At 33.7% G+C, this 53,465-nt stretch overlaps 3 protein-coding genes and 1 non-coding gene across 4 annotated transcripts; all 4 read right to left on the reverse strand.

Annotated features, from left to right (window-relative positions):
• Positions 1–3,350: 3,350 nt before the first annotated feature.
• Positions 3,351–4,961, reverse strand: LOC122588861. Its single transcript, XM_043761077.1, has 3 exons — positions 4,828–4,961; positions 4,570–4,675; positions 3,351–3,908 (listed from the first exon to the last, which is right to left on the reverse strand). Exons 1-3 carry the CDS (start codon positions 4,858–4,860, stop codon positions 3,742–3,744), a joined length of 306 nt encoding a protein of 101 aa, XP_043617012.1. The 5' UTR covers positions 4,861–4,961; the 3' UTR covers positions 3,351–3,741.
• Positions 4,962–33,202: 28,241 nt separating this feature from the next.
• On the reverse strand, positions 33,203–33,380 carry LOC122590331. Its single transcript, XR_006322471.1, has one exon. It is a non-coding gene; the product is annotated as a U12 minor spliceosomal RNA (small nuclear RNA).
• A 615-nt stretch (positions 33,381–33,995) lies between these two features.
• Positions 33,996–41,656, reverse strand: LOC122588799 (sulfate transporter 4.1, chloroplastic-like). The gene is made up of 17 exons (XM_043761005.1): positions 41,242–41,656; positions 40,123–40,171; positions 39,696–39,894; positions 39,328–39,496; positions 38,584–38,649; positions 38,395–38,502; positions 37,853–37,960; positions 37,695–37,760; positions 37,479–37,539; positions 37,225–37,352; positions 37,048–37,089; positions 36,761–36,877; positions 36,578–36,629; positions 36,359–36,497; positions 36,164–36,252; positions 35,453–35,529; positions 33,996–34,587 (listed from the first exon to the last, which is right to left on the reverse strand). The coding sequence occupies exons 1-17, from the start codon at positions 41,560–41,562 to the stop codon at positions 34,267–34,269; spliced, it is 2,112 nt and encodes a 703-aa protein (XP_043616940.1). The 5' UTR covers positions 41,563–41,656; the 3' UTR covers positions 33,996–34,266.
• A 7,016-nt stretch (positions 41,657–48,672) lies between these two features.
• On the reverse strand, positions 48,673–53,058 carry LOC122589214 (metal tolerance protein 11). The gene is made up of 6 exons (XM_043761466.1): positions 52,746–53,058; positions 51,692–51,801; positions 51,347–51,592; positions 50,941–51,021; positions 49,665–49,898; positions 48,673–49,260 (listed from the first exon to the last, which is right to left on the reverse strand). The coding sequence occupies exons 1-6, from the start codon at positions 52,945–52,947 to the stop codon at positions 48,913–48,915; spliced, it is 1,221 nt and encodes a 406-aa protein (XP_043617401.1). The 5' UTR covers positions 52,948–53,058; the 3' UTR covers positions 48,673–48,912.
• Between the last annotated feature and the right edge of the window lie 407 nt (positions 53,059–53,465).

A 53,465-nucleotide genomic window follows, 5' to 3' on the forward strand; every position in this document is an offset into this window, starting at 1 on the left:
TATGTAAATCAGTAAATGTAGTTAAACTTTTATAATTGAACACCACAAATTTATATCTAACAATGATTGATGCTCTGATAGTGATAAAACCATTTGTAATGGTAGGTGAAAGGGTTAAGTGAAGGATTAAGGTGAAAGAGGTGAACTATTAAGGGGTATAGGTGATGAGAGAAGTTAAAACAAAATGTATAAGTTGAAATTAATTAACTGAGTTATTTATAGAAATGAAAATTTGAAAATTTGTACTAATTAACTAGTTAAATATTAACTTTGACCGTAAATATTTTTGTTTGCATAATATAACAGTTAACGAAAATTTTATTAATAAAAAATATATTTAAAACTCAATTCATTCTTATATTTTACGTCAAATATTGTGTAACATTAATAAAAATATTTACGGTCAAAGTTGAAAAGAAAATACTTTAAAAGTTAAACTTTGACATTTAAATTAAAAATACAAGGAGTAATATTTGAGCTATAGAGATGTATTAGTCACTTCATATATTTAAAACTTAAGTTTTATCGATCTCCAACACCATGCTAAGGAGGTGTTTGAGGTTGCGATGTCAAAATGAATTTTATGTTTTTAAAATTGCGTTCTGAAAAAGCATATTTTTACTTGTTTTTTAAAACTGCGTGTTTTCTTTATTAAAACAAAGATAATCACTTTTTCAGTCAAACACTTCTTTTAATTATCTGCGTTTTATAAACGCAATAAAAGATAATCATTCCAAAACACGTCTCCAAACACTCCCTAACAAGAACTTTAAGGTCACAACTTTAAATAAGGGAAAACAATTAATTCTCCTAAACTAATAGCCTAAAAATGCTCGTAACTATTAGATGAACATGTGAAAAAATGAGAGGACAAGATTGAAAAAGAGAATTAGTAGATATCATATATTAACTAATCTTTAGGAAGATTTATCAATTTCTTTAATTAAATAAATTTATAATTAAATAAATTTATAAGTATAAATCTTTCACTTCATCACACTTAAATTCAAAAAAATTCTCCTAGAGAGCATGACATGCAATTCTTTTGAAAAAAAAATGAACAAAAGCATGAAAACTATATATTGGAACCTTGCTTAATTACAAAAGCATGAAAACTATATATTGGAACCTTGCTTAATTTGGAGAACATATATAACAGAATTGTTTAAAATAAGAATGAAAACAAAATTTAAAATAATGATCATCATACATCCGCATATTTAAAATATAGTGTAGTATCAATTATGAATGTTTGAGTTTTTATTTATTTTAATTTTTAGCATTGTGATTTATTAAAATCAATAAAATCACATTACTTATTTTATGCATTTGTAATGGATGCATAGTGACAGAACCAACATTAAAAACGATGAGTCGGACATATTCGTCTAAAGTAATAATAACGATTAGATAGTTACGACATTTTAATTTCACCCGATTTAATAATTAATTTTTGGCAGTTTCTATTTCCAGTTCAGTTGTGCAAATTAAATATGACATTATGCATTTCATTGTTTGGAAATTTCTCAAATTTTAGAAACAAGTACATTAAGCTTTTTTTTTTTTAAACAACGTGTTTTTAGTTAATATTTGAGACACCACAATGACATTTAATTGACCAGTATGAAGAGCTCGAATCATACGCAATTGAGATGAAACTCAGGATCAACTCTTGACCCCTATACCCATAATCCACTACAACAAATGTAAAAAATGCAATTTGAACCTTGATAAATTTCTGTTAGCTTAATACTTTACTAATAAATCACCAATCTATTGACAAGTATATGTTAATCCACGCTTTAGAATTGTACCATGACACATCGAGCGACTTAACATATTTGTTGGTAACTTCAATACTACAAATGAAATGAAAGTGGAAAATCTGAATTATTGAAGCTCAAAAAAATTAAAGGTAAGAAGAAAAAGCTATCTTCACAAAGAGGTTTGGAGGTTGTACGTGACAGGGGCGATAATATGGTAGTTTGATGCCTAATGTCGGCCCTTTTGTCACATGTAGACAAATCTGCAAAAACAATTTCAAACTCCACCACACAAAAAAACATGCCTCATCCAAATGACTATTTATCCTACTTCTTCTAACTACAATTCTGACAATTTGGATCTATATATGTAAACAATAACTAATTAAAGAAAAATGATTAATCAACCTAAATCATATGCTTAAAAATCAACCTAAAATCTTAAGAATTTGACATGTGGATTCCACTAATTCTCTTTCCTAATCATGTCCCCTGATTTTTCCACATGACATCATCTTCTTATTAGACGTATCTTTAGGTACACCAATTAGGTTGATTTATCATTATCCCTAATTAAAATCAGATAACTTTTTTTCTTAGTTTATAACTTTATATCAATAATGCAAATCTTCGCACATATCACTATGACAATATTATATATATTATCGCACATCTATTCCATTTGAGGCTAGCTTTATCGAAACCACAATTCTCATATGTGAACTCGATAAAAATAAGTGAAACAAGATTACGTTTAATTTCTTCTTAAACTAAGCTTCATTCTTAAATTTGATTTTGATTATAGTATATATACCGACGATTAAAAATTACCAAAAATTACCAGTTAAAATACGATTAAGAAAATAATTACCTAACTGCATCATTTCTTACAGCTAATTATTAGTCTCAGGATAAATCTGGTATAGATTATTTTGTATGTTTTTTTTTTCTAGATTTGTAATTGATCATATTTTAGTCGATACTCACTAGCTAGTGCCTTGCTAGCTAGTATAGCTTTATTCATAATATCTTTATATAATTTTGCTATTAAAAACAAAAAACTAGCGACTTTAACATCCATTTCCAATCAGCTTATTTATCTTTGAACAAACTATTAGTGTGTGATGAATCTAAATTTTTTTCAGATATATATATATATATACAATTTATTTTTCTATTTTAAGTTATTTTAATAAACCATTTGTAGATTAAAGTACATAAAAATTGATATAAGCCTTAAAGATTAATTTTGAATTTGTTTTAGAGTCATTAACAGAAAGAATCAAATGATTATGATCATACATTCGAATGATTAAACGTTTTCATTTAGTTAATCGATATGTCACATTTGAAAGTTGAAACTTTTAGAAAACTCGCTTCGATTTGGAAGGCTAATTAAACAAATGTATATATATGTTATCTCCGATTTTTACAACAAAAACTTGGGACATAGTCCGAACAAATGACAGATATTTTAATTTTTACTCTAATGTAAAAAAGATCAAATTAAAAACGTATACCTAAAGTATATGAAATGGACAATTGATGGACCAACAGATTTAGCTTCATTTATTATATATAAACATAAGAACAAAAAAGGAACAAATATATATATACATATTCACATCAAATGAGATCTCACCAATGTTGTTACATATTATGTTGAAGCACGCATTGGACAGTGACTTCTTAAATTCCTAGCACATTTGATACACTAAGATTCAATATCCCCACCCCCCATCTGAATTTATATATTGAAAGACCCCTATATATATATATATCATTTCTGAAATGAGCTAATCATTGTCCAAGGGCAATATAGTCATCTCACTCTTCAGGCTGGTAAGACGTACGACCATTAATAATGCATGCTTCACCCTGTACATATATATGTCGATACTACTAGCTAGCTAGAAATATATAGTTAACATATTATATGGCATATATATGTTTTATTGATCAACACGTACGAAGCTAATTAGTCGTCGTCATCTTTATCTGAGTTGTTTGATTGATTGTCCGCTATCATCTTTTGAATCAACTCGCTAGTTTGAGCTTCAGACAAACGATTTGATCCGCTTGAAGATTGGGACGCGGAGTATGACTCAAAGAACTCCTTGTTTTCCTTCTCTAACTCTTTCCACACTGCAATTGTTTATACATGGGTTAAACATGTCAAAAAGAGATTTAACTAAAAATGGACGGGTTAAACTAGTAGAAAACTTGCTAAAGATGGATTATGTTCATTACATGCGTAAAACCTTCTAAATCGGATTATTTAGATAACAATTGTACTAATATTGTTTTTGTAGTCATTATTAAAGCATTTGTTATGCATATGGGTTTTTGAAAAAGGACTAAAAAAGTCTTAGTAGGTAAAACAACTCAAGTCTACCAGCTTAATTATCCATCTTGCCACCTTTAAACGAAAGCACTAAGACCAAAAATACATTAGCAAGGTATATATATAACGGGTTAGGGGATAGCATATATCATTCCATCCCATAGCTAGGAGAACCCATCGGTAACTTAATTTGTGTATCCCGTCACTTTAAGTTAATGAAATCCTTATGTTAATTAATTAGTGTGTGAACAGAGTGATCACGTAACCTAAAAACGCATATGACACGTACTCATACAACAGCTACTATAAGGATATTAAGTTCCCAAACAAATTAGACAAGTTTAAGAAGTTCACAAGAACACGGGTACTAGATCATAAAGGAATTAAGTAGTTATATCATGCGTGTGTGCAAGCGCATGCATGCTTGCATTCTAATGAAAATCTTTATATATAGAAACTAACCGGTTGAGGTGATGACAGGTTTGATATTTGCATGTTTAGAAAGGGCTTCCATGCACTCTTCTTTGCTCATCTTGAAGATCAAACACTTCTCTATCATGTGTTGTACCTATATATATATGAAAAACAAGCTAGATCAAAAACTTGTTATATATATATATATGGTCATATATAAACTAGCTAGATATATATCTATGTATCATATACTATATATATATATGTACGTGTTTCTTCGTTCTAGCTAGCTAGCTTGTTACGTACCATGTGTATGTATGAAGCAGAAGAGTCACCCATAATTGGATGTACGTCTATAAGGATCGGAATGAATGAAATTAAGAATTAGGGCAAGGATATTGAGCTAGGTAGGGATGATCATGAAGTAAGAAAAATCCAATAGCTAGCTAGAAAGTTAAATAGAGATGAAAATGAAGGAGAGATGGTGGGGTGGGCCAATTAGGCCATGTGAGAGATAGACTATAACTGGTGGAGAAGAGACTAGAGGAGATTTGGAAATTGAACATTTCTGTCTTCTAGGAGTCCTATTAGGCAGCCACCAATCCTAGCTAGCTACTTGGAGGCGTATATGCATCTTTAATTTACCATTAATTAATTAAAGCAAACCAATTTATCAACCTTGATAACCTTAAACAAATCAGGATGCGCCAAATGGCATTCCGCGTATATCCTTGTTCAATCAATTTACTGAATATACATGGGGTATGAAGTATGCTGCTTGCTAGCTACTTATTGTTGCCATGTTGGCATCTAGGATTTCCGACGTGGCAGTTTCTTGCTCTACCATTGGTTGATGGACACATGCAAGACTAGTGATATTCATATGATCTGGAGTTAAGGATTAATTCTGTTTTCATACATGAAAACCTTGAGAGATATTTTGGTACCAAAGCTCATTTTTAATTACAGATTCAATGTTTCTTTATATTAGCTTTTGGTTTCTGTTTTTTCTAGCAGATTTTTGTCAAGTAGCTGGTTTGTCATCTTCCTAAACTTGCTGATCCATGTTCAACAAATTAAAGTTGATAGCTAGATATATACTTAGCTTTTCAAGTGGTGCATATTGTCTAGCTAGCTAGGGAAAATGAATTCCTTTAAACATATATATCTGCTTACTCAGACTTGATACGACAATTATCGTCATGATCAGACAGCGGGTCAAAAAATTGCAAAAGAAAGAGGTGCATATGTCTACGCAAATCAGACTACGCTAAATTCCCTTTCCTCAAGGTTACAAGGGTACGTAAATTATCCACCAATTATATTACTCTTGGATAAGTTATATCGGCCTGTGGCTTCCCTAGCTTGATGTACACTTTCTGATCAAAAGTGATCGATCAAGGACTACACAGTGACGTATACATCCAGCATTCTCGTACGAGTACAAATTGATGAGAAATAAACTTGAGCACGACAAATAATTGATGTCTACTTTTAGCTTCATTGTCATGTCAAGAGATTTAACGGTCGTAAATGCACAACAATTTATCTTTTTTTCCACCCTTTCACTTGTAAATGGGTCGATTAAGGTCATGTGTTAGACTGTTAGCTTCCATTTAGCAGGCATATATAAATACAGCAATTACTTACGATAATAGGTGTTACTACTAAGCTTTACTGAGTGTGTACTTTTGGTAAACATATTTGCTGCACTATTTATTAATATTGTAGTAAGAAATTAAGTGTGGATCGAAAAATAGCGTTTATAGTGAAGGTTCTCAACTTGTACCAAGAAATTGTCCTTTTTAACTCGAGCCAAATTTAAGCCGACCCACCATTTTGACCCGACTTGCCCGACACTTTTTGTTTTCCAATAGCTAGTTAAAATTGATATAGGGCCATTAATTTGATACGAACTCATCCCATAATTAATAGGCTAGCGTCAAGCCATAAGCTAGGTGTAGAACCCACTCCTAAAAGCTAGCTCAAAGGACGAGGGGACACATATACTTATAAAACACCAACCAAACCCATATACTTGGCCGATACATGTAGGATCGTACCAATATCCCACCCTTTGAAGAGTCAATGTCCTCATTGGTCATGACTATGCTGGTCACTGTTGGCACCCTTCTAACCTCCTTCTAGTTCCACCTCTGCTTGTCACAGATGAAACACATGTTCAATAATCATCATATATAGTACAATGTAGTATGCATGAAACTCTCCGAACTTAATACACAATTTATATCAAAAGAACCGCCCAGGGGCCCCGACCAAACAAGTTGACAAACAACAATCCTCATTCACATAATAGAACATATATACATCACATAGATACCAATAGAAAGATGATGAAGAACACAATTAGTACTGGGACCACTACCAATAGTCCAATATTGCCACTGCCTTACCAATAATATTGTACAGTCAGTCAAATGAGAGGTGAAAACCTACATCTTTTAGATGTTGAGAGGGATGACCTTATCTTAAATAAGTACTATTAACCTACAACCACAAAAATCATCACACATTCCTCAATTTGGTTCGACACTGGTTCATATTGGCTAAGCCTTATCTAACCCGAATTGTGTTCATTTGGCTTATGCTGCTATAGCTAGCCTTCAACATCATTCTAGGCGCTTTCGGTAGCATGTGATTTTTTTATTGTAATCTATGAAACTCCCACGCCTTTATATGATGATTATTCCTTCACTAGATTCCAAGTTAATTCTATGAAAGCAGGCAACCGAAGCTTCACAAAATTTTGGAGTCTTATTACATATATGAAGTAACGGTTAAGGCCTCGAGTCCTAGCTATAATAGTTTTACCCTTGAAACAATGTTGATTAACGATAAACTATTTATAACTAAATCAAAGACATATATTATCATTATAGTATGTCTTATGTCTTTTTCTATTTCTTCATATTTTGGTTGTTTTCTCAATTAAAGTAACATAGGTTCAAAATAGAAAAAGGTAAGGCTGAACCCCAAATCATATCATCAACATGAGACCCACAAATATTACTGTATAACAGCTACAAAGAATAGGACAAAACAAGAAAACATTCAAGAATTTTACAATGAAATGTAGACAAAAGATACAGAACAATTTAATAGGTACTAATAAACATCAATTTTCAATGTGGGTTAATTTGTATCTTTGCTACAATAAAACAAGAAGTAACCAAAGATATATTGTAGTAAGAGGCTTACCAGGAGCAGGACTCATCCTCAGAAGGACTAGTCCCAGTTAGCGCCACATCAGCAAAAATGACTAATCCCCCAAAACATACCCAATGCAAATGACTAGTCCTACCTAGACTCACCTTTTATACCATTAATCCCTTAAACACCTCACACACTCATATATATATATATATAACTCGTCCCTTGAAGGACTAGTCATCCAAGGACTAGTCCAACCCAATTGTGTGCACATATGCTTGGGATAAGGACGAGTGATGCACGAATAGAGAAGAGAGGTATTGGGGAGCTTCTAGTTAAACAATATAAAGGTTATTATATACATGGTGTTATGCAGATTAGGAAACACTATCTGTTGAAGACTTGAAGTAACAAAATCAGTACTGTGACACCCAGGGTTGTTCATGGATGGTCAATGGTAGGTTTAACCGGTTAACCCGGCCATTCTTTTATGGGAAAATGATCAGAACAGCAGCAGTACCGTACGGCTGCTCTAACAAACCTTTATGGTGTTTTATCCTTAATATAGTAGTCCTAACTACTGAACAAGTGTAGCTTATAGGGTTGCGGTACGTTTGTGTGCATGAGGAGTTACTAATGTTTGGCCAACTGTATATAATTTCAAAATATTGAGAAGTGATATCCCCACCATAATCTTTATTAGCCATATACTACAATGTCACAGTTGTACATTGTGCAGCATAATATGATACGTATTATGATCACTTTGGGCCCTTTGGAGATGGAGAATTTGTATCACTCAAGCAAAAGACACAGATGTTGAGCCTGCTGTATATATATATATATGAACTGATATGTTTCTTCATATTTGAAATTTGACATATCTTGCATTTCATACGGAGTAAAATGCTGGATATCAAATGGAGCTGCTGGAAGAGAGTTACAACAAGGTTAATTACATAATGACTGATGATTTTGTTTCAATAAAGTTGACTTTAAATGTGGATGAAGATGTACATGTTTTTGACATTTTGGTTGAGTCCTTGGCTCCCTAGCTAGCTTGCACTCCCTTTTGGGGTATTAAAATAACATTGCTTTAGAAAAAAGTTCAATATTGGCCGAATATAAATTGTGTTAATATGTAGTAGTAGCCATTGCCAAAATGGAACAATTTACACTTAACTAGTTTAGGCCTTTTTATCAGATTTATATAATCAGAATATTTTTCATCTTAAATTTGTATTTCTTGTAATATCTACTTTTAAGTGTGATCGTGTATATCTGTTTTATCTATAGTAATGTCTCTAAAAGATTGCATGATAAGAAGAAGTAGAGTTTAGTTGTAGATATACAAACTTTGATGGTGTGAAATAGTTAATGGATGAGTAGTTAAGTTGAAATGGCTACTTACAAACTAAATTGTAAAACTTTTCTTTCGTAAATAAATACGAATATTTATGTTGCCGGAATCCGATTTAAATGGGTGATGATGATAAGCGGGTAATAAAAAATCTGGGCCGTATCTCGGCAGGATAAAGTGATAAACATATGTTTACAGCTATGGCGTATTTCCTATCGACGTCGATCGATTTCCCAACCTCCTAATTTGAACCCTATAGTTAAAAAGAAGTTATCGGTAAGATTTGGCAACCATACCCTTTGATTTGACAAGTTATGGTTTTGGACAAGTGACAAGCCGTTATTGGTTACTACCGTGCCAATGCCACACCTTTCATCCTTAAAAGAGTTTATTGTTTGATTTTTTTGGAGTATTCTTCAAATCATTTTCAGATAATTAGTGGCACTGGCTATACTACACTAATACACGTGTGGATTTTAAAGAATGGGGGGAGTAATATAAAACGTAAGAGGCCCAATCCAGTTAAGGGTACAATTGGAGATTAGTTTTGGGCTAAGAGAGTTAAGAGTACCTTGAGAAGGATTGGAAGTTGGGCTATGAGAAGCTTTTTGGTATAGAATTTTTGGTTTTTTGAAATCTTAGAATTTTTTTTTTCTCTTTTGTGGGCATTGTCAGATTCTGGACAAAAGTTTAATAGTACTAGTCACATATGAAATGGTAATTTAGGATTAGGATGTGAACTAATTTGATGTTTTAGTGAAATTTCCTAACAACATGTCCAATTGTCCATAGTAATTTTGTATGTGACTGTAGCAATAGATAATTGGTTTTGGTTGCATTATAAGCTATCAATAAACTAAAACATAATTGACATGTAATTAAATTGACACGTGGCGTAATCTTTAATCTGACACGTGTCTTTTTATTTTATTTATTTTGTCAAGTTAGATTTTTTTTAATCGTATATAAATTCAATTTCCTTATTAGATTTAGAATTAAACTATAACTCTTGGCTTATTAATACAAAAGACATTATAACTTTATTTGATTGATCGTTTTCTCATTAATAAATTGTCTATTTTTTTTCCTCAATTTTTCAACTCCTATCAATTATATTAATTATAATAAGTTATTAACATGAAGACTTCAAAACTTTGAGTTTACCATCCGAAATCACAAGACTATTTTCCATCATCCACTATGCTTACAAGTTTCGATTTTAACGTGGTTCTAAAAAATTAAGGTAAATACAAAACTCTAACTAAACATATATTATATTTATCATTACTGTTTATTAAAATTTAGCTTCAATCATCGATTTATTTTAACCACATTTTATTTTATACTCACGAATCATGTATGAGGGATATTCAAATTTCTTTACGATACAATCTATATAGCTACCGTATATCGTACAGATATTAGGACTAGTATATCTTATATACTTAAATGTTAGGTGTTTATTACTTTGTATATAAGGAACCAGTTTTTATACATGTAATAGCTTGTTAGTATCACTCCGTATTATCAAAATTCATTGTCTTCTGTTTTTAGTGAAAGTTTTTGAAAGACAGCCATTTTACTCGTGGAAAAATATTTGTTTTCTGGTTATCCAAAATTTGAAATCCTTAAAAAGTAAAAAACATGATAATCACTGAGGAAATATGAATAGAGTGACTTTGTTTTTGTTATTACATACTTACATAGTTACATGCCCCAATACACTATCACAATATGCTGCTTCTGTTTTACATCTCAGTTATTAATTAATTAATAGGTAATATCATATACTAACTGCATAAAATTAACTATTAAGAGCATTAAGCGAGGAAACACTTTAAGATTTTGCTAAACAAAATCTTTAAGATTTTGCTTATATATATAATACATTAATAATTGTATACTTAATATAAAATTTTATATGAAGAGCATAATTTTTTCAGAAAAATGCATTTAACATTTTTCATGTTTTTTACCTAGTTAGTATTTTTTCTCCTTGAAGGTGTGAATTACTCGTATCGTGGGTTTAACTTACCTCCTACCTATACCCAATGGGAGAAATACTAATCTGCCTAATGGCACGACGATTAATAGAAAGAATCAACTTTACCCATTTCAATCTCTGTCATCAACGGAAAAAATTTCACTAGTCCACCTAAAGGCACGACGATTAATAAGGGTAACTCATGATTATATTAGAAATACTTTTACCTGAACATCTAACAAAGTATAACAAGAATTACTACCCAACGGCGGTTTAAGGTTTTTTGAGGCCTCAAACGGTATAAATTTTTGAGGCCTAGTTCATTACCATATAAATTAGAGTAAAAGGGAAAAGCAAAAAAAAAAAAGTAACTCAGTTTTTATTATAAACTACTAGTAATAAAAAAAAATATGGATGTTGATACCAAAACCAATAAGGGCGTTATTATAATGCAAATTATATATCATAGTTAGTCCAAAATCCAAACATTAAGTCGAATATACAAAATATTGAGGCCTCAAAAATTTAGGGGCCTAAGGGGACCACCTAATCCATAGTACTGTTGAGCCACCTCTGTTACTACCCTTACTAACAAGTAGTATTGTACAACTATATAAGTAGCTAAAGGTAATTATTACGGTTAGACATTGAAATGTTTAAACTAGATAACAATCTAAAACAAAATAAGATCTCATCATTCCACAATTGGTATTTGGACAAGTAATATTATATCTATATGTTTAGGTTAAACTAGTTTTTATACCCGGAAGTTGCTCCGAGAAACATAACAATATATTGTAAAATTTGCAACGCGTGAAAAATTGTTGATAGGTTCATAATAGTAAACGCGATAATAAAAAGTGGTGTAAAAGATAATTTAAATTGTAATATAAATACTTTTAAATTATTAGTGTAATAAAAAACATAAGAAAATCAGTCGATAAATAAAGACATTTAATCTATACTATTTAATAAAACAAACAACTTTTTTTTTTCCTCTTAAACTTTTTGTCATTGAAAATCCAAGAATATTTTTTTCCTTTATTCACTAATTTAAACATCTCCATCTAATATACCTATAATACCCTTAATGAAATAATTTTCAGTATAGATCCCCCAACACTTAAAGTAACTACAATACCTCATTTAACATCAACTGCTTTTACATTCACCACTATCGTTTTCCCCATCACCGTCCCCACTTCCGTCACAACCATCATCTTCGCTATGTAGCACCGAAACGGATACGGTAAAGGGGCACGGGAACGATACGGGAACGGGAAACGACAAAACTAAAAAATTTAAGATACGAGTACGGCAAAGATACGGAGATTAAAATATAAAAAAAATAAAAATATGTTTGATTTATATAGAGAGACTTGAGACTTGAAAGATTAAATATAATTATATATGCATAGTTTTATAATATATGTTTGATGGTGACTGGTAATCACGAATTAAATTTTTACTAATCAATTTTGAAATACCAAAAGCCTGATGGTCATCTGAATTGTATATTTAGTTGCTTTGTGTTTGGGGGTATGCATAGTCGCAAGATAACAGTCGTTTTTGGAATACAATAAACTCATTGAAACTCTAATATTAATTAGATATGGTATTAAAACTTCATAGAAACGTTTCGGTATATACGGAAACTTAAAGGAAACGTTTCGTACGCGTTTTGTACGAGTTTCCGTTCCCATGAATTTTCCGAAACAGGTACGGCTAACTGTTTGGAGTTTCAGTGCATCATAGCATCTTCGTCATTAATATCCCCACAGCTGCTTCATTGCGCAGGCATTAGTCGTAATTAAGTGTATATATATACGAGTATATGCTAAATTTGAAATAAAATAAGAATTTGTGTTTGTTTGCCTACATATTAATGTATACGTGTATTTTGTTTTCTGAAAGGCTATGTATACTTGTATTGGGAAGCATTCTAAAACACCAACACCAAGCTATTTTGGTTGCCAGCTATCAAACTTTAAGACAATATCAATTGAAATAGTAACAAAAATGTAAAAGCATATATCACCCTTCAAGAAAATGAAAAGGAAAAATCATACATATGAGTCTCTCTCTTTCATTTTTAAAACATGTTAACCCAGAAATCACTTTTACACATGTTTTTCTTCTTAAATCTCGATGAAGCAAAGCTTTGATAACTCACAAAATTTTCAACTGACAAACAATCTTTTGTTTTCAGGTGTGGAATGTTCACTTTCGTGTAATGTTATTGCAATCTTTTATTTGTGGATTATCAATTTATGTATAGATTTTTAATTTTATTTTTTAAATTTCCAATTGTGGGTATTTTGCCTATCCAATCTTCTATGTATTTTTGTGAGAAATGCTGTTAGACATATCAATAATTTTTAGTTGTTGATGTTGACCCTTAAGCCCGGCGGCAGACCATTGGAGAGAGGAGACCGGTGGATGGTGGTTATTCCGGTGGGAGTTGCAGTAGTAGTTGGCATAGAAGTTGTAACCGTGACCAGTATTAAAAGTTTGTATTACTGTTTTGTACTTTATGCATATGAATCTGTACTATTAGCTACAGTACTTTGTGTGAGCAGCACCCACGTTGGTATTTAAGTATATACTAGTTTTTCTTCCCGCTGTGGGTTTTGACATATGTTAGCGAAAAATGAGATTTTACATGTTGATTTCGTGTTTACATACCAAATTATAAGTGTTAGATTATTTTTTATTATATTCCGACATGTCAAGCTCATTAGACATACTATTAATATATATAATACTTGTAAGAAAACTTAACTTTTAGCTATAATATTACCTGCACTTTGTGACGGACTAAAATACATGTTAATTTTAAGTTTTTAACGTGTTTTATACCGTTTCATTACTTTTGTTTATAATAGTAAATCTAACACCATTGTTGAAAACAATTATAAGTGGGTAAAGTGTGGCGATGAAAACACCGCTTATTTCCACCGTTTCATCAACTATCGCAAAGCCAGGAATCGCATCAATGGGCTTGATATTAACGGAAATTGGCATATAGATCCTCCTACAATCCGTCAGGCCGCGCTAGACTTTTTTAAAAACAAGTTCGCCGAGCCCATTAAGTCTAGGCCCAGACTACTATGCCAAGGGCTTAAAACCCTCTCCCATGATGATGCCAGCCTTTTAATAGCTCCATTTACCCTCAAAGAAATTTCTCAGGCTGTGTGAGACTGCGACAGTGACAAAGCACCTGGACCGGACGGCTTCAAATTTGGTTTTATCAAAAAATACTAGAATGAATTTAAGATGGACTTTCTCAACATCCTGATCGACTTCTATCACACCGGACGAATCAGCCATGGCTGCAGCTCTTCATATATCACCTTGATTCCTAAAAAGTCTTTTGTGCAATCATTAAACGACTACCATCCAATTACTTTAATTGGATGCATCAAAAAACCATCTCCAAAACCCTAGCAAACCGTCTCAAGCGAGTCATTTCCAAGATTATCTCGCCAACCCAATCTGCCTTTCTTGTTGATCGCAACATCCTTGATGGCCCCTTGATGCTTAATGAAATTATTACCTGGTTAAAGAAGAGCAAGCATGAAGCCTACTGCTTCAGGATCGATTTTGAGAAGGCTTTTGATTCGGTCAATTGGAATTTTCTCCTTTCAATCATGGAGCAAATGGAATTTCCACCTCTCTGGGTCTCCTGGATCAATGGAATTCTCCACTCCACGAGATCGGCTGTCCTTGTTAATGGTTGCCCTACCTCATAATTCAATTGTGAACGTGGCATTCCCCAAGGTGACCCCCTCTCTCCCTTTCTTTTCATCATTGCAATGGAAGCCTTCACTAATGTTATCCAACGTGCTACCAACTTGGGCCTAATTTCTGGGCTCAAACTCCCCAACAATGGGTCGTCCATCTCGCATATGCTTTATGCAGACGATGTTATCCTTCTGGGCTCCTGGTCGACCACCCACATTGAAAACACCGCCAGAATCCTGAGATGCTTTTATTTTGCCTCATGACTTAAAGTCAATCTCCATAAATCCAATTTTTTCAGCATTAATCTTCCTGATCAATCAATCTCCACCTCCACCGCCATCTTAAATTGTCAAACTGGCCAAATCCCTCTATCTTATCTTGGCTTAACCGTTGGTGCGAATATGAACTTGAAACGTCACTGGACACCGGTCATTCAAACTTTTGAATCCCGCCTATCCCAGTGGAAAGCCTCAACCCTCTCCCTTGGGGGTAGAATCACACTAATCCGTTCGGTGCTTGATAGCCTCCCTTCGTACTACTTCTCTCTGTATAAGGCTCCGGCTTGGGTAATTTCTAAACTTGAGTCTATTCGTATGAATTTCTTTTGGGGGAGTTCTATTGAGAAAAGGAAAATCTCTTGGGTTTCGTGGGACAATATTACTGCTCCTATCGAATTGGGCGGTCTTGGGTTGGGAAGCTTACATATCAAAAACCTTGCTTTACTCTCCAAATGGTGGTGGCGTTATCGTAAAGACCCTCATAGTCTTTGGGCTAACGTCATCACCTCCATTCATGCTAGTCACCATAACTGCACCCCTTTACCCCTTAAGCTAAATTTGGTGGGAGCCTGGAAGGTTATTGCCAACCTCGGCTCTCACCTCACCCCTTTAAACGTTTGCTTGGAGCTTTTGTTCATAGGTAAAGTCAGAAACGGAGCAGATATTCGCTTCTGGATGGACCCTTGGATTGGCGACTCCCTGCTGTGTACTCGTTATCCCGACCTTTTCAAGCTTGAATCATGGAAAGGATGTTTCATCAAAGACCGTTGGACGAATGAAAGTCAATATTCCCAATGGAGATGGTGCTGGTCAAGACCCCTTCGCTCTCACTCTGAGTTTCATCAGTTTCAAGATTTGCTTTGTCAACTCTCTAGCGTTAACCTCACCGCCACTAAAGATACATGGATTTGGAACCCTGATGCTTCAGGTATTTTCTTTGTTAAATCATTCAAGAACCTCATCCAATCCATGATGCATGGTCCACATAATTGGGAGTTCTCTTGGAACCGAATTGCACCTCATCCAATCCACGATGCATGGTCCACATAAAAGTGAATGTTTTTGGTTGGCGTCTGGAAAAGAACCGAATCCCTACAGTCGACCAACTTATACTCCGTCATGTCCAGGTGTCATCAACGACCTGTCCCATGTGCAACATCAGCAGCGAGACTACTGATCACTTGTTTCTGCACTGCCCCTTCGCAACCTCCCTTTGGGCTCACTTACTTGCTTGGTGTCGGCTACCCCTGTTCCAACCCTCAACCATCAGAGATATGTTCAACTACCACAAAGATCCACTCATTAGCTGCTTTAAACGACCCCTCATCAACCTGGTTATCCTTGCTTTTTGCTGGACGATTTGGAAGATTAGGAACGATGTTGTTTTCTCCAACAAAGCCCCGTCATTACGTTATGCTATAAAAGACCTCAAAGGAATAAGCTACCAGTGGCTCTCTAACAGATCCCCAAAACACCGTATGGATTGGACAAAATGGATGTATTTTAATTTTTAGGTCCTCATTTCCCTGTTGTTATTTCCAATTTCCGTTCCTGTATCCTTACTCCTTGTACCTCTAGCTTCTCGCTAGTTTTCCCGTTTATTAATATATTTATGAATGTTCAAAAAAAAAAACACCATTGTTGTCTTATACAGGGTTTTTTTTGTCTATTATTTTGACAGTGTATGAGGGGTTTCTACAAAGGCGATACCAGGAAAAAATTCTGAAAGGAGCAAGCTTAGAAAACTTATGAAAAATAAATCTAAAAGGGGGCAAAATGTTAAAAACCTATAGAAATTTTTTAAAAATTTATGAAAAATGTAAAAATACATGACAAAATTTAAATTTGGAGGGGGGCATTGGACCCCCTTGCCCCCCTTTAGTACCGCCCATGGGTCTCAGTGTAATAGTAGAGAGGTTGCTTTCGGGTTTTATCTAAATAATAGAAAAAGACCTTCGACTTTAGCATGAGATAAAGATTAAAATCATGATCTTTGTCTCCAAAAGCAAATGCGACAAACACTTAATCCAACAACGATACTTACTTTTGTTTATAATACTAAAATGTCAAAATTTACAACAACAAACAATTAATGAAAAGTGGTATACTAGTATTTAATTAGTTAATTCTACCATTTATAAAATTTAAAGTTTTACAATTTAATGAAAGTATATAAATTGCAAACATTTCAGATTAAATAATTTTTTTCCTAGTTAGAAAATTTATGTTTTTGGAGTGTGTAGTCAGTTGTGTGTACACTTACACGTGTTTGAGATGTTTATATTCTTTCACATATTCATAAAAGCAAAACAACTCCCATGCTTAAATTGGACACAAGGTAACACCACCAAAAAAAAGTCAACTTAACCAGGGGAGTCGTCGCTAATGGTGGAGCCCGATATGTCTGCAATAATGACTGACAAAGGCCGATCCAGAGGTGTCAGGTCACGAGCATTAGCGGTGACGTCGCCGCTAATGATGCCACGTGGCACCTCGGGGATCATTTCTGCCAATCATATGATCGGACGTATTTTGTCCTGTTGGATTATTAGCGACGACGTCGCCGCTTATGCTCTTCTATGGATAGTTTCTGCACCTTTACGTTCGATCATATAACTGGGAAAAAATCTCGTTATATATACTGCATTTAGTAATGTTTTCAAAATCGTTAATTCTCTTTTGCACAAGTATATATCTTACGTAAATATATATATATATGAATATAGATATAGATTTATACTTATGTGTAATTATGTATATAGTTATTGTACTAAGTACTAACTATTTATATAGTATGGATACCATCAATAGTTATTGAACTAAATGTTGACTTGTTTACTTGAATTGTTTCAGATGGATAGTTTGGAGGATATTTGGGCAGACCCAAAAAACGTACGTATTGAAGTGTTGGATGATAAGTTTGAGACACCTGATGCAGACGGTGAATTTGACTGCGAAGCTGGAGACTTAGAAACCGAGGAGGTATTCACTTCGTTCGAAGAATTGACAGAGTGGGCTCAAAGAACAGCACAAGAGTTGGGGTATGTTCTAGTCAGACGACGATTGAACACCAACTCGTTAAAGGTGGCCAATAAATTGACACTAATATGTCACCACGGTGAACCACGCGATAAAAGGTTAACTGGGGCACCCAAACGGTCCAACAAGATAGGCTGTCCCTTTACTCTGGAAGGCCGCCTACGATATGATGGTGGTTGGAGGGTCACTGTCAAGGACTGGAAACACAATCATGATCCAGCTACTAATCTGCAGGGAAATGCATACGCGAAACGGATGACGGAAAAAGAAAAGGAATTTATGGAAAACCAATCGGATCGCGGTATGTACCCACGCCATATCCCGGTAAACCTTAAAAGAAAATTTCCAGGATACCTGACTCGAAGAAGAGACATTACCAACTTTCTGAAATCGAGACGGAGGTCGGGCCAAGCAAGGCATACTCCAATGCAGGTACAAACATCATATTAGTGATATGCACTACGTTGTTGGAAGTGACTTATTTACTATATCTTGTTCACCTGTCGTAGGTTATGTTCTCACTGCTGCAGGAGAAAAACTACATTTACCAGTTTACTACAGATAGTAAAATGGACGGTTGGAGAACCTCTTTTTCATGCATCCAACATCAATGACCCTATGGCGCGCATTTCCCTGGGTTAATGAAATAGACGCCACGTACAAAACCAACGTGTACAACATGCCGCTTTTTGAGATTGTCGACATGACTTCAACGGGCAAAACCTTCAAATTAGCCTATGCTTTTATCGTAAATGAGCAGGAGGCGAACTATCAATGGGTGTTACAATCTCTCAAGTCCACCCTTGTTGAAGGCTTTGTCGTTCGTGTCGTTCTACCAGAGTTACCAACGTACATTCGACCTTATGTTGTCGGGGCATAGAATGTCAAAGGAGATGGTAGTTGTGGATTTCGAGCTACCGTTGTTGCTTTGGGGCTAGATGAGGGCTACGGTTCAGAGTGGGTTCGTACGCAGATGCTCGAGGAGTTTGAATCTGACCTTGAGGGGTATATGCAAATGTATGGGCCCGAGGGCCCACGCATATTAGTGTCGTTGCAAACATCTTATTATAAAAAATGGCCACCCAAAGACCATTGGATGAGTAAAGTGTTGTTCCATATCCTCCTGGCCAATAAGTTGAGTATAATAATCAACTATATAAGCCTACGTGACGCCCGCATAGTATTCCCGATGCATCATGGCTTGGATCAATTAAAGTTTGATCAACCGATAACTATTGCTCTCATAAATGACGAAATCCATTTTGGAATTAGCATGTGAGTACCCAATGACTTACAAGAATCCAGACTGGACTCACCACGCAACCGGTCCTGCACGTGCAGTGGCATCAATGTACGCACATCGAGAACAAGCGTTTCAAGAATGGATGTACGCAAACTGCCCAAGAATACCACCTAGGCCTCCTATTGATATAAATGATTAAATTCATTACATGTTGTATATATGTTGGGTATAGTAAAAAAATTTAATGTTGATATGTTTGTATGTTTATGTATCATGCTCAATCATTTATATAACGTCATAAACTTATGGTTAAAAACGATTACTTTCAAAGAAAACCTACACATTTTAATCTTCACAAAGAAAACCTCCAAACTTCCTTCTTGATAAAATAAGATTATGATAATCTGAATAATTCATGTCAATCTATAACCTTTGATTTTGTTGTTGATGATATATTCAAAAGAAGAAGAAAATGGTATGTTTTCATCCAAAATGAAGAACCAGATGACATCAAAACACAATCTTGAGACAAATTAGATTAAAGAATAAAAAAAGAAATAAAGAAAAGCTACCAAGAATACAAACATAAATAAAGTTCATAAAAAAAAATACTAACTAATCACTATCACTATCACTACCATCTCTATGTTGTCTATAACCCCAATCCCCCAAGCGTTGTGTGGGGAATCCCGACGTGCTAGACCCGGCCTGGTCCCAAGGGTTGACCTGGGAAAATTTGAAGAATTGATTTACGTAATCAGAGCCCGGCAACTGTGATGCAGATGGGCCCGGCGACTGTGATCCTGATGGGCCAGCCTAGTCTTGGTGGTGTTGGGCTGGGGTGTCCAAAGGAGGGTCATCTAGACGCGGGACCTCCACATTCAGTCCTCAGGTTCCCCTAACAATACGCCCAACCCCGCGGGTATGTCTCGATCGGGCCCCGAAAGTTTCCAAAAACGCATGCGTTGGCGGGGTGGGGTTAGGCTCTTGGGAAAGTATCCGTTGGGATTCCTGAAGTCGGGCCTGTACCACATGAAATCATAAACAAAAAAATAAGTTAGGTATACTTAATAAATATTTACAACAGATAGGAATTTAAGTGTTGTGCGAGAACTTACATGCAAGGGAAGAGCTCTTTCTTGCACTCTCCCATCACGGTATGTGTGGGCCCGTAAAAAGAACTCAGTCGGGGGCTCCTCTTGCCCCGCATGAGCAGCCTGTATATACATTAATCAAAGTTATATATATGTATGTGTATATATATATATGGATATAAATATGTACATATAACTTACAGCCCAAACATGTTGACGCCGAGCGTAGGACTGGTGACCGTGAGTACTGATAAGACGTTGTTCTTGCCTGTTATTCGCGTTTCATTGGGCAACAAGCATCCGGTTCTCCCTGGTCCAGAATCGCAGTAGACCCGTCCAAACTTCTTGAGGCATTGCATACGGCGGGTCATCTTCGAATTCGGCAAGATTATCTAACCCACCCCTTGCGGTGAACCATTTCGCCTTGAATTTGGTTTTTTTTATCCCTATAGTTCTTTAGGGCATCCGCCGAAATCATGCGTTCAACAGCCTTACGTAAGACATCATTTGGATCACAATGTAGATAAGGGTCAAAGTAAAGAGATAAACTTCCCTTCCTCTGAAACTCCCGCTCCAGTTTCTGGTTAGCAGTGGCAGCTCCTGAGCTCATCCCTGCAAAAACAAAATTAAGAAAAAAAAATATACATATCTACATATATATATTTGACATACATCTATATATACTTACCCCCGCTACGCCTGCAACCCCATTGCGGACTCCACCCCCAATTTGGAGGGTCATTACCACCATCTCCGTCGTGAACGACAGTCATTTTAACCTACATAAGTTATACACAAGTTATAAATCAATAAAAACAATTATCAAGGTTAAAAAAGGCCCAACTGAAATTAAAATATTTTGGACACAAAACTTTTTGTATAATCAATTTATACTTATTATACCTAAAATGAGCACATTTTTTCAACTTATTTTTATAACCTTCTTTTCTAACAATAATACTTGCAATCATATTAACCTAATAACAACTATATCAACAATTACAATAATACTAACTAGTGTTTTCTAACACAATACTAACAATCATATTAACAATAATCATAAACTACCAACAATGTCTAACAATCATTTCTCGTTCTAACTATGATAACATAACATTTTTAACACTAATTACAATCATAATAACTTTTCTAACATAATATACGAACAATCATATTATCAATACTCATAAACTACCAATAATTTCTAAAAATCATATAATTTCTAACAATCATATTATTTCTAACTATAATAAGTAATAACATAACCTTTCTAACACTAATTTCTAACAATCATAACAAAATGTGTTTTCTAACATAATACTAACAATCATATTAACAATAATCATAAACTACCAATAATTTCTAAGAGTCATATCCTACAAATTTCTTACAATCAAACTAACAAACGTATAATTTCTAACTATAGTAATATAACATTTCGATAACTAATAACGTATATTCAAAATAATAACAATAAAATGTAAATGAGTGTTAGTAAACATACAAAGAAAACGTTGAAAAAGTGGTCACCGGAAAAGTGGGGTGGCCGGATTTCGAACCGGGTCCCCAAGAAAAGAGTCACCGCTAAAACCTCGCCTGAAAAGTGAGGTGGGGTGGCCGGATTTTCTCTCGCCGCCTGAAAAGTAGCCGGAAATTGAAGCGGGTGGCCGGAATTTTGTAACCAAACAGAGGGGAAGGGTGGCCGGATTCATGATAGAGAGGGTGAGGGGATTGATGGCCGGAATATGGAGACAAAATGGTTAATGGCCGGATGTGGGGTTTTTTTTGTTAGAGAAGGTTGATGGCCGGGTTTGTTTTTTGAAAAATATATATGTGTGAATTGTCTTCTGCGCCTGGGTATAAAAATAAAATAGGTTTTATCATTAGCGGCGGCGTCACCGCTAATACTCGTCAACGGTCAGGAGTCACTGCTGCGCGTCAAAAAAGGGCCCATGTACATTTTAAGCGACGACGTCGTCGCTAATACTTGCTGGTCGGGGTACACTTTTTGCTCTGGTGGTGCTCGACAAAGAAAACTGTGCGCTTTCATTTTTCATTATAAAAGTCCTTTATTTTCTTTCACTCATCTTATTCTTACTCTAACGAAAAACTATTGAGGTTGAAGACCGATTAGAATATACATATAATTTACACCATCCCACCATGTCTCTCCCACACAACTCATATTTGACAATAGTTTTTTAACCCATCGCACTCACAAAATCTTCAATCACCATGACCATCATCCCCCAACCGCGCCATGGTCAACAACTGTTGGTGTGTATCCCCATTTGACCGCTGCAACCAGGACTCTGTCATTGCAACGCGTACTCCAACCTGAGGTTGCTGCAAGCCTCCAACATTGTTTCTCTTTCATGTTTGCGTGTGTAAATCCATCATATGTATGTTTCTTCTAAGTACGAAGATTTTACCCGATTCTTTGTTTAGTTTTCTTTCTTCTATTCTACAGCTACAATGATGATGATGATGACATAAGTTTCAGAATATTGTACTCCGTATTTTTTTTAATTTTGTTGTTGTTGATGAAAGCAGTTATTAAATTATACCTTATGCTTGTAGGCCTGTACCAAGTCCATGGTTAGAAAGTTAAAAAATTGTATATGATTTATGGTGTTGTTACTTGTACCTTACGCATATTGTAATAGTGTTCAGACCCGTCCAATGGACGGGAAGTCTCAAAATATATTAATCAAAGCTAAAAAAATGAAATTCATGTATATTAAATCCCTATGACCAATATCACAACTTAATCAATACGGAAATTAAAGAATGAAACATATGAAAATTAACGCCATATAAAATATCTACACTTTGTTATATCTAAACTTACTACAAACACAAACAAAAAATTTCGACTAAACGATTTAGAGTTAATCTCAAAAAAAAGAGAAACAAAAAGTGTACAGTATATAATTTGAAAAATACATCCATTTTATCAACAAAAGCTGGGCATTCTTCAAACTCCAGAAAGATGGTTTTCAGGTGTTTAAAACAACCTTTAGCAGCACACATGTCTTTTTCGGATGATTTCTTGCTAAAAACGGGTTGTTGGGGTGTTGGAGAAAAATTCAGTGGGGAAACTGATCTTTAGCAAATGCAGATTTTTGTTTTTGCATTTTAGAATAGAGTACAGAACGAAAAAAAATAAACAAAAACAAAAATCTATTTACCTTCTATTAGTGTAGTATGCTCGGCCCTCTTAAGAAAATATCACTGTGTCATTCTAGTCTATCAGGTTTAGAACAATCCCTTTTGTTGTCTCATACTGTTCACTTGCCAATAGTCTTCTGTTCAATAAGCAATATGAAATCGATTAAATAAAATCAATATCAAGTCAATAAAATAAGCAGGTTGGACTTTAATGACCTTCACAGCAATGAAACGATTAAGTCATACAACCCAACATTTAGCAATCTGTCCAAACGTCCCCTGCCAACATGTCCAACTATGTTGCCATATGTATGACCGATGGTTTAAAATAAATTAAATTTCATTTTACCTATGTTTTGGCTTAGAAAATAATCAGGCATCAACTTGTTTTTCAAAACCACGGCCTACTTTCTTTTTCTTTAACGAAAAAAACCTTTTTTTTTTTAATTTCTATAATAGATAGATTCCATTCCTCAGTATGGCCATCCTTTTTTTTGTTTTTTCATCCAATTCACTTTTAACAAATTAATTTTAATTTTTAACTATGATTTCTCTATGTTTCTTATGTCTTTATTTTAGGACTGTCAATGGGCTCGGGTTCGGGTTGGTATGTTCGGGTTGGCGGGTTGAAAAACTCTGACCCTAACCCAACCCACTAAAAGTTTCAGTTCAGAAATTTTAACCCTGACCCACAACCCGCCAACCCATGACCCAACCCATGTGACCGAGAAGCAAATATATATAAATATAAAATGGAATAAATCAACTAATATAAAGCTTTATCATTGATGGTGTAAGCCAAAAACGAAGAGTACAAAAAAAAAGAAATACGAGGGTATTGTTAATACTTGGCACAAAGTTAACAAACTTACCGCCTCATCCTACATCACTTATCATCTCACAGAATTTTGAAACCTCCTTTTATTTCGTATTTGAAGTTACTTTAGGTTAGAACTATAAAAAATGAGAATAGGACGTATGAATTAGTGTAATGTGGAGTATGAACTATTATATATAATTCAATTATTTTAAAGATATTGGGTTAACGTGTCGACCTGACAACCCAACAATCCAACCCGAACCCAACCCAGAAAAAATCAGGTTGGTGGGTGTAACACCCCAATATTTTAAGGTAAAATAAAATTAGTTTTTATCATAGTTTTGACATTAAATTAGTTTCCTAGTATTTTATTTTGAAATATGGGGTTAAATTAGTTGGAACTTTAGTGGCTAGCGGGTATAATACCCATTTCAATTTACTAAAAAAACGTGGCAAAGCCACAAAGTGTCAGCCCTTTTGATATATGATGATTCACAACTCCACCATTCTTTCCCCAACTTTCTTCAATCTTCCAATCTACAAAAAAAAAAGGAATAAGTATATGAGTTCACTCCCTAAATTCTCTAATCCAAATTAAAGAACTAAAATTCAATTGAGGGTTTGATTATTTTTGGAGGGAAGTTCGAAATTGGCAAGGAAGAAAAGGTGGAAATTGGATTTTAATTGTCTTATTGTTCTTTTGAGGTAAGAAATTCTTCTAAATTGTTAAATTAAGAAATTAGGGTTCTTGATGATTGAAATTGGGGTTTTTGTTATTTTTGGATTTTAGAAAAGAACTCTAATGGAATTAAAAGGGAGAAATTTGGGGTAAATGCAAATGAGCTTTATGATGAAACCCCAAAGTGATAAACCCTATGTTTTTGGATGTTTGGCTAGAATTATGTTTTAAAAATTGTGTTGAAATGTTTTGTGTAGCCAAACATCATAATAAATGAGTTCATGGTGAATTCAAGTGGTTGTTTGTGAAAGAATTGAGATAATGGAACTTATAGATATATATTGTATATTGTATAGGTGGTGAAGATTAGTTGAGCCTAATAGCCATATAGTGCCAAAAAGCCAAGTTTAAGGTGAGTGTATATACATATGATCATGTTCTAGTTATTAGAGGTCATAGGTGGGTAAATTCCTATGACCCATATGTTTGTTGAAAAATGAAGACTAGTAGGTGGGTAAATTCCTACTAGTCAAAATGTTGATTTGATGAATGAAAGCTAGTAGGTGGGTAAAGTCCTACTAGCATAATGTGATTTTGTTTATAAGAGCTAGTAGGTGGGTAAATTCCTACTAGTCAAATTGTTTGAAAGAGCTAGTAGGTGGGTAAATTCCTACTTGTAACACCCCGCTAAAGCGGAATATACGGGATGCACAGATAAGCACAAGCACGCACAGTACAAGTTCAAACACAGCCAATAACATTAAAAGATCAGAAGTATCATAAGTTATTACAGCACATGGGATCAACCCAGAATTAGATAATATTCAAAAGACAGTACAATTGTCTTATAAGAACTTGATCTCTAAACTGAACAAGCAGGAGAGAGTCTTCACAGCTACGAATCTGGTACGTTCGAACCATTGCCAAAGGAATAAGCTAAAGGGAGGAAGACTCCTATGCTAAAGGATCTAATAGCCTAGCCTGAAAAGCATGCAAGTTCAAAAAGGTCAACTACGAAAGCAGTTGGTGAGATTCACATCAAGTACTTTATAGTTATACATAATAATAATATGTATATTAAGAACAAGTCATAAGATCAGTACATATGTCAACAGTACTTTATAAAAGTAAAAACAGTTTAAGAACAAGTAATGCACTTTGTATGTATGTATATAATCACTGCTAACCCGATTGGCAATGATGAACGATAAGGTGCCAGTAAACTCACATAATCAAGTAAGCTAAATATGGTCTAGATCAGAACAAGTACAAATATATGCATCCTCCAGAACTGTAGAGAATGAGGGTGGACCTACCCTAACAGCACTGTCCATGATTACCTACGGTTCATTCCCTGAACTGTGGGATATGAATTGATAGCAGTGGAAATAGTACTCATACATAGATCAGTAAGTGCATAACAGAGAACAAGTGTAGCAATATAAATGCATTAAAGATCCTGCCCATTCAAGATCTAAATACACTTTAGAAGATAATTCAGAATCATTTCATAAGTATTTTCATACGATCCTAAAATAGTACGTAGACAGTTCAAGAACATATATATATTTATATATATATAAGTACAAAATAGTTTTCATGCTTTTCAGTCCCCGATAAAGAACTTGAACAAAATGTACGAAAAGGGGATAAGTGAACTCACAGTGATCTGGTACACGCAAAGTTATTGAGCACAAAGAACAAGCACAGAGATAGATAGGTTATATCTATCGAAATCCAAGCACACCTTGACAGAAGCCTAAGTACACGTTGTTGATCTCATAATATGTACATATATTAGTCTTGGTGATTATTTAATCACAGAAATGTTCTTGATGATCTGATGATTTGGTCCTTGAAGAACTTAGAACGTTTTGTCTCGAAAAGATTTTGAATGTACTTAAGTACTCGAACAGGACTCAATTAAATGTCTTTGAACACACGCACAAGGTAGACCTCATGATAATGAGTTTAATCAAGTCTTGTGTTAATGTACCTTTTGTCTTAAAATCCGACTAGTTGCTCATAATATTCGTACTTTAAATTAATTGAGGAGACAAGGAAACTAAGAGTTTATCCGGTAATTAAGTACGTAGTTAGATCGTTTAAGGTTCAAGCGCAAGGAATTATAAGTCAAGTTCGTCTAGGGTTTCGGTACAAGGTCGTTTCTCTTGACTAGCCTTTAGGTCATCCCAATGGTTATGTACTTAGATCGTTCTTGTGGTTGTTTAATTAGATCGTTCCTGCCTTTAATAGTTTAGTAAATTGATTGTTTCAGGAGTTAATCACACAAATCGTCCTAGTGTTTCTTCCATCGAATCGTTCCACTTGGTCTTTCAAAAGGGATCGTTTTGGTGGTTCACAAATCGAATCGTCCTGGCTCTAGTAAATTAGATCGTCTTGGCTTCTTGTCAATAGATCGTTCTAGGCTTCTTGAAAATAGGTCGTTCTAAGCTTCTTCAAATTAGATCGTCTTAGAGGTTTAGCCAGTTAGGTCGTTTTAGTGTCTAGCTAGTTAAATTGTTTCAAGGTTCCACACTTTTGATCATTCTATAATTTTGTAAAGAGATTGTTTTATTTATCAATTTAGATCGTTTCAACTATAGATAATTTAGGTCGTTCCAGGAGTCTAATGAACAAATTGTTCTTGAAGTTTTAATGTATAGATCGTTCTGAATTTAGTACTCAGGTTGTCCTAATGTTCAAACACACAGATCGTTCTAGGTGATCCCTCAATTGAGATCGTTTTACTAGTTCAGTTAAAGGAGATCGTTTCATTACTAGCAATTTAGATCGTCCCACAAGTTCTTGGCCAACAGATCGTTTTACACTTCATCCTGTTTAGATCGTTTTAGACTTCTTCTTCAAAAGAGATCATTTTATTTCATGGCAAAGAGATCGTTTTAGTTCCATTAAAGAGATCGTCCTTCATGATCTGATCATTTAGATCGTTTCATAGCCATGACTTAATTCGATTCAATATCTGAGCGAAACCGATCAAGAGATCAGTTACCCAATCGATTGAACCAACACCACACCACACAGCACCAAACATCATTAAGTAATTAGCACAAAACGATCAGAAGCAGCAGTTTGGTCAGACAGATCGTTTTAGAAGGCATGAACACGAGCCAAACAACCACAAATTAATTCAATAAAGGTGTAGGTCGATCTTAGAACGAGTTAGAACGTAGTACTAATACATATTAACATAATAATACTATTTCCTTAACACAATTTCCGTTTTCAAGATCAAAATATCACAAGAACACTTGGTGGCTTCAAGAACAAGTTATGTTCATATTTGAAAAATGGGTTTTGTAATTTAATCATGTTATGACCCAAATTTGTTCACCAAAATGTTGTTAAACACATTTAGACACAAACCCACTAATTATTAACACGATTTCTACACAAAAATCGGACCAAATCATCAAGGACAAGAACATGAAAAAGTACACATTTAAATGGATCAAATTCTCAAAAGATGTTGTTAATACCTGCGATTTGTTTATGGAAACGTGTTTTGATCGTCACAAGGAACCCGAAAGTATAAACGATTTCAATCAAACAACCCAAAATCAAGATGGTAATTTTTAGTGTGTGAAAATGGGGTGGATGTGTTCCTGGCTATGTGTTTTTAGAGAGAGAGATGTTTGGAGGTGATGATGAATAGTGAGGGTTTCTCACTCTAAATTTTCTATTTATACCTATTTAAATAGATGCACTAGGTATTTACAAGGGACTATTTGTTGAACATTTTTGCACTAGAACATTCATGGACATGAACATTTATGAACCGAACCTTCATATTTTATCGAATTAATTTATAATCCGTCACATAAATCAAGATTTAAGATCAAATTGACCTTCAAATAAGCACATATTTTACGTCTAAAGTACGTCAAGAACTTAAATAAATTGGGCTGTCTAGCCGTTCAGATGGCGAAAGTACGATCTAAGGAACTTAATTAGAATGTTTATAAGGTGGTTGTTACACTACTAGCCAAATTGTCCATGGCCATGTTGAAAATGAATTGTGATGATTTTGTGTTATGATTGATATGAATGAAATGGCTATGAAAAGATAGGCTATGTATGATGCTTGATGCACTAATGTTTTGGTAACTTGATTATGATCATATGTATATGCATTCACTAAGCGTTTTGCTTATGTTTTTGTTGTTTAACCCTTTTATAGGAGTTGGTAGTAGCAAGAGCAAGATTTGACCAAGTGAAGTTAAGCTTGAAGGATTTTAGCCATCTTGGAGGTTGACATTTTGGGTAATTTTGTAGATAATCCCATTGACTATTATGGCTCTTGATACAAGCTTTTGATTTGGGAGAACACGTTCTTTTGGTGGGAAAATATATGGTCATGTTAAGTTTTTGGTCATTTTGTTCTACATGGATTTATACTTAAAATGTATGTGTTTTGGTGATTTGTGGTTTTAAGATGATTATGTTTTGAAATGGTGTAAGTGTTTGAGTTCAAATGATAGTGAATTGGTGTTTTAAGTGGGTGCAGTAAGAGTACAGACGCAGGCACGGCTAACTGTGCTCAGCGTCTGCAGTATTTTGTCTTGGTGATCAGTTTCTAGGAACACGGTCGCAGAGCACAGTCGACCGTGCTAGCGGCCGCAGTCCTTCTGTTCTCGAGCAAAAATTTCCGAGCTTCATTTGACGTTTTCAAGGTCCGGTACTTCTAAGATATATTTAGAATAACATATTAGGAAGGTTACAATTGTTATTTTTCAAATTCGATAACTTTTATTTTTAACGAAAATTTGCAATATTTTTCTAAGTATAAGTTTGTCTCAAATTTTTCGATTTTTTTAAGGTAAATGATTGTAATGTTTTTGGTCTTCTAACTTTGGGTGTTACAGTGGGTTGGCAGGTTGGCGGGTTGATGGGTCGAAAATACTCAACCCTAACCTGATTTTTTTCAGGTTGGGTCAAAATTGACAGCCCTACTCTATTCCCATGATAGTTGATTTTTTTATGGCATCAGGAGAGTTATTTTTTACAATTTTTTGTTACTCAAAAGGTCAATCTTGATACTATGTGTGTTTTTATTAGGTTTTAGAGGCTCATTTATGAAAGAAAACGAATAGGGTCTAAGCAACATGGTAACATGACGAAAACCATCACCACCGGCCGGAAGCACCTCCAGTGGCTACCGCCACCGCAGATGACAGAACCTGCAACATCCTCTCGTTTCTGTCTCATGTAAGTATGATATATATATATATATATATCCTTTAACATATCGTTTACCGTATTTGGTTATTTTTTTAAACGTTTTGTTAAAATTTTGAACTAGGTTTAAAGTTTAATGGGTGAGTGACTGAGTGTTGTTGGGTTGGTGATTTCAAAGGTAATTGTTTTAGCGATGAAAAAAGACTAGTCAGTTGTTGGTGATTGTCAGATGCGGCGAATGAAGAAATGAATGGAAGCCGGTAGCGGTTAATGGTTGTGGCTTTACCAGAGATATATATGTTGTATATCAGTAAATGTATTTGTAATTTTGTAAAGTTGTATCGGATGCAATAAAGGATGCATGGTTGTACAATATGCATTAGGAACTTTTGGTTTTTAGTATATAGGGTAAATATATAATATATAACTAGTTATTATAATATATAACATGTTTGATGAGGTTTTTTCTTATTTTTTTCAACCTTTTTGCAACCTTAGCAGTTAAAGTTTCAAGAAGAATCTTCTTTTGAAATTGTTGTACTTCTAAATTGTATTCCTTGATCGCTAGTACCTTGCTAGTCGGTCTTTTATTAATAATATATGTACTTTTGTCGTTAACAAAAAAACTAGTTATTGACCCCGCGCGTTGCTGCGAGGTACGTTTTTTTATACAATAACATTTTGGCAAATTTATGTCAAATATTCAAACATAAACTTTAAAAATGATAACTAACCATCTAACAATAACATTAAAAATATTGTAAAGGAATAATAAGTCGTATAAAACAAAAACAATAACTATATTAATGTTTTAAATGTTTCATGTGTAATCATTATGAAAATTATTATATATTAAAAACATTATATATATATATATATGTGTGTGTGTATAAAAACTAAAGAAAATAATCAAAAACCAAATCTTTAAAAGTAAAACCATAATTGTGTGCAAATAAAACCTTAGAACCCAAAAGTTTAGTGTCAATAAAAATGAAAACGAAAATTTTGATTTGGATACAAGTTAAAAGAAAAAAACTTTACTAAAAAAACAACTAAAAATAATGTAAAAGAATATTAAGATGAATAAAACATAAATAATAACTATATCAATGTTTTAAAATGTAACATAAACATAAGACGTAACGATGATAAAAGTTATTGTATGAAAACGCTATATGTATAAAAAGACAAATGAAAATAATAAAACACTAAATGTTTAAAAGTAAAACCGTAACTGTGAAAGTTGTTTGATGAAAATATGAAAACCTAAAAGTTTCGTGTCACGAAAATAAAAACGGAAACTTTGATACGAGATAAAAGTTAAGGAGTAAAAATTTTAGCGGTTAAAACGAAATTTAGTTAATATTTAGGGGGCTAAACAAAACTTAATTAAAATTAATATGTGCTTTAAATTTTGTACATTCCACGTATAAATAATTTGTACATTTACATAGATTTTTAATATATATCTATATCTATATAAAACAGTAAGAATCTTAACTTTTTAAAGCCCTCACCTCAACTCAAAGCTATATTTAAATGTTGTCACATAGGATTTAGCCTATGTGTTATCTCCACACTTTTTTTGTATATATTTATTTAAATAGATTTGAATTATTTAAGTAAAGATTATAACAAATATTATAGTTACAATTTATTTCTTTGAGAGATTAATTCCATCTGATCTTTTTAAACATTATATTCAATAAATCAATCTTTAACATATCTAAATTTTGATAAGCTATTTAAACATATTTATTTTGTTAGTTATTTGCATAACTTGACTTTTATTCACTTCATAAAACTTTGGTAAGGTACAAGATGAATAGCTTCTCATAATAATTAAATTACATATAACATTGAAGAATCTTCGATGAATACGGATATGGACCGATGATATATAGGTCAAATATTTTATTTTTGTTTCCGACATATTTAGTTGTGCATTGGTTTGAATCATTATTTGGGTCAGTTACTTCTACTATGTTTTTGCTTTCGGTTATTTTGTTTTAATCATCGACAATGAAATAAATAATCTATAAGAATATTTATTTTTGTTTCCAACATATTTAGTTGTACATTAGTTTTCTATCATTATTCAGATCGGTTACTTCTTCTATATTTATGTTTTGTATTACTTTATTTTGATATGGTTCTTGAAATAAGAATATGCATTCAATCAAGACTTGATTTTTGTTATTTGTTACTTAATTGTCTTGATTCGACATACATTATTGTTTCTATAATTTCAAATAATTATGTAAATCTCTTCTTCATTATTACTATTCTACATCATATTAGTTTAGTAGCATGATGACTATCCACGTCTCACGTCTTCATATTTCGTTTTACCGAAATCAAGTATTGTTGTAATTTTGTTGTATTAATTTAATTGCATAACTGAAAGAAGCATGATGATATTTTTTTTATTGTTTATACTCTTCATGTGATATAGTGGTTATAAGTGTTTTATGAATTAAATGGTCCATACTCTTCATGTGGTATAGTGGTTATACTATTGTTAAACATATTGTAAATTATTACATAGTCAATTGTATGTTGCTCTAGCTATGCAAAATTTTAAATTGTATATTGCTCTAGCTATGCAAAATTTTAGTTTGATATGTAATATCTTTATTTTTTATTTGTATTGGTGTAGCATACTATAACTTTCGATCTTAACTATTATCTACATTTCCACGCGCTTATCCCCTAAAAATAAAGAACATATTAATATTATGCTAACTAAACTAAATTTCATTAATTATCAATGTCATGTTAAAATATTTGATAAATCAATTAAATAATGTACGGATAAAAAACCTAATATACATATATAATTATAAATAATAAAAAAAAATAAAAGTTTAAAACTAAAGGGCAATTAGGGGTGGGTGCTAGGGAGGCCCGCACAAGTGAGTTCTGCAAAAGAGGCAGCGTCAACACTTTGGCCAGCCTATTTCCCCTCCATAAATTCTTGCGCAAGCAAACAACCTCCTAAGAGGTCATCCATGAGTTAGCGCCGCGACCGGCTCTCACCGCTCGCTTTGTTTTCCTTACTCATTAGTTTAAGGCAATTTTCCTCCCTAGCCATATACTTTCTATTTATATCCCTTTCCCACCATCTTTATTTTCTACCTCCTCCGATGTGGGATCAAAACTTCTTATCAATCATAAACTTTTTATTTACATTGCATGACATAGTGCACATGTTTATGATATTTCAAAAAGTAATCTGTGATTTCCATTGCGTTGTGTAATGAACTAGCATCAAAAGAAAATATATTCTCTATCTCAACTATCTCAGTCTCAAAGTTTTATTTCTATATGTTCATTTTGGATATGTTTCAAAATAAATATTCACTTGCAAATACCATCAATCTCAAATTTGTTGTCTAAAATCATTCAGATATGTTTCATCAAAATTTTAATTCACTTACAACTTACTAGTGAATTTTATCTAATGTATAGATTATGAAGTAGTAATTAAAGATTTCGCAACAAAAAACTGCACACAAACATCATTTAATATGATCCGTTGTAATCTTAATTTTTAGTTTAGCTTCTCAAATTGTGAAGTTGTAACGTTTTATTTACTTGATAGAATGGGCATGAGACTCAGTCACCTAGTCTCGTTAGGTTCCAAGCCATTAAAAGTATTGTGTTGTATTATTTAAAGTTATTCAAGAATATAATCAATATATATAACATTTCATCAAAAATTGTTTAATTACATAAATGTATTTTCACGAATATACACCAATGATCACCCTCAAAATGTTGGGCTAGAACTGTGACAATAATCACAGCAGAATATATACGATCGCATGCACAACACGATAACTTACAGAAACTACTACAAATTGCTAGAAAGAACTGTCATGAAATGTTGAGCTCACAAGAATATCTTTTAGCTTCAACGCACATGAATAGTAGTATATATGATTTGCCACAGCATATGCATTAGTGAGATTTCCTTGGTAGCAAGGGTTCCAATTGAGGGTCAGAATCTTTGGATATTATGGGAACTCTTTCTCCCGACTCCATTTCAGATGTCGATAAATCTTCCTTTCTTCGAGTTCCTAATCTTTCTAAGAATCTGGAGCTTTCGTCGGTAGATGAATGGGGTATTTTAGGTGAATTGTTTGGATTAGGTACATGTTGAAGGCAAACTTGAACAGCATCGTGGACTCGGACAAAACACCACTCTTTACCAACTTGATCAATGAATCCAGATTTTGCTAGCGTCAAAAGCACTTCTTTGTTTGGGTTGGCAATAGCTATCTGCATCATAAATTACAAAGTTAGAGTGGAAAATTTACTTCAAGAGATAAAAAAGTAAATATGCCATTTCTTTTATGTAAAGCATGCTATACATTTGATGATAATTTCAAAACTTGATCTAGAGCAGTAAATGGATATCTAAATAATCCAAACAAAATCGGTTCAGTTTGATGGTGGCAGTCCCCTGGTGGTGGTTCATATCAAAGAAAAACAAATTTAAAAATGGCTTTCTACTATATTTATATTGGATTCCAAATCAGATGCCAAGAGGCAGTCAAGTAGGAAACCAGGTGCCATATCAGCTGTTCTGTAGTGGGCATCCAACAAGATTGGATGCCATATCAGCTGTTCCAGTGTGGGCATCTAGCAAAATTGGATCAATACAGAGATGCCATATCAGCTTTATGGATAACAAAATTTGACGGTTGGCTTGCAGTTACACATTGCTATAAGCATTATATTTTGTATGTTGTGTTCCTATGAGTAGGGGGCGAGCAAATTACCACAATCCTGGAACTGAACCGGTACTGAAATCTTGTAAAAAAAATCCCAAAAATTTAGGGGATATAAACGGTATGTTATTGAGTTATGTTTTTGTGTTTCTGAGTTCTGAAGATATCCTTTGAATAAATTGAAGTTTTGTGTTTTTTAATAATTAGAAATGTATGTTTTTGATTTTAATTTCCAACTTTTGAAGGGGAAAAACTACCAGATAGCAGGCCCATATAGTGCATTACAATCAAGTATGGCAGAATAAGGCAATCTCATTAATCCACCAATCTCATCAATGTTTTGTGTTCATGACAATGGAAAAATAGATGCTTATAGTTTTTACAGGTTAACGAAGATAGAAAAGATCATGTACCTGGATGTCTCTTGAGTTGTATTCCTGGTAAAGCTCTTTTAGTGCTTGAACTGCACTGGAGTCAACATAAGTAACAGCTGAAAGACACATGAAAGTAGATGAGAATACACATCTTGTACTTCATTTAAAAATGTACAGACAAAACTGAAGCAAAACATGGGAATGTAGAGATGGATGCACAAAATCAGATAAAAATTAAGAAATAGAAGATTAAATATACGTGTGTGTATATATATATATATATATATGTACGAGAGTAAGTACCCGCGCGTTGCGGCGGTGAGATGGTGGGATGATAGGTCATAAAGTGTGATAGCCAAAGGCCTTAACCGTACGGGTTCCGCCCACGGATTTAAAAATTCGTCGAAAGTATATCGAATGACATCTCTAATGAAAGAGCATGAAATTTTAAAAACACCCATATACTTTTTATAATTTATCGATGTACGGTTTGTGAGATACAAGATTTTGAATGAATTGGAGGAGTAAATGATTTATGGAGGAAAGAGAAAAAAGATGATTGGTTGAGATTTGAGGAGAGAGAAAGGTGTTTGGTAATATAGAATTGATAAAAGGGACATTTTGGGGAAGTAAATGTTGAAACTTAGAATTTTAGACAGGGAGAATCTGCTTTATAATATAGTATAGATATATATTAGTAGGTGATCGGTTATCTTTTGGATGAAGTACTTAATTCAGATAAGAACTTACGCGCCATTTCCAAAATTACAAAATATATTCTTTCAACTTCTGGTCCACGTTTGCTTGATTGATCAACTACAATTTCATACTCCCGTAGCCTGATAATCAAAAGATGTATAAAAATCCAGACAAATACGAGAAACGGCTGTCTAATTGAGTTCTTTATAGCCAATACCACGGACTCTAAGGCACATCAGTTTTCACCTGTCTTTTATATAGCTTGTATTTGCAAAATAGATAGGTGCATCAATACGAACAATTACAAGACCATTGTATGTATATGCTTCTGGATATTGTTGGATGTTACGGTAGACAGTTGTCCCTGGAAGTCGCCCCAGCACAGCTGCAATTATAATATCAATAATCAAGCTGACAAACACCTGCATGCAGCCTTATACAAAGAAATATATATAAAGAGCTTACCAATATGTGGATTTGCTGACTCATGGATCACAAAAGCAAGAGAAAAACCGACCTAAATATCAAAACACCAAACAGACATTTAGATTAGTGATTTTTAAAACCTGATTGGCATGATGATATTTTGTAAAGATACAATGAACCTAATGAAGAACAATGCGATAGAGAAACATTATATATGCTCACCCCAACAAGGACACCAATCTCGATTCCAAGGAACAATGTCGTTGCACTAGTAACTGACCAAAGGAAAAAATCCTTCTTATCTACCCGCCATAAAAATAGAGCCTCATCATAATCCACCTTTAACAAAGACTCGGAATTAGGATCCAAGGAATAATGTTATTTATTCTAAATAATTATGCATAAACCACGTTATGTTTATGGTAACAACTTGGTGTTGAGATTTATGGCATATAGTTCAATTAGTCTTGATCATTGACAGTAATTCAGACCCAGAAGGATATACTGACCAGCCCAATTACAGCAGATATTACAATAGCAGCAAGAGCACACTGCAAAAGTAAACAAGAAAACACACAAAAGGCTGGATCAACACAATAGGAAATTTATGAAGGAGAAAAAAGGAGCATCATAACAACTTATGAGGATCTATTTTATAAACAGATACAGGGTAAATGAGGGCATACCTGAGGTATATATTCAAATAGTGGTGTCATAAACAACAGAGCACATGCCATGATAATGCCCATGATGATTCCAGATAAACCAGTTTTTGCCCCACTTTCGTGATTAACAGCCGACCTTGAAAAGGAACCTATACAGCATAACAGTTCATTCAGAAGTATATCAACAAATAAAGCCTACAAGGAATAAACATGTAACATGCAATCCAAGAGTTATCAGAGTTGACTACATAGAGTAATCTATGCACTAATCTCACCTGTTGACGGGTATGCTGAGAAAAAAGATCCACAAATATTGGCCACACCAAGGCCAAATAACTGTCAAAAAACATTAATCTTTTATTACTGAAATATTTTGTGTCCATGTAACCAAGATAATCTCAGCTACCCACTTTTACTGTCAATGTAGCTTACATAATTCGTAAACTAAACAATTTAAACTTGAGCACTGTGTTGTTCCTTATGAAACAGACCTCTTGATTAGAATCTAATTCATATCCATTCTTTGCTGCTAAGGCTTTGGCAATCCCCACAGATTCCTGTAGTGAAGACATTTAGTTATTGCATGGTAAGGATCTAATAAAAAAACAGGAAATAGAGATTCTAGCCGGTTACAGAGAGAATTGTGTACCAGTATAGCCACGCCTGTTATCAGAAACGAAGTTGGGATTAAAGACTTCACATGACTAAAGTTTTTCGGAATGGAAAATGGTGGAAGCCCTTGAGGTATATCTCCTACCTGAAGAAAAGAAAGAGGTCATGAAACTTTCTTAATTATCAAAATAATAATAAAAAAAATTCATTTCGAAAGTAAGAATATAGAAGGTAGAGAAAGTAAATACAAGTAGTTCTCATGGGAACACAATAATATGTAACATGTAAACTACTGTCATGGTCTAATCGTTATCAGGTATAAATACATATAAAGTGAAAATAGAGACCTATACACATCTTAACCCAACAAGTTTAACAAAAACAAACTAAGAACAAACAAAAGTAACAACTAAACAAATCTCATTTTGCGGTTGTTGGTCATTAATCAATAGATAGGTGATCAGTAGATATATGGATATGATATAAATATAAATATGTATATATATACACACACAGCATTGGTTTACTTTAGAAGTTCAGTTCTGGTACTTCAGAAGAAGCTTCTCTCATTATTCTCACCAAAGTAATGGAAGAGGGATGATATATTTTCACAAAGGCTGTACCCAGAACAACAGCAGTGAGGGGACCGCCTGCTCGCAGAAACCGCAACTTCTTCCTTGTTTTCCCCTGTACATGAAACCATCCAGATTAACTAAAAAATCTCAACCATATATGCTTATGTACATACTAAAAAGGAAAAGTGCATACCAAATGCTTCATGGCCAAAATAATTGCTAGGATAAAAGATCCCATCAAGAAAGGAGGCCATTGGAACTACAAGCAAGGATATTTTGCCAATGGTTAGAGAAAGTAATCCAAATGATACTAAACACTAGCAGAAACTGCCATTTATAAATAATCGTGTACTTAGATAACTAACTTTTCCCTTATTATTTTTAGCATTATAAGTTGCAAGTTTCTTAGTCACTTGGTTTACTAATGGTTACGTTCTGCTAATTAAGATCTGCATCAACTATTTATATGTAACATTGTATTTTCATTTTATTTGGTAGTGGCACATATTTTGGGACAGAAGGAAATGGTGAGACCCATATGGAATTATCAAATTTGAGTTCATGCACTAGTGGAACTTATATACAAAAACTGATCTTTTCACCAAAAAAGTTTAAAAGTGAGAATGGGTAAAGATAATGAAGGAGGCTACCCAATATGCAATATATTAACGAATAGTGTGGGGGTGTGGCTTTGTGCCTCTGTTGGATCGTTTGACAGAAAAAAGTGCAAGTATCTTGGAATTTCGGCAGGGAAAAAGTGAAGGCTTTACACACATTCAGGAGAAGAAAAAAAACGCACGGGCACTCTAATGTTAATAATGCATACATACTGAGTACGGTACCAACTTGTTCAGTAATTTTTACTAAAATGTCAAGTAAACCCAATAGCTTACCAAAGACACCAAAAGAATATAGATCCAGGTATAGAATATGGAACCTGATCTGCTCCTGAGATTATACTCTTGGCCAACGGAATGATTTGGCTACTTCTGTCCACATCGTATCCCAGGAAATATTTTGCTTGTGATAAGGCTATAACAAAAGCTGAAGCAGTTGTAAAGCCAGATATTACAGAGCGGCTGATAAAGCGTATGAGCCATCCAAGCCTACAATAATTAATAGAGTTAAAAAAAAATTACCTTTTTAAAACCTAAAAAAGTTGATGGAGCAAAAGTACCTCAATAGGAAATATGTTGGCTACAACAATTAAGGATAGGACAAAAAATCACCTTTGTTAAAAATAAAAAAGTTACAAAATCACCCTTTTTACAAACTTAAAAAAGTTAATTAATGGAGCTGAAGTACCTTAACAGTCCCATCGTGCATTCTAGAATGCCAACCATGAGTGACAACAATATTGCAAGTTCTGTATATAATTCGGTGGATGAATCAACATTGCCAAGAACATTAGAGACCAGTAGAGAAACCAATGCTACTGGACCAACAGCAAGCTGGCGAGATGACCCAAATATGGAATACACAAAGACAGGCACTAGTCCGGTATCTGAAAAGAATGGTAATTGTTGGGAAGAAAAAAGAAAAAACGATTACTCCATCAGTACAAGCTAATGACCTATTTCTTACTCTTAAATTCACAAATGGCACTGAAGTTATATTATGATCACTCAATTCGTGTTCCCTCTTACATGAAACTAGCTTATAAAGCAATACAACACAAGTATAAGTACGTAAAAAACTTAGCTATAATATTAGGACCATATATTAAACTTACAAAGTCCATATATTGGTTGAAGTCCGGCGAGCTTTGCATACGACATAGACTGCTCACAATAGACAAAGAAAAAAAAAAGATAAAGAGATCAAAATTTAATGTTTACAAAATCAAAACCAAACAAATGTAGCCAAAGATCTACAATAAAATGAACATTTCATCCAACCAGTCAGCAGTAAGCAAATAACGAAATTCATCAGAGTTTCCACCAAATACGAACTTATCCTCTTAAATTTAGAAACAAGATCAGCATAAACATGATACATTATCAAGGGGTGATATATACGCAACAACTTTTGCCAATACACAAGTACAATGATCTGAAGCATGACTTTGCACAAGTAAAAAGTCTTAAGAGCTAGTAGATGAGCTCTCATTTGCTAATTTTTTGACAAGTGAATTTTACCTCAGATGCGTATGATGTGTGTTAATCGCACAACGAAATGGTCACGCACTAAGCGGATCTTAAGTAGCCTTTCTCACCATACCACCTCCTTTATTGGAAAATACCGTCGAGGAGAACCTACCAAGGCTCGAACTCGAGACCTTGGAGTAAACTCCCCCGGGGTCCCGCATAGCAGGTTTAGTGAAACAACACAGTTGTCATTCGCTAATACAATCCGGTTATCCGGAATTACTTAAAAAACATAGATTTTTCAACATGAATACATTTTACTTTTTTTTTATTATAGTTATGCTAACGTCATCTACTTTTTACGATAGAGACAAATCCCATGATCCAGTAATTTTCAGCCACTACACAAGATCTAAATCCACTAATAAAATCTATTTCTAAATCCAAGACATGTGTGTGTATGTATTTATCAAATGTTATCACAAAAATTTGAATCAAAAAATTCAGTCTGCTATAAGCAACAGCCAATCAAAAATCTACAAAATGTCAAATCTAATCCTCTAGTCAAACACGTTACACGCTACTCTCATTCAAAATCAGCAAACAACAAAAATCATAAATAATAACTATAGTTATTAATGATAATATTAATAATAATTAGAAACTAAAATTGAATTAAACTTGAATTAAATTAAACAAAATTTCCGTAAATAACTAATTTCCGGTAATTTCGGATAGAATTTAAAAAAAAAAAAAAGATATACCTGAGGAACAAGCATAATACCGACAGTAACGCCGGCGATAACATCCGGCTGTAAATTCTCGCGCCAATTATAAATTCTGATCCATCTAGAGCACGGAAGTAAGAAATCTATCCAATCTACTGTTTTCATTTGCTTCACTCTCCTTCTCCATTTCGAAAACGACGTCGTTGAGGATGAAGAAGAAGACGACGGTGTTGTGTCTCCGCCGTCGCCGTAAGGATGCTGGAACGGAATGACTTTAACTGGCCGAGAAGTCGCCGGAGTTCTGGTCGGCGGTGAAACCAGGTCGGAGAGACTTGAGGATGCGTAAGTTATCTCCATCCGGCTAACCGTTAGTCACTTTAATTGTGTGAAATGAAATGAAGGTTTTTTGGCTCTGGTTTTTAAGTATTTAGAGGTTATTTTTTCTTTGCCAAATTAAGTTTGATTTTATGAGTTATAATATGGATTAGAAAGTTTGTTACGTTAAACGGTTTTGTAGGTCCAGGTGAAAGTTTACAATTCGTGAAAATTGAGTCTATAAATAATACAGCTAAAATATTATATTTATATTATATATATAAAAAAAAATACTTTCGTCAACTTCATCAAATTATTAGTCAGGTTATTGAAATTTAACGAGAACTTTCAAAATAGACAAGCTCGAGCTCTACTCAATTAGTTTAAAGAATTAAAGTGTTAATGTGTTATATACAACAATGTCTTGTATCCCACTAGGAATCACCATTCACTAACTCATTCAAAAATTAAAATGAGTTTTTCTATGAATGGAAGTTATAAGAAAAGGTGCATAAAAATTGTTAACTACATAATGCATAAAAATATATGTATGAGAAAAAGATTTATACAAGGATCACTTCTCATATGTTAATAATTGATCTTTTATGCAACATAATAGTATATGGGGTCCAGGTTCATTTGATTTTTTTATGTAACTTTGGAGTGATATGTATTAGTAGTGTTATTACAAACAAATCAATATTAGTAGCATTAATACTAAAATTAGGACTTGTACCATTGTATGATGGGACATTTATATATCAAAGTTGAACCAATCTGAATGATTATTGAAACAAATATTAAAGGCATATATATAAACGAATAATAAGAAGCACGTTGGTTTGATCTTTCGATCTCAATTTGATCTTACGATTCCGATCTTATAAAGACAATAATGATCATGTGTATAATTTCAGTTTAAAAACTTTGAAGAATACTATGTTAGTATTCAGTGTCGTCTCTGAGAATTTATGGATCTAGTCCGAGCAAAAAAAAGACTCTTAAGTTAGTACATGACAATCATATATTCTCATTCCTCTTGATATATACATGTATTGTTTACAATAGATGAGAAAAAATGACTACTTACATGTCAATAAAAAAAAGCGGTAGACAATGAAATAACAATGTCACGACAACTTGACTACCCAGTTCTGAGATAACGTACTGAATAACATTTTTTCTATCTAAAGAAGTATGTAGTATCTTTTGTATGCGAGTTAAATTATATGCTTTTATTTTTTAGTATTGTTAGAATTTATAATGGACTTAGTTAATTTCATATACGAATAAATAACTTTTTATATATAACATTAAATATAAAATAAAAACGAACCCCCTTAAAAATCGGGTCTCGGCCGGTCGGCCACTTCGGTCACCATCTAAGCCGACCTTTTTAGTATTTTACGTGTTAAGATCGAATAACATATATATCCTCACAAAAAAGTGTTAACTTAATATACTTTCTACATAATAATTTGTCGTTATTTTTTATTCTATGTAATATAATACTAAACAGATACTCGCGCGTTGCAACGGCTATTATTTGAAGCGCACAAAATTATCTAAGAACAATAATGAATATATGGTAATAAAGCGCTTCAAAATATTAAGGGTTCACTTCTATTAAATCTTGGGTATTGAATGTTATAAATGTAAATTGTATAGAGGTATATTAGGTGTTTTAAAAGCAGTGTAAAAAAGAAAAAGAGACATTTGTTTTATTAAGTAGTATAGTCCCATATAATTTATAACAAAGCTAGAAATGTGATTGTGTAGGTGTAAGAACTATTTATGGAATGGGGTGATTCATATAAAATGCGATTTTTTTTTAAAATATTTGTGTCACGGAATAGCTAGCCGTTACATCCAATTGTACAGGCAGTCATTAGCGACCGATCCACGAAGTCTGAGAACCACAGGGGAGGGAAAATCACACCAATTTAGCCGCTACATAAGGCAAGACGCTAAATTGGAGGAAAACCTTGCTCGCTCGGATTCGAACCTTGGTCTCCTAATGCCCAACATGTTCACATAGATGGTATTTAATTCATTTTCCTTGCGATCTAAAATTATAAATATTTACTACGTCCTGCAAAATGCCACGGAATCATGGATGTCGTGCCAAGATCTAATGTTGTATCAGGACTTCATTGAGTCCAAGTTCATTCCATTCTTGGTCTCCTTTATAATCTCGAATTGATGGAACATGAAAGTATAAACAAATGCGTTTTAACATTATTTGTATAACCTCCCATTAATATCCGAATTTAGACTAATTTGCAAACAATTTACAGTTTTAACATATCCACAAAATACATGTTTAATTAAATCAATTAAATTAATGAAGGTGAATATGATGGTGAATATAATTGATGTTAAAGAAATTAGTGTAGTTATTTTAAGGATCAAAAGATTTTTATTGTAAATTATATCATTAAGGATATTATAAGTATATTAGATAGAGATGCTTAGGGGTGATCATGGGCTCAACCCGGCCCGGCCCGTGACCCGAAAAATACAAAATATATGGACCGAGGACCGGCCCATGTTTCATTGGGTCGGTCCAGTCCGGGTTAGCATGCGGGCTCGGGTTTTTTTGCAGGTCAACCCTAACCCGGAGAACAAGAATATATTTCATGGTTTTTAAGTGTTCTTATGGTTTTCATAATAATGGTTTAATTACAATACAATATCTCATTATGGTTCTCATTTTGACTGTGCTTTAACTATCAACAACATTAAGAAATTATGTGAAATTCCTAATTACATTATTAACATGATTTTACATAAACAAAAGTTTGTTGGATGGAATTGAAAACTAAATCATATACTGAAATCCATATATAAATATATTAAAATACTAGTAAAAATATTATTATGATATATAAAATATATTTATAGAAGTCTACATGAGTTCTATAACAATGTAATGTCAATGTTGGCTGGATTGGCGGGTTCTCGAGTTTTTCCCTGGGTTAGTCGAGCTCGTTTTTTTCGGGTCGGTTAAACAGGTTTGACGGGTTGGCCCGTATCTTGATCACCCCTGGAGATACTTAAATAATGAATAAAAAAAAAGAAGTATTTTAGCTAGCTCAAATTTGTAAAATGAGAAAATGGATGAGGGGTTTATAAATAAGATGTTTAAATTAATGATTAAAAAAAGAGTTATTTTAGGTAATTCAAAGTTGTAATTTGAGAAAATGGATGAATGGTTGATACTTTATATAGTAATATAAAAATATAGATATAAATCATTTTATTCCTTCAAATTTGGAAAAAATAGAGATTCTTAATTTTTATCACTCATTTGATAAATTGATATGTTTAAATATAAAAAATGTGTAGTGTACACATGTTAAAAAAAACCTTTTTATAGAATCCAAATGCACAAAATATTAATAAAAATAGTAGTTTTTTAATCGTATACATTATGTAAATATAGATATATGACAGTTAGTTTGGTTTATTAAGTCAAAAAATAAACATGAATTTTAACTCAATGTACTAGATTTTAATTATTAAGGGGGTGCTTGGTTCACAAGGGGGAAAGATAAGGGAAAGGGAAAACTATCGTTATAAAGTAGAGTATTATAATATATATATATATATATATATATATATATATATATATATGGGAAAGATAATTTGCGACCAAATAAAAAAAGTCCAAAAAAGGACCATTGATTTTCTTAACTTACACACCACCATCATCATCTACTACGATATACAAAACTTTTTTGTAAAAACACTAAGACTTTTTCGTAACTTACACATGTGTAAGTTAACTTACACATGATTTTTTCTGTGAACCCCGTCGCTGGATAGTCTTAGTGTTTTTACAAAAAAGTCTTGTATATCGTAGTAGATGATGATGGTGTACATAAATCAATAGTCCTAGTTGGTCCTAAAATAAGAGGTGGTCTCAAAATATATCTCACCCATATATATATATACGAGCATAGTACCCGCACGTTGCAGCGGCTAGAAGATGAGGACAATATAAAATGAAGGCGATGGTGGTGATCGAAGAATGCGAAGGAGAAGGATGTTGTGTGTTTTGTGGGTTTAAATTTTTGATAAGGGTACTTTCGGTAGATACTTGAGGAGGTGTAAAAAACAATAGAAGTAAGAAGAGTATTATGGGAATGAAAAAGTTGCTTAATTTCTTAAAACCAATACCCTTTATAAGGGTTTATAGATATATATATATATATATAATTAAAACATTAAGCACCCATCTTTAACTTTATTGCAGATCATTTCTTTCCTCTCTCTCTCTTTCTCTCTCTCTTTCTCTTTCTAATAATATACATATTTTCAACCACCACCACCACCCACCGAAGTTGTCCCCGACGCCCACCATCACCATATCCCATCTCCATCTTATTCTCTAATACGAGTAATACATATCTTTAACAAACACCATTAGTCCGCCACCCACAGAAAAATCATGTGTAAGTTAACTTACACATGATATTCTGGTGGCCCGTCGCCGGAAAGTCTTAGTGTTTTTACAAAAAAGTCTTGTATATCATAGTAGATGATGATGATGTACAAAAATCAATGGTCCTAGTTGGTCCTAAAATAAGAGATGGTCTCAAATATCTCACCCCTATATATATATATATATATATATATATATATATATATATATATAATTAAAACATTAAGCACCCATCTTTAACTTTATTGCAGATCATCTCCTTCCTCTCTCTCTCTCATAATATACATATTTTCAACCACCACCACCACCCACCGAAGTTGTCCCCGGTGCCCACCATCACCATATCCCATCTCCCTCTTATTCTCCAATACGAGTAATACATATCTTTAACAAACACCACCAGTCCACCACCCACTGGATGTCGGATGGTGGATTTTGGTGGTAGGGGGTGTCGGATGGCGGTTGGTGGAGGTGAAGTCTGATGGTGATGTCTCTGGCCACCATACACACACACACACACACACACACACACACACATATACATACGTTTTTGAGTGGTGGAGGCTGTTGGAGGTGATGGAGGTTGTTGGAGATGTCGAATGGGTGGTTGCTGGAGTGATGTCGGATGAAGGTGGCTGCCGGAGGTGATGTCGGGTGGCAGTGGCCAGTGGTGGATTCCAACAAGTCCGGCAGAAAAAAAAAAAAAAAAAAGAAAGGGTGAAGAAGAAATTTGTGAGTAATTATTACCTTACCCCTCAATTTATTGGGTAATGCTCAATTACCCACTTCTAAGTATTGATTATCTTTGCTTAGCCCTACCAAGCACTAGTATTCATTCCCTTTGTCATTCCTTACCCCCCAAAACCCCCAACCAGGCACCCCTTAAATCTATTAATTAAAAAATAAACATAGCCTAAACTTGATTGGTATTTTATTAAGTAACTAGATGTAGACTCGGGTATATATACATGTAAGTTTAAATAATAATCTCAGATGTTTTAGATGTTCTTATGCATAGTGACTTTTTTCCACACTCATGACTCGTTATAATATGGAAAAGTTGAAATGACCGCAACTTCTTTGAGGAAAACCATCAATTCGTTTCACAATAAAAAAAGTCAAAGAACATAAGCTTCTCATGGATAACAAATAATAAATCATTAAAACTCTGAATAGATTGACCAAATTAATGTAGTTTTAATTGCAAACATGATGTAAACTTTGCTCTCCCTGATGGTACTACTAAGTTATGAGTAAATAAACATTAAGCAATGGTGTTTTCAGTAATGCAGTATAATTAATTTTATATAAGAAATAAATGACTACCATTAGAGTATAAGATTTATAATTTTATTTGCTCACCTCTTTTTAGTTATTTTATATTTTTATTTTGCAGTTACATTTACTGTTTTAAATAATTTTAAATATAAAAGCTCGAGCTAATAGCTCTTTCAAAAAGGAATACTACCATAGTTGTCGACTCGTAATTTTTGAATCGACTCGAAAACATGATTTTTGACTCATGACTCGAAACGTTTTATATTTGATAAAATGAAAAAAAAAAAAAAAAAGGGAAAAGCGTCACTCTATAGGTTCATTTTTAAAAGAATAAAGACAAAAGATGAAGAAAAAAGTAAACGGAAGGCATACTATCCCCAAAACCACAAATAATCTTCACCATCCCATCCCGTAAAAGTAATGTTTGTAAAACATCTTTACTTAATATTCACATAATTTAGGCATTCTCAAAAATTAAACCTTCGACTCTCAACTTTAAATGTGGACCCAAACTACATTATTACTGGGTACCACTCCAACAAAAGATGGATATTTTATCAAACCCAAGTACCCAACTAGCAATTCGCAAGAGAGGTTAAAAGATACATAAAATACAATCTAAAGAAACATTGATCAAACAAACTCTAGACTCCTCCCTTTAACCACGAGGATCATAAAAAGAGTTTAAAAAGTAAAAAAATAGTCTTCCGCGGGTTTTGAGTCCTAATACCTTGGTGGTGTATGGAGAAGATTAAGATGTAGATAGACCTTACCTCTACCTAAGTAGAGAGGTTGCTTCTCATTTCTACCTAAATGGTTAAAAGGCCCTCCAACCTTGAAAGAGTTTAAAAAGGTCCCACCCATATAGGTCACATTCTACAGTTGATTTTTGTAATAGTAAATCTCACGTTAGTCGTTTATTTGATTTATTAGTTATAATAAAGATTTGGAAAAAACTCAACGCTATTAACTCGTCTGTAAATATAATCATGACATATTAGAACAGGTGATTATCTATACACCACCGCACGCGAGTAAAAAGCATGTTTGGAACATGATCTAAGAAATATTTCCGAACTAAATACCATGATTTTCAATGATATATAGTAAGCGGCTTAGCCAAATTATAGATGTGTCAAGTGTCGAAGGAGATATAAGAGAGCATCCGTAAGGACCGTAACAATATTTTGATTCCTTTATATTCATATTTTTACTTTCAATTCACCCGATTAATGTAAATTCTTACAAATCGATATGCCCCATATTTCAATAAACATGATCCTATTCACCAATAGAACAGTTTTCTTTTGAAGACAATGAGTAACTAAACTATCTAATACTCGACGTAATTTGAACAAAACCAATGTAACTAAGAATAAAATACTAATACCCGTTAAATTTTAGCCAGTTTTAAGTTGAGAAAATGGTTGGAACCTCATAATCTACATCCACATTCATTGTACGAAGAGAAAATATCATTATACAATTCAATAGAGCTCCACAACCAATAATCTCACATAGATGATGACTTCTAAAAACACTAAACTCACCATTCAGCATCATAATTTATATGCAGAAAGGATGCACAATAATATGAGTGAGAACTTACAAGTGGTTGACCATGGTTGACTCTGGAGCTCAAAGAATTACAGGATTGTCACAGTTATTTAGTGATGTGTCTGTGCGTGCTCAGGTTTGTGAGAGAACTCGTAATCAAGATGAACAAAAGCACGCTCTATCTCAGGCAGGAGCTCAAGTTTCTCTTGAAGCGACTCTCCAATATCGTGAGCTGTCTGCAGCGGCATTTCTGATGGTAGAACGATGTCTACCTCAACAAAGTAGTGAGATCCAAAGGTGTATGCTCTTACAGTATCTATGTGCCTTATAGCTTTGTGGTGATTCCAACAGAGGTATGTAAGTTTCTGTAAATATTCAGGTGCGGCTGATTTTCCTACTAGGGAGTTTACGTTTTCCAACACCGTGAGTGACCATGTACGAATAGTGTAAAGTGCCAGCTGTTACGGAAAATATATGAGTCAAATAAGATGTAGCTCTCAAGATATGTTTGTTGACCTAGTCAAGTCAAAGTGACAGGTCGGGTCAACACAAGTAACTCTTGGAACAGCCATGTTGATCCTATGATTTATGTGGGCGCGTTTATATAGTCACCATAACTGCTAGCATTCACTTTCACGAATGGGTAGCGTCCCAACTCATCGAAACATGAAAGCCTTTTCTTATTCATTTCTAACCTAATATATGGCCTACATTTTATAGAGGACACAAGGTGCAGCCTTTACTTTTGTTCAGACTCAAGTGTCAAACACTTTCATCTAGTAAACTTCATAGCACATACTAAACAGCAAACTTGTAAAATAGATAGGAACATATGCAATGGAAAATAGCAGAAAGAACTTACAATTATAGCCCCAACAGGATCCATCCAGTCACTAATATAGTTGGCAAGTAGTACAGCTATCAGGCCGATGAGATTGGTGACAACATCAAAAAAGTGATCCTGAGCATAGGCTTTGACAATTTCATTGGTAAATGAGCGACAATATATACACAGAGCGAGTTTCACAAATGTCACTGAAAGCATGATGCCAACAACCCATTGTTCTTGCTCTTTAGTAAGATTAAAATCCTTTTCCTGAAATGGCCAGCATTATTGACGTTAATACTGTATATTTAAATTTCAAAGAATGTATGAATGAGAATTTTGAAAGCAATTCAATAATCAAAATGATATAGTCAGTGGTGTTAAAAAAGTGTAATAGGAGATGGTGTTTAGACATGGTTTATTTTTTTAATAAATAAATAATATGCAGTTTTGTGTAACAAATTATACATATCTAACAAGTTAATTCTAGAAAGAACAGAAGCTCATGTTCTTGTGACAACAGGCAGCTATGACATATGAGATGCGTAAAAATCCCAAATTCAGCTACACAATTGGTAACTTGATCCTTTTTATTTTATCCTTTGATAGCCAGATTTGTTATTACTAAAACACAATTCATTATTCTACCACTAAATCATCAGATAAGCAGAAGCAATCTATTTATCCTAATACTAAGAAATTATTATGTCTAGAAGTCACAATAGCCATCAAATCAGTTTCAAACCCGAACACTTGCTTACAAAACATACAATACTGTTTTATGTGATATATAATAAGGTAATTGGTTTTGCATCTTTGTCTTTACCATTTTGGTCACTTTCTACTTTTGTTGTCACTTTCCTCTTTGCGTGTCTGTCATTATTTTTGGACTTTTAGTTCTTCTATTCCCTTTCTTACATGTTTCCTTTATATTTTCAGATTTTCCATTACTGTTTTATTTCTAGATTCCTTTTGCTATTGTTCGTTGGTAAATACTAGCCATTGTACAATTTACATAGTTGCTTCAAGATATTATTATTAAACTTAACTAACTACACATTCATTTGATAGTTGTTCTTTATGCAGTTGTTAATATAACATCAATATTACATTACATCAGCTACACACACCAAAAATCAAAGACCAATAAAGTTCAATTGTTTGTTTAGTACAAACACTTTTTTTTAAAGGCTAGTACAAAAACTTATCAACGACCTTTCTCTTGAATTAGCAACATAAATATACAGTCTTCGATTTATTTCATAAACAATTTATATTCATATTCACTATATGCCATGCCTACTTTACTTACATCAGAGGCTAGTGCGCGAACAGACTCCAAAATTATCTGCAGTCCAAGAGTGGCCATGACTGATGCAAAAACAAGAATTCCCTGCAAAAAAAGGAATTGCAAAGATCTGAGTGTCATGGTAGCAAATTAGACTATGATCCATGTGATCAGAGTACATATTAAGTTATCAAAGAGCTCAGACTCCTAACAAATCAAAGTGGCTTTCTACTTTTACTGGGCCAAACTCAAGAAGTCAAAGACTATGTTTTTTTTATAGACAATAACTCAGATCTTAACTGATATTACAGGGATATGTCATGTTCTTCTCAGTCATACTCTAAGATTTTGTAAAACTTGACCACGTAATAGACCAAAAACCTTGCAAATTGAAATAGTAAATGCACCAGGTAATGAACTGCAAACTAACCAAAGGCTGCATTCGCCTCTTTCCAATAGGATATTGATAGGGATTTGGAGTCTGCATGGAAAATGCTGTAAACCATAAGATAAATCCAGATAACAGGTCGAGAAGTGAATCTAACGTGGACGCGATGATGGCCAATGAACCACTCCTAACAGATGCGTAGACTTTTGCAACAAAAAGGATCATGTTTGCAACATTTGATATTCTAATGGCAAGTGTCTCCTTTCTTTGCAAGCTTGCTTTCTCTTCCTACAAGTTAAACAAATATCTCAGATAAAGTCCAATAAATTTAAACTTGTAGAAAATTTCTTAGTTATATAGGCTAAAATTTAAACTATTAATTCCTACCTTTGACAATTGAGGCACGAAACCACGCTCTGCTAAGGCATCCATTTCAGTGAAGCCCTCCAGGGTTTCTACCTGCTGCTGATAATACTCAGCTACATTGTCTTCTGGAACTGAGAAAATCAGGGAGGTCAATTAATATGCTATTAAGCTGCATAAACAGCTGCATCACGAACCAATAAGCTTGTTTATAACTACCAAAAGTTTAACTCTATGTCATAAAAAACAGAGAAATGAACTGAAAATTAATATATAGCGAGCACAAGGCTGGTTTAAGCATCAAAGTTACCATTGTATAACCGACTGATGAAAATCACTACAATACAGTGTATGACAACATGATACCATCAACTATAAAATCAATGCACCCAATCTCCTACAATTACTGATTCCAGAACAAGCGGTTTCACCCCATCACCCAACAATAAAATTAGACATATTCCATATATATAGTTTCCCTATGCATCCAAAATCATCCAGGGTTCAAATGGTAGGTCGATTATCAGCATATTAAAATCATCCTATGTGTACAAAAAACTATGCTTCACTAAATCATAAACGGCCCCAATGAATCTACACTATCAAGATGCCGAAAAGGCGAAAACCAAACAATATAGCTTTATCAAGACACTCTAAAACATGAACAACAATAATCATTTTTGCATATTAACCCAGTAAGACTAGATAGTAACAAAAATACTAACTTTAATCGGAGAGAACAAAAATGCAAAATTCCAAATATATTATTTTTTTTCTAATATCATACTTAAAGCATATAATAAGAACAAACCTTAAGTTCATCCAAACTCATATTCCATTTTTTGTCATGACTAAAAAATAAAAATACTTTATAGAAATCCATTGAATTAATATTAAACAAAATAATGTGTCATCACTACCCAAAACAGCATTGTTCCAATATTAGCAATATCTAATCATATTTATTCTAATCAACAATCAAAATCAATACATATAATATATATATATATATATACACACACACAGTCACACATAAATATATACAGATATATTATAATACAACTAAAAAAAACTTTACCTAAAACGCCCAGACAGTCATGCAAGCCACGTGGAGCTTTCTCTTTATGTTCCGACGAAAACTGATAACCGTCAAAGTTCAGCCGCCATGAAACGTCACCGGCGGCGCCGCCTCCACCGCCGCGGTCAAGTTTGACTTCGGTCAACAAAAACTCCCCTTCGGAACCGTCGTAATCTTCTTCGCCAATCATCGGTTCCACCATTACAGTATCCTAAAACCCTAGGGTTTTGAATTTTATATTAAATTTATTTAAAATGAATTCAGTGTAATATTTTTGATTTTTTTTGATATTTTTGAATGTGGATATAGAATCTGTGAGGTTACATAAAGAGAGGGAAGGGTGAGTTATATAAGTAATTGGAAGTTGAGGGGTGAAATGAAAATATGAGAATTTTGGGATCTTGTTAGGTGAGGGTGTGGATGCAAATGTAGGATGGGAGAGTGTGAGAGACGCGCGGTGTGATTGGTGAGAAGAGTGAAACGTGGAGTGATATTATGGGGGATTGAGAAAGTGGGGTTTTGAGATATTGTGGGAAGAGAAGGAATCGTGTACGATAACGTCTACAATAATAAGATGCTAATGTTGTAATAATGAAAAGAAGATGAAAAGGTAAAGTGCGAAAAAAAAGTAAGTTGTTGGTAGGTGAAGAGTTTACTCATAGTGGAACTTTAGAGAAAATCATGGTACTATCGTTTTCGTTAAATTTACAAATTTTAATC

Source organism: Erigeron canadensis, chromosome 2 (genome assembly GCF_010389155.1).
Source record: "Erigeron canadensis isolate Cc75 chromosome 2, C_canadensis_v1, whole genome shotgun sequence".
In the NCBI taxonomy this organism is placed as follows: domain Eukaryota; kingdom Viridiplantae; phylum Streptophyta; class Magnoliopsida; order Asterales; family Asteraceae; genus Erigeron; species Erigeron canadensis.

Excerpts from the sequence above, each read along its gene's own strand:
- LOC122588861 (XM_043761077.1), bottom strand. The coding sequence starts at position 4,860 with ATGGGTGACTCTTCTGCTTCATACATACACATG. Across the intron at positions 4,676-4,827 it reads CTGCTTCATACATACACATG|GTACAACACATGATAGAGAA; the intron begins GTACGTAACAAG and ends ATATATATATAG. Across the intron at positions 3,909-4,569 it reads ACCTGTCATCACCTCAACCG|TGTGGAAAGAGTTAGAGAAG; the intron begins GTTAGTTTCTAT and ends AAACAATTGCAG.
- LOC122588799 (XM_043761005.1), bottom strand. The coding sequence starts at position 41,562 with ATGGAGATAACTTACGCATCCTCAAGTCTCTCCGACCTGGTTTCACCG. Across the intron at positions 39,895-40,122 it reads TCAACCAATATATGGACTTT|ATACCGGACTAGTGCCTGTC; the intron begins GTAAGTTTAATA and ends CATTCTTTTCAG. Across the intron at positions 37,961-38,394 it reads ATCCCTCTTCCATTACTTTG|GTAGGAGATATACCTCAAGG; the intron begins GTGAGAATAATG and ends TCTTTTCTTCAG.
- LOC122589214 (XM_043761466.1), bottom strand. The coding sequence starts at position 52,947 with ATGGTGGAACCGATGATTGGCGAAGAAGATTACGACGGTTCCGAAGGG. Across the intron at positions 49,899-50,940 it reads TTCGCGCACTAGCCTCTGAT|GAAAAGGATTTTAATCTTAC; the intron begins GTAAGTAAAGTA and ends TGGCCATTTCAG. Across the intron at positions 49,261-49,664 it reads ATCCTGTTGGGGCTATAATT|CTGGCACTTTACACTATTCG; the intron begins GTAAGTTCTTTC and ends TTTCCGTAACAG.